The sequence below is a fragment of the Folsomia candida genome, unplaced genomic scaffold (assembly GCF_002217175.1).
Source record: "Folsomia candida strain VU population unplaced genomic scaffold, ASM221717v1 Fcan01_Sc012, whole genome shotgun sequence".
Lineage (NCBI taxonomy): Eukaryota > Metazoa > Arthropoda > Collembola > Entomobryomorpha > Isotomidae > Folsomia > Folsomia candida.
This window is the reverse complement of record NW_019091204.1, coordinates 2,722,927-2,794,506: the sequence shown is the minus strand read 5'-3', so window position 1 is coordinate 2,794,506 and position 71,580 is coordinate 2,722,927. Positions and strand designations below refer to the sequence as shown.

At 36.5% G+C, this 71,580-nt stretch overlaps 6 protein-coding genes and 1 long non-coding RNA gene across 8 annotated transcripts; 2 read left to right on the top strand and 5 right to left on the bottom strand.

The window, feature by feature from the left end:
* Window positions 1-25,045: 25,045 nt before the first annotated feature.
* On the top strand, window positions 25,046-26,221 carry LOC110855415. The gene is made up of 4 exons (XM_022103837.2): window positions 25,046-25,239; window positions 25,311-25,477; window positions 25,577-25,665; window positions 26,006-26,221. The coding sequence occupies exons 1-4, from the start codon at window positions 25,213-25,215 to the stop codon at window positions 26,116-26,118; spliced, it is 396 nt and encodes a 131-aa protein (XP_021959529.1). The 5' UTR covers window positions 25,046-25,212; the 3' UTR covers window positions 26,119-26,221.
* A 256-nt stretch (window positions 26,222-26,477) lies between these two features.
* Window positions 26,478-33,341, bottom strand: LOC110855315 (hemocyanin). Its single transcript, XM_022103744.2, has 8 exons — window positions 33,255-33,341; window positions 32,443-33,115; window positions 31,732-31,987; window positions 28,561-28,749; window positions 28,013-28,147; window positions 27,728-27,889; window positions 27,429-27,647; window positions 26,478-26,875 (listed from the first exon to the last, which is right to left on the bottom strand). The coding sequence occupies exons 1-8, from the start codon at window positions 33,328-33,330 to the stop codon at window positions 26,501-26,503; spliced, it is 2,085 nt and encodes a 694-aa protein (XP_021959436.1). The 5' UTR covers window positions 33,331-33,341; the 3' UTR covers window positions 26,478-26,500.
* A 2,279-nt stretch (window positions 33,342-35,620) lies between these two features.
* Window positions 35,621-36,446, bottom strand: LOC110855207. The gene is made up of 2 exons (XR_004835962.1): window positions 36,308-36,446; window positions 35,621-35,810 (listed from the first exon to the last, which is right to left on the bottom strand). It is a non-coding gene; the product is annotated as an uncharacterized LOC110855207 (long non-coding RNA).
* An 11,534-nt stretch (window positions 36,447-47,980) lies between these two features.
* On the bottom strand, window positions 47,981-51,157 carry LOC110855206 (G protein-activated inward rectifier potassium channel 2). Its single transcript, XM_022103623.2, has 6 exons — window positions 50,544-51,157; window positions 50,388-50,455; window positions 49,582-49,941; window positions 49,043-49,149; window positions 48,768-48,980; window positions 47,981-48,457 (listed from the first exon to the last, which is right to left on the bottom strand). Exons 1-6 carry the CDS (start codon window positions 50,798-50,800, stop codon window positions 48,248-48,250), a joined length of 1,215 nt encoding a protein of 404 aa, XP_021959315.1. The 5' UTR covers window positions 50,801-51,157; the 3' UTR covers window positions 47,981-48,247.
* A 4,641-nt stretch (window positions 51,158-55,798) lies between these two features.
* On the bottom strand, window positions 55,799-60,061 carry LOC110855341 (vascular endothelial growth factor receptor 2). 2 transcript variants are annotated; one of them, XR_002548441.2, is made up of 7 exons: window positions 59,375-60,060; window positions 58,597-59,194; window positions 57,208-57,407; window positions 56,922-57,061; window positions 56,810-56,852; window positions 56,394-56,519; window positions 55,799-56,149 (listed from the first exon to the last, which is right to left on the bottom strand). XR_002548441.2 is itself a non-coding variant. In XM_022103771.2 (7 exons), the coding sequence occupies exons 1-7, from the start codon at window positions 59,483-59,485 to the stop codon at window positions 56,031-56,033; spliced, it is 1,359 nt and encodes a 452-aa protein (XP_021959463.1). In that variant the 5' UTR covers window positions 59,486-60,061; the 3' UTR covers window positions 55,799-56,030. The 2 variants fall into 2 exon arrangements, 1 of the variants encoding a protein (XP_021959463.1); XM_022103771.2 differs by having other exon boundaries at window positions 56,788-56,852; window positions 59,375-60,061.
* A 1,842-nt stretch (window positions 60,062-61,903) lies between these two features.
* Window positions 61,904-63,065, bottom strand: LOC118437251. Its single transcript, XM_035856160.1, has 3 exons — window positions 62,801-63,065; window positions 62,636-62,738; window positions 61,904-62,564 (listed from the first exon to the last, which is right to left on the bottom strand). Exons 1-3 carry the CDS (start codon window positions 62,903-62,905, stop codon window positions 62,374-62,376), a joined length of 399 nt encoding a protein of 132 aa, XP_035712053.1. The 5' UTR covers window positions 62,906-63,065; the 3' UTR covers window positions 61,904-62,373.
* A 1,007-nt stretch (window positions 63,066-64,072) lies between these two features.
* LOC118437110 lies at window positions 64,073-67,783 on the top strand. The gene is made up of 3 exons (XM_035855904.1): window positions 64,073-65,114; window positions 65,554-65,872; window positions 66,382-67,783. Exons 1-3 carry the CDS (start codon window positions 65,056-65,058, stop codon window positions 66,388-66,390), a joined length of 387 nt encoding a protein of 128 aa, XP_035711797.1. The 5' UTR covers window positions 64,073-65,055; the 3' UTR covers window positions 66,391-67,783.
* The last annotated feature ends 3,797 nt before the right edge of the window (window positions 67,784-71,580 follow it).

Here is a 71,580-nt window from a genome sequence, read left to right as displayed (position 1 = left end):
TTGGAGTATAGGGAGGATACCGAAGCATTCAGATTTCCAATCCTTCTGCCCAAGGACTGTCCGATGGTCCATGACTTCGCATTTATGGTCACGGCGGTATCCAATTTACATTAACCAAATTGAGGGAGAAGTATTGGATTCCCCAAGGAAGAAAAACCGTGACCCACGCCCTGAGGAAATGCGTGACCTGTCGGCGACAAGATGCAAAGCCATTGCAAGTTAATCCTGTTGCTTTACCAGAGAAAAGAGTGGCGACAGGAGAGGTTTTTGCAACCGGAGTGGACTTGGCAGGACCGCTGTTTTTGAGGAACAAGTCAAAAGTGTGGATAGTTTTATACACTTGTGCCGTGTACCGCTGTGTCGCTTTGGATCTGGTGGAGTCGCTCAGTACCGAAGCCTTCATCAACTCACTGGAGAGATTTGTGAGTATGTACGGTCGTCCCAATACTATCAACTCGGACAATGGGACAAATTTTGTGGGTGCCGATAACCTGTTCAAGAAACTGGATTGGATGAAAATTGAAGCGGCCACCCAAGTGAAGCAAATTCAGTGGATTTTTAACCCACCCACTGCTGCGTGGTGGGGAGGATGGTTTGAGCGCATGGTCAAGTCTGTCAAGGACCTGCTCAAAAGAATGTTGGGGAAGGCCTCATTAACGAGAGATGAGTTGGCGACTTGTTTATGTTCAGTCGCGGCCACGATCAATGAGCGGCCACTTACTGCAGCGACCGAAGATATTGATGACCTCGTTGCACTAACTCCAGCAATGTTCCTCAAGGGTACGAAGATGACAAGATTCCCGGAAGTTGAGAAAGTCACCGGGAAAGAATTGCAAGCCCGTTACAAGCATGTGAAGAAGCTGCAACAGGACTTGCAAGCAAGATTCAGAAAGGAGTATCTAGCTGAACTCGTGCAGAAAGCTAGTGAAAAGAAGACTCCTGACCCCATCGTTGGTGATGTCGTACTGGTCCAAGTGGACAATAAGAAAAGAGTTGAATGGCCACTCGGACGCATCATCCAGCTAAATCCAGGAAAGGATGGAGAACCAAGATCTGCAGTAGTGAAGACTTCAAAGGGAATCCTCCGAAGACCGCTGCAGAGACTTTACCCTTTGGAAATTCCGTCAGGTGACAGAGAGATGTCCAAACCGGAAGAAGAACGCCAAGTCCAAGACTCTGAAGAAGAAGAGACGGATGATGATACTGTTTTGCAAGAGTCAAATGAAGATCTCGTGGATGAAGCGTTGCCAGAAGTAATCACCAGAGCAGGACGCAAGATAAAGAAGCCTGATCGTCCGGGAGTTTTGCAAAGAGTGTTAATACATGATGATAGCATTAGTAATTAGATTCGTATTTTAGTTCTTTCGCTCATGTTTTCACGAAAGAAGGTGGGAGTGTCGAATCTGATGAGTAATAGTAATGTATGTAATATTTCATGTAAAAGTTATGATTGAGATGATATGTATGAATGTTAGTTTTAGGTTGCCCCTGACATTTGAGTGTCCCGCACGAGCGCAGTCTTTCGTCATCTCATTGTTTTATTGGCCCTCATTTTTAGTTCGTTAAAAGTACTCAAGTAATGTGGACGTGCTTTTGAGAGAATGTTCACAATTAATTAATCCACAGTAAATAAAGTAGCAATTATTTAAGAGATTTATAACAAGTTTTATGTTATATTTATTTTGCTACTCTGAGTGGATTTATGAGCTGACTCGTAGTAATCATCCCCCACGTCAAATTCGGTGTAACGCTGGTCAGAGGGTATCTGATCGGGACTGACCCAGTGGTGTTCTCAGAGCAGACGCCACAATTATCGTTCGGAAACACAACACACCTCTGAATACACCTCAATTTAGGATTATTATTGTGTTTTCACAAGAAACGATACCGGAATGGGCACATTCGACTAGAGCATTTTCTTTGCTGGATACAGAAAATCTGGTTTCAACTTATAAGAAAGATTAGTCTGCCCAGTCATATTTACATTTACTTCCGGTTTATTTATAATCCGGATGTGTAACCAGGATAAGGAAAAAAAGCTTTTTACCTTGGCGTTGCCGATAGTTGGGAGTAAAGTTGCCTTTTCGATAACTTTACAGAAAATCAGCTTATTAATTCAATTTTAATAACCAATGAATTTGTGCAATTGTCAGATATGCTGTTTCGTACGTTGCATACTATATTAAATATGAAAACTCCTACTACCCATGTGATAATTGTAATACCAAGGTGAAGCACATTTTATATACTTAGAAATCAATATGTGATTGACTAAACATATCACTCACTGTGTATGTATGTATTTATTAGCATTCCATGACGTAATTTTTAAAGTTTAGTAAAGTTTATTTGTATTAAGGTTAAGTTATGGTGACTATATTTATTTCCTGGACATGCCTTAAATGTTCTCCCCTAATTATAGACAAGCTGAACAGTCGCCGCAAAAAATGGAGGCATACCGTGTAGCTCAAGTTGTTCAGAACGTGATGAATTCATTCTGGAGAACACCGCTGATGCCGCTCCTTCTTTTGTTAGTCATCCTTTCCGAAATAGTGTCGATTTACATTTTGTCCACGTCTGCGAATAATTTGACACTTCCAATAGCCATATTTTTTCTAGTCGTCTGGATCGACTTTTCCGTTGATGTTCACGTCCTTATCAAGTGTCTCAGCTTGTCTCGTTTGTGCTCGGAACGCTTCGTAAGAAATATGAAGTCTAGGACTCGAACTGCATGGGGAAAGAGGTTTGTAAAGTCGTGTCCATACCTGAGAATTTCGATGGGAGGAAATTTCTTCGACAGATTGACCTCACCGATGATTTGGCAGTTTTGTGTGGACAGGGTGATTAACTTTTTGCTAGTTTAGTGACCCAGAACTATATTTAGATGTTTGTAATTGATGATTATTTATAATTGATTCGCAAATTTCGCTCATATTCATGTAGAAATTAAATTAAAAAGGTGGAAGCTTGTGTTGGAAAATTATTCATTCTTTAACATTGCCTCTGCGTAATGCGAGTATTTACGCTGCAATTAAAGTCCAGTTTGACTACATTTTATTACAGCTGTAGTCTATAACTAAAATAAAAGCAAATTGGTCTTAAAATTGTATTGTATGTCTACGTCAAATATTAAAAACGTGAATTATTTCATTTCAGGTCCGTTCGTTCTTGTAGGGGTTATGCATGTATAATCAAATTCGGGATTAGTTCCATTACTTCATTACAAGTCCGTTTAGACAATGAAATGTACGTTGTCGTTTACGATTTCTAGGGGACTTTAGGGGAGGATGGTGGTGAAGAGGAAAAACCTGGTGCTCTCATTCCAACTCTAGAAACATCGGGCGTGATATTGTGCACTATTAGAATTACCCCTACACTATCATCGTCTGCATCTGAACTATATCTAGCCGCACGTTCATGATATCAGTGTTTGAATAAAGGAGGGACATATAAAGTATCTAATGCGCATTTGCTGCACGTCCTTCTTTGACGGCAGGGGTACTTTTACACTTCCATGGACACACCGTAGTACCACAAGATACATCTATCAAAATACTGCATAAGCTTCCCATTTGCGTCCTTGTACGGCTAAACATTTATGTGTGTATATAGAAATTAAATAGTTTTACATATCGTTCATTAATCATGGTTTTTGTCCGAAATTTTAACGATAGCGATATTCGTACTTACAAACCCGCAAGTACAATGAACTTCGATTTCTGTTTGTGTATTATTGTCAGTGTTGACAATCTTATCGGCTTCTTCCTCACAAATAGTATTGAGAAGATCCTGTAAAGTTATTTCCTCAAAATTCTCTGATAAGCATAATAAACCTGTGACATTGTATTACCGAATTTGTTGTGTTGGGTGCCCATTCCGCTTTTACCACGGTCGATCAATTTGTTTGTTAAGTCTTTGCAGAAAAAGGAACAGTTCAAGGTCAATGCGTCCCAACACTTAAGTTTACGTAAAGTGATCTTCACTTGAAGGTCAATTCACCCTCTAATGGGTTTGAACACAACTAGCGTAAGAGGTTGAAATAGATTTCCATCAGACAACGTCAGACTTCCCCATGACGGCTTAAATTTGACTACTTTAGGGGTCTCTTTGTGATTGTATTAGACACCCCGGACCCGGAAATTGTACCATGAGAGGTCGTCCTTCCGCAGCTATAAATTCTGTTAGAAGATTTCAATCGCGATAACAAGGTTAGGTGTACATATTAATGACATTATCACTTTTTAACACGCTTAAGAATGTATTTAATTTGAAGGTAACTAGTACTACAATTCCACCATCACAAACGAAACTCATTGCACTAATTCAACTGCTTTTCGTGAGAGACATATTATCACAACTCACAACCGTTTCATTGCCTTGAACGAGTACATAGCGTCAAGTTTGAGTCAAATGTATTAGTACGTTTTTATTATGCTGTGTCTTGGGTTTATTCCGGAAGTTAATAACAACCACACAGCTTACTCGCGCTCTGGGTTTATTGTTGACCTTGATGTCTTTCAGTTCTCCGCAGCATTTTGATGCAGGGCAGGTAATGCAGTTATTGTCGGAGTAATACTTTTAACCCTGCTCCAATAAACTCAGACTTGTTTTGCGAGCCGCTGTTGTTGGTCATTTTTCATACACTCGTCCGCCACTATTTCCTTACATCATAAATGGGTATCAAGCGTCGGGGTTAACATACTTATAGTTCCAACCTGCATTTTTATTTATACGAAGCCGCCACCTTACCGTTCCAATACAAAACTTCATAACTTGAAGTTTATTCTGCTCGTGCATATATCGCTAAAAATAACAAACAACTTGTATCGGTCAGCGATAATATATGGCGATTTTGCGATGTCTAAAATCCAGTAAGAAATTCATCATTATCAACTATATATTTTATACTTATCTATTGGTAGCAGCTTGGATTTCAATCTCTCCTCCTGAGGGTTCTCATATGCCAATGAGGTTATCGACCTAAGCTGGGTGAACGCAATACCCGTACTAAATTTGAGCACTCCGAGCACCACCAAGTACAGTCAAATACAATCGTCCAGGAATTTAATGATAGCAGTTTCATAATCTACATTTGACTGGCACTGCTAATAGTTGGGTCATCTTTGCTATTTTATAGTGAAAGGAGGCTCCAATCCACTTTCATTTCTAATGGTTATTCACTATTGAAATTTGCCTATAGACTCGGCGAAGGATTTGCAAGTTTTCGTGGTTTCAAAGATGACGATGCAGCAGGAATTGTATTCAGTTCATTCGTCTATTCAGAATAATATTAATATGGGACCAAATAAGGAAGTTAATATTTTTTGTCGATTATTCGCATATATATTTTCGGGGGATGAAGACCACGGAAGTGGTATTGATGGAACAACTGTTTAGATTTCAAATTGAACTTCAAATATTGATGTATTTATTTATTACTAGCCTATAAGCCCCTCTTAAAGACGGTCCACATCAAGTTTTAAATCAACACAACAAAATCATTCGATGAAAGCACCACATCGCTGCGGCTATGAACTAATTATAACCAAATTATAAATTGAGAGTAAAACAACATCTAAATATATTAAAACATCAAAAAGGCTGTTCCCTTGAACTTTCCAGTACAATGCTTCATTCAGATTGGTTGCCATCTTCCGTAGGACTTTTTTCGACGTTGCCAAGGAATTTATTTAAAGTTGCCGAGGTATTGTTTAAGTGTTTTTAAGGCATTTTGTTAAAGTTGGTAAGGAATTTTTTTACGCTTCTTTTTTCTAACTCTGCTAAGAAAATTTTGTTATGTACCTAAGGGATTTTGTTGAGGTTACTGAGGATTTTTTTTTTATGTTAAAGTATTTTCTTATGTTGCTAGGCAATTTTTTTGACGTTGCTAAGGGAATTTTTTAACCTTGCTGAGGATTTTTTAATGTTGCTAAGGAAATTTTTTGACGTTGCTAAGCAATTTTTTAAATTTGCTAAAAAAATTTTTCTGCTTACCCATAACCAAAATCATAACCGAAATGATAACCGAAATGATAACCGTAATCATAACCGCAATCATTACCTAAATCATAAGCGAAATCATAACCGAAATCATAACCGAAATCATAACCGAAATCATAACCTAAATCATAACCGTAATCATAACCGAAATGATAACCGAAATGATAACCGAAATGATAACCGTAATCATAACCGTAATCATAACCTTAATCATAACCGAAATCATAACCCGAATCATAACCGAAATCATAACCGTAATCATAACTGTAATCATAACCGAAATCATAACCGACATCAAAACCCAAATTACAACCGAAATCATATCCGTGCTGTGATTGGCGGAGCCAGGAAGCTGGCAGCCAATCAGAATGCAGGAATGTCACGGAAAATTTGACCGGACGGACTTTTCGAAATTATAATATAGATTTCAATTTAATCAATTGAATTACCAAACTTATGATTTTGTGATAAATGTGAAATATGGGTCAATTCTAAATTACTTTGCTTACTACAGCAAACCAACAGCATCATTATGTACTTGTCATGTGCGTCTGTATTTAGTATCCAAAAATAAACTAAAGCCAATAGTCTGATAATCTCGCTAAATTTTATTTTAATTTCCTAAATTCTACCTAAATATAATAAATTAATTAATAAATGTAACATTGCCATTATGCTTTTGCACAAAGTTGTTTAATGTGGAGCCGCTGCTTCCACGCAACTGCAATTTGAAAGGTAGATCACTTAGTCAGCAACTAATTTTGTTTGTGCAGGGGAAAAATATAAGTTTCCTTGCCTTAAATGTGAAGTTTTCTAGAATAGCACGTCCTATGCCAGGAAATGTTTTATCTTCGATATCACCCCGTCATCGTGAACTACGTTTCCCATCCAATCCACAAGTTTTAAACTTTTCAAACCTTAATTAAAAAGGAGTTCGATGTCAACAACGCTTGTTTCTTCCTTTCTGATTTCTTTCGGGTAGCAGATTTAACTAAAATTGATTATTAAACTTACCATTAAACTGAGACAATGAGGTAGCAAAAATTAGTTGTTGGTGCGAAAGTTTCCAATCGAGTCGCATAATCAGATGCTCTAGTTTGTTAAAACAATTGGCCAGAGTGTTAAGACAGTCCTTGAAAATAGATTTATTAGCCGGTTCAGTGATCGAGGTGGTGACAATAGTGATATCCAAAACCTTAAGATTTGGAAAGCATTTCGACATTATGGATAAATCGAAATGATCAACGGCCTGGAGGTCGACGACCAGTTTTTCAATAGTGAGCTGCTCCACACTGCTGCAATTGATGGACAAATCGATCAAGTTATCTATATGGTATCTATCACATAGATATGCAATGTCTTCCTTCAATCTTAGTTTCTTGATGGATAGGATGTGGTGGCTGGTCAACGTTTTGAAGCCAATATCATAAATATTTGCAGCATCAAGGTTGAATTCGCGGAGTTTTGGAAACTTGGACAACTTGAAGTCATTGACCTGGTATACCTTTGCAAAAAAATTTAGCAAATAAACTAAATAGCAAACAATTGTTGTATTAAATAAAATAACTATCTATGTTATTACATCTACCACTGGGGCCTCGCGGTCGCCACCTAGATAAGAACCTGAGGACCCAAGGACTAGTTTCTCAAGCGAGGGGTTAACCTCTTCAAGCATTGTGAATACATTGTTCAAGGAGAAATCCGCCCGAATTTCCCTGAAGGATAAGAGTTTCGAAAATTACCGTACATATATTGAAGCTTCATATTTCAAATAGCATCATTAGATACTAACACGTCTTCATCGACATCATGTTCTTCCACCATTTCGTATGGGAAACCTTTCCAGTCAACGCACCGAAGCTTAGAACATTTGGTCAGAATCGGGTAGAAATTCTCCCCTATTATCAATTCCTCTAGATTCGGCGATTTGTTAATGACCTGTTGAAGAAATGGGCGAAAAATAGAAGAATTTCCAAATCTTTGACTTATATCTTCCGCTTCAGAAATTTGTACGGTTTTAATGGTAAACAACACTTTAATGTGCGAACAATCTAAGTTCACCCCGGTGTCATTCATAATCCCGTCGTGGCGGTTCAGCGTTCATGTACCGATAGGGTATGTAACTTCATGAAGTTAAATTTTACAAATATGTCTTTCAGTTTTGGAAAAAAATAACAGTCAATATCGAATTTCAATTCTTCTATTATTTTTTCGTGCATGATTAGAAACACGAATATATTTTGATAAAGGTGCTCAGATTCGATGTCCCCGTCGCTGTTGTTATAGTTAATTCGAATCCTATGACATAGCTTTGGGTAGAAAAGAGGTATCGATCCTGTGATTTGGTGTGCATTGATTGTGAAAAATGTACATTTTCCAAGGAAGGGGGTGGCAATTGTTTTCCAGTATTTGCATACATATCGGCAAATCTTAAGATCCCTCGGAGTCAAAAATCCAAAGATAAGGTCAAAAATCTGTTCAAAAGGTTGGGTAATTTGGTTAATTAATATATCTAAAATGGAAGATTTATGTATATTTGATTCTTTACATCACCTCTGGAATTAGTAAAGTTAGAGATGCATAAACTCTAGAATCTGCGGTGTCCATGATGTCCAAAAAACTCCGATGTTTCTGGGATTATTTAATTACCTAGATATTAAAAGCAACAAGGTTATTACCTACACCAATTCTCGATTTTAATTAGTCGGATAATATATATACAGCTAAGTTCAACCCGCGCGTTCCGTGGAGCAGCATGGGTTGAGTTTTTGCTCGTCAGTAAATTTTTAGTTAATTAATTATTTCACTATTAACTTTGGTATTTTTCGTTAGAAAATTGTTAAAAAAGTTAGTAGGGTTAGTATTTATACTATGGTCATCGAAGTTATCAATAATTGGCTGTGGAGTTCAAGAAATTCAGTCTTTTTCGAGTTCCAGTTTAAACTGACAAATTCGCATTATAATGGAAGGAGGGGTAGTTCGGTTCGCTGACTACCCCTTTACTGGCAAGTTTCCATTTCCAAATTTACAATTTGAAAATTCACATCGGACTTATGGAATTCAAAATTTTAAAATTCAAAATTTTGCAAAAAAGTATGAATTATTACTAGGATTACGGAATCAAAAGGCGGCCATCCCATTCAAAATTCAAAAGGATCTTTTGGAATTTAAAATTTATTGTTGTCATCAGGAACAGATTATCAATTCTACAATTCGAAAGAGGAAAAAAGGTGCAAAAAGAGGAAAATGTCAAGAAGCAAAAAATCGTCGTCGTAAAATATGGTTTGAAAACAAGAGAAGAGGTTCGGTGACTAATAATTTAATTAGGTGTAAAACAATTAGTAGTTTTAAGGCAATTAATTTACCACGAGTCTTCTATACAAATCCCACTTCGTTAAATGACAAGAAGTTAGAAATCGTGGATGGAATTTTAATTGATCACGATATTGGCGTATTTACTGAAACTTGGTGGAAGGATGGCAATTCTTCTCCGCATTTAGTTAATTTTCAGCTCTTTCACAAGAACAGGAGCAATTTCAAAAAGGGAGGTGGTGTTGCCATTTTCGTAAGGGATAATTTGAATCCTAAGTTACTTAATTTAAATTTAAAGCATAACAGTAATATCGAATTTTTATCTATAATTATAAAACCAAGGGCATTACCGTATAACATTTCATGCATAGTTTTAATTGTTATATATATTTCCCCCCAATGGGTTGTTAAACTTCATAGTGAAATTAAGAGTTTTCTAGTAGATGTAATTAATGCAATCAAATCTAAATATGCTCGCCCTGGTATTTTATTATTGGGTGATTTCAATAGGTGGAAATATTATAGCTTTTGTAAATCTTCTTCACTTGATCAAATTGTCCATTTCCCTACATTTTATAACAGTTGTAGTACATCCTATTCTAATTTGGATTTAATTTTTACTAATCTTGGAAAATTTTATCAGGTTCCTTCTAAACTTCCCCATTAATTAATACTTTACAAAATAGAGTGCATTGTTGCATTTCTCTCATCCCTTCTAGTGGCAATAACTGGAAAAAACCTAGTCAAATTATTTCTTGTAGGCCAACTATAGATTCAATTGCACAACAATTTGTTGATGAAATTAATTTGATTAATAAATCAGAGTTGAATAATGAGTTAGTCAGTCTTAGCTTAAATGGACAGGTAGAGTTATTTAATAAGTGTTTGATGGCCGTGTTCAATTCTGTTTCGGTTCCATACAATAAGTTGGTTTGTGACGTGGATCCTCTGTGGTTAACACCACAAATTAAAAAGTTAATTAAGCAAAAAAATAAGTTAAGAAATGAGAACAATTCGGATTGGTATATATTAAGCAATATAATTAAGCTGCAGGTTAAATTAGCTAAAAGCAAGGTCAGGGAAACAATTAATTATAAAATATTTAGTATGAATTGTACAGAATGGTACTATTATGTTAACAGGATTTGTGGTTTAAGCTCTCCCTCAGCTTTCACCAAAATAAAATCAATTGACAATTATTCGAATTTATCTCCTAAAGAAATTTCAAATGTAGTGAATAGCCATTTTTCCAAAATATGTCAAGAGTATGACGAATGTGAGGCGATTCTTCTTTGTCCCCTCCCTGAAAATAATTCGCCAATTGTTGTGAGCGAACATCAAGTTAGTTTAGCAATTGATAAATTAAAAAATAGGAAATCCAATATTCCGACAGGTCTTCCAACTAAATTAGTTAAAGTTACCAACCCATTTATCACTTATTATCTTACCAAAATTTTAAATAAGTTTTTTTCTGAATTTACATTTCCTGAATATTGGAAAACAGGATTTGTAACCCCGTTACTTAAAAAAGTAGAATGTAATAGTTTAAATAACATAAGGGCGATCACTCAAACCGACCTTTTTTCGAAAATTGCAGAAGAGTTTATGTTTTCAAAACTGTATGCTAAAATTTATGATAAAATAGACATTAATCAATATGGTAGTTTAAAAAAATCGTCCACCAGTCATTATTTAGTTAGGGTTAATGATTTTATTGGTAAATCTTCGGAAATTACTGGTGCTACCGTAATTGTTACTGCGGTTGATACGTTTAAAGCATTTGACTTGATTGACCACAAAATTTTAGCTCAATTATTGTTGGATTATGGAGTAGAAGAAGTAGATATTTTATGGATACTGTCATTTTTACGGAATAGGCGTCAACTTGTTAAGAACGGTAATATTTTCTCAGATGCAACTGAATTAACCTGTGGGACACCTGCTGGGACTAAATTGGCACCGTTACTATTTATAGTTGTAATTAATTATATTTTGCTTAAATTAGTTGAATTCGTTGGAGGTGATCCAAATTTTTGCTTGGCGAGTTTTGTAGACGATTTAGTTTTACTGGAACGAGTTATTGGTAATTGTCCAAAAACTCAATTAGTATTAAATAAACTGTCAAATGCTTCGAATGATGTTAAAATGAAACCAAATCCGGATAAATGCGAAGTGATGATTATAAATTTTGGTGGCAGGAAAGTGCCCTTTCTTTCGGATTTTTGTTTGAATAGCGTTAAAATTCCTGTGGTTCAATCCATCAGAATGCTAGGCGTTTATTTTAACAATAAATTTAATTGGCAAACTCATATTTCCAAAATTATTGTAGGAGCTAATTCTAAACTATTCAAGTTACGTAAATTACATGATACAGGTTTCAGTAAAAAAGAGCTCTTTCAGGCATTTAATGTGTACATTAGATTAAATTTAGAATATTGTTGCGTTGTATGGGGCCCCAATTTGAATTGTTCTCAAATTTGTAAATTGGAAAGGGTGCAAAAACGTGCCCGATTTTTATGAAGTACATGGTACTCGGCCGAGTACTCGGTACTCAGCCGAGCCATAAATATTTTCTACCACTTATTAAACACATTCGCGAAAAATGTTTCCCCACTTGAAATGTAAATAAATTCTACATGTGCATACCAATTCTGAGTACTTTTCTGCATCTAGTCTGTCATTCTGACGTCCGAATGCAGCTTTCCATACATTTAAACTTATAATGCGATGACGCCAGCGGTCTCGCTCCAGATACCGCGATAATTATGTAGCCTTAGGTAAATAGGCAATTGAACACATGTTTCGGGACTTTTCATAATTCTCAGTTTAAACAAAGTTATGATGGTATAAGTGTCCGAAAATTTGCATTTTTCTCGTGAAGTTTTTCTTTTTTCTGTTTTTGAGGGAGAAAAATGCGAATTTTCGGACATTTATACCATCATAACTTTGTTTAAACTGAGGAGGACAACCCTTCACCGACAGAATCACCGATCTTGATGCCCTTTGGATAGTCCTACATAGGTGAGTCTAGCAAAAGTGAAGAAGGATTTCATTTCATGGCCCTATTTGCGCCCGCCACACCCACTCAAAGGTGCCAAAAACACGAAAAATACCCTGTTTTGGTTCACTAAAAAAATCACCAAAAATCCAATTTTGATCGGATTTTGATAATTTAAGCGTTTTTGTGATCTTAGATCTGTTTCATTAAAATTGGAACGAGACCGCAGGCGTCATAGCATTGTTAGCCCTGACCATTTTGACATTTTAACATATCGCAGCAAGTTGTAGGCAGCTACATTCCACGTGCCGGAAAAGTGGGGCAAATTATAAATTTTTATTTAATAGTAAGCCCAATCGACTTCAATACCCAGATCGACCCTGGATTTTCAAGGATATTAGAATTAAACTAATTTTTTTCAACCTGTTCCATTTCCTGGTAATATTATAGTGTGTATAATTTCGTTATCTGCTCGTAGTGGCGTTCCTTGGATTGGGACGGCCTGGAGCACATATTCAGTCCGGCCTTTTCAAAACTGGTGCAAAATATCTAGTCATTGCGACATTTTTCTTAGTGAGGCAAATACCTAGCAACAAAAAAAATTACTAAGTATGCATTTGACCCTCCCCAAAAAAGTGACCACCGACGATATCTCAGTCATTCCTCAACCGATTTGGATGAAATTTTGCACCGATGATTGTTAGATAATTTGAAAACGACGTGCGAGTCGCCTTTTGGAATTTTTGTTTTTTGAGAGAGTTATTAGCAAAAATACGCGAAAATTTGCCCCTTACTGAACATTTCTTTTCATAGTTCATTAATGGGTGATCCAAACATGTTCCCTTATTGAAAACATTGTAGACAAAGTCATTCCGGTTATTTTAAGTCCAAGATTATCCAAATCCGTTAGGAACTTAGAAAGTTATTCAAATTTGAAATCTAAAAAGCGCAATTTTTTAGTGACCTTTTGGCAAAGTGGCAACAAGAATTACATATTGTGTGCATTGACCCCACCCCAAAAACTGACAGAAATAATTCAATATCTCAACCGATTTTGATGGCATTTTGCACCGATTATTCGTATGAAATTTATAAATGACATTCAAACTGATCCGGATGATCAAAATCGGTTAAGAACTCGAGAGATTATTAAATTTGGAAAACCTTCAAATTTTTGCAGCGACGCAAAACATTAATGTTTTTGACAATAAATCTTCTAATCAACTCCAGCTTATTATTAAATATATAAAGAACTCAATTACAAGTATTAAATAAACAAGGCCCCAAAAAAGGGAAATCTTAGTGAGGCTTGGTGCGACTACAACTAATAAATAAAATTAGATTGCAGAATTTTTGCATCACCGCTCTCCGTTCTTACTGGATCCAATATAAATTTTGTTTTGCATACACATGCATTTTTACATTATTGAATTAATTGGGCTTTTAAGAAAACATTTTTACTAGTGAACGAGAAGTTTGGTAAACTAACTGGGAACAAATATAATGGGTAAACAATTCTGAACTACGAATCTTTAAGTTTAGGATGCAAACAGTTGCAAATATGCTATAAAAGTTGAAAATATCTAATTTTAATATTTTCTGGATAATCCTATAATCTGGATACCCTATTAATTCTTATTCTCATGAAATTACAAGAATGTTTCAGGGGAAGTATTTATTCCAAATGATTACTTAGTGCTTGCAGTAAAGAATGGTACAGAGAGCGGTGATGCAAAAATTCTGCAATCTAATTTTATTTATTAGTTGTAGTCGCACCAAGCCTCACTAAGATTTCCCTTTTTTGGGGCCTTGTTTATATCTTGCTTCAAAGTGGGTCGTAAAATTAAGTATTACATCTAGGCGTCTACATACCCTCTATCCACGCAGGTTTGAACTTTCTCAGAAATTGAGAATTCTGCGAAACTACGCCACTGTCAGTCTTAAATTCCCCATATTTAGCATAAAGAAAATTCTTTTGAAACTGACAGCGGCGTAGTTTCTCAAATTTACTAATATCTGTAAAAGTTCAAACCTGCGCGGATGGAGATATCCAAATTTCAAACGGCGGAGTAAATTTTACATGACTCAAATTTTCGGCTCATTTTAATTTCCCTATCAATGATATTGATATGAATTCCCAATAAGAATTTTCCCTGTGAATCAGGCGTTTTACGTTAGGTAAAAAGGCCCAGTAAACTGCACAGTATTTGGAAGAAAGTGACGGCCTTAATACTCATTAATTTTACGTGCGTAAAACATTGAATTTACAGTGATACATCAATTATGTAAAACGAGTGTAACTCCACCGTAATATTGTGACATGGGATGCTCGTTAGACTGATGTATTATAAAGCAGTAAAACGAGTGTAAAACACTGACGACGAAAATCTTACGGAACATGACAAAAACATAATTAGATCAGGTGCATCAAGAATTATACATGATCATAAAAAACAAACCAATACAAATACTTCTGATTTTACTTGGGCACTACCTCACATAGAAAAATTACGTACAGACAATAGCATCGTAATATGTCCCGCAGACAAAGGCAATGCGACAGTAATAATGAATAGGAATGAATATGAAACCAAAATGGCACAATTATTAGATGACCCTGCATATAAAATACTACCCAATGACCCAACAAAAGAAATAGAACAATCAATCCAACAAAAACTACATAAGTTGCATAATATGAATAGAATTGACAAACACACATACGATAACCTTGCACCAAAGCATTCTTCCGCTCCTATATTTTATGGTTTACCTAAAATACATAAATCAGGCATTCCAATTAGACCAATCTGCGATTTCCGTCATTCACCTTCCTATAATTTAGCTCACTATCTGAACAAGATTTTGAAAACAATCACAATTAAAAGCAAACACTCCATTCTCAATTCATACAAATTTGCAGAACAGATTAAAACTTTAAAAATTCCACGCGATCAAACCATGATTTCCCTTGATGTAAAATCACTCTTCACAAAGGTTCCAATACAACCAACACTAAATTATATTAAACAACAATTAGACGCTAACAAAGATATATGGAAAACCAAAACTAGTCTCACTTCTACTGAAATCTTAGAATTACTCACACTTTGCATTTCCTCCAATTATTTCCAGTACAAGGGCACATATTACCAACAAACCACAGGCACACCAATGGGTTCCCCAATTTCACCAGTTTTTGCTGAATTTTTCATGCAATATTTAGAACTCACACTAGTGAATAATAACCCACTCATACATTTTCATCGTAGGTTCGTTGACGATACTTTCACTTGCATCACAAAAAACGAAACAACAAACATTTTAAATCAGTTCAATAATTTCCATCCAGAGATACAATTCACGTTAGAAGAAGAAACTAACAATCAATTACATTTTTTAGACATAACCATAATTAGATACACAGATGGTACTACAAAACACAAAGTTTACAGAAAAAGTACACACACAGGTAGATATTTGCATTACACATCTTACCACCACCAATCTCACAAAATTTCGGTAATTGATTCACTTTTATATAGGGCATTTACCATTTGCAGTCCAGAATTCCTAAGCCAAGAATTACAATTAATAAAATCACAACTCATGCAAAATGGCTACCCTTTGCATCTCATAAATAAACGCATTAAAAAGTTTCAGACAAATGAACCTAAAACATTAGAGACAGGCGCACGTATCATACTACCATATTCTGGCCCCCTCACAACAAAACTTTCACACTTTCTTAGACGCACTCTCTCTTGCACTTTCGGTTATATTCCAGGTAAAAAGGTAGGAAATATGATATGTACACACAAACAGGCAGCACCAACCCCTCAGATAGGTATATATAAAATGCCTTGCTCTTGTAACAAACTATATATAGGTGAAACATGTAGACCACTTTTAGATAGAATAAAAGAACACAAATCAGAAACAGACAAGGTAAACATAACGTATACCAACATTTCTCAAATGACCACCAGAAACAAAAACAAGCATGTCACCGAGCAAAAAATCGTTTCAGCAGTAGCACAACATATCAAAGACAATCCCACTCACACCATCCATTTTCAATCCACTGCACTTATTGAATCAGAACACAGATATTTTTACCGTAAATACAAAGAAGGACTTTACATTAAAAAACTTGACAAAGACAAAATCAACTCTAATGACGGCAAAACATCAACCCCATTTGGGCAGCTTTACTTCTACCAATCATTCGACATCCAAAATTTATTAACACAAAACCACTCCCACTGTCAAGCGACACACAACAAAACATCAACCCAACTTGATGCCAAATGGGGTCTGGGTGGATTGACTGAGGGTTTCCTTCTTTTCTTTATGGCAAGGTTTTCCCTCGGTCCATCAAGTTGGGTCCCTTTACATTTTTTATCACTTCAAAACGTGACCCTAGTATCCAACGCCACAAACATGACAACTATTTTTATGAATTTACACTAACTAATTTCAACTACGAAATCTTGTAACAAATTTCCCATCTTGTAAATGTCTTGATAATGAATAGCAGATAGCATTCGAAATATTGACAAAATAAAGCAAAACTTTTTCTTCGACTTTTCCACTTAACTCCGCGTAATCCAATTATTAAAGAGTGTAAAATCATTTGAAATTATATTGCATTGCTAAAATTATAATTTATTAAGAAAAATCCCAATTGATGATTACAATGAATTAAATTACTTAAAAGGCATTACTAAATATTAATTATAATTAATTTGCATAATTTTCTAACATAGGAATACGTACGAAAGAATTAATATCATTTCTAAACGGCAACATTACACATTTTTGTCTCAAATCTAAAATATTTAACTCAATCCTATCAGACACGCTTGACCCACATTTAAATATGTTCAACTTGCTACTTCGTATTGGGTACCGGCTAATATCCGTGCGACATAAAACTTTTCTTACAACGACAGTAACACGATGATCACTACAAATTTTAATTTTATCAACAAGTACAATTTGATCATTACTTAAAACAAAACAATTGTCTCCCTTTCTTAAACCTACAGAAAATTTTGGTAAATAATACTTTCTAGCGAACCCGTTTTTGATCCCAACTGCTTCACCCTTTATTATTTTCCTGTCTCTTATAAAATTATAATTGTCATGCTCTGTAACACGCTTCACTACTTGTTCCAGCATTAACCTTTTACTTCTAACTAACGACTCTAGGAATTGTAAGTAGTTTTCAAAGGGAAAGGCGCTAACGTTGTCAAGGCCACCAAAATTTTTAGCATCATCTGAAATATGCAAAAGTGAATGCACATTATAAATGACTGACGTGTTTCCATAATTAAATGCCATCCCTTCAACGAAATTGTGCATCCACTGTCTGGCTATGGCGTTCCAGTTTGGGTCACTGGCGCTGCATGATAGTAAAACATAACTAGCAGTACTTAGCAATAAAAAATGGCTGTACAAATTATCAGGCAAAATTCCACGTAGTGCAATAGGCCCTGTATATAGCAAGAATTGCCTGAATTCCGTAGCCTTGTATCTCTTTACATCCTTCAATCCACGAGGTTTTCTTTTAAATTCAAATGGGAGATGATTTGAGACAGAATTCAGATAATTCGAAATTTGGGAAATGGATGTTGATGGTAGGCGAGTTTTGAGGGGACCCGAAATCCAATACAACAAGAGCTTTTTCATTACTCCTAAGCATATGCAATGCATATAATCGATAACTACCTGTGACACTAGTCCAATTTGTAAAATATTTAGTGGCGAATCATAAATATGATGATCTGCATCTCTTTTTTCACTAAAACTATCATCAGATCTATCTGCAGATGGTTTGAACGAAAAATAAACTCTTTTATCCCACTCGCCTTCATCTATACATCTTTCACATCCGTGATACGCATTATGATTTTTGCAACCTTTAATAAAACTACGTGCAGGGGCGTCTGCAATAATACAACTAATCCTAAAATTGTAATGTACTCCACAAATATCTATTCCATTAATTTCTAAATCTCTAGCTTGATTAATAAATTGCTCGAGAAATTCTTTAAGGCAGCCTGGTTTACCTTCACCACAATATAAACCTGCCAACATCGGTTGCAACCCTCTAAACTGATCAATTATGAACAAAATAGGCCACATATGTACATTACTACTCTTACATACAGGAAAACCGTCGGTTCCGATACTAATTGAAATAACATTTCCTAAATTCTGACACATTTTGGATACAATTGGTAATTTTGACAATGAAAAGTTACCCGCTTGACAGAATTTAACAATTTGTTTTCTGATACCAAAGTAAAAATATTTACCACCTACAATATTTGTGGTTCGAATTATTTTAGGGGTTTGTAGCAATGTTTTTGAGCAAAGAGGTAAGTTTTGAGACTCTGGAATGTGCGGTGAAATTATTTTTAACAGCGCGTCCAGCGCATGATGAGTAATATTATTATTAAAACTCCATTGTCTAAGACTATCCGGCAAAGATAAAATTTCTGTACTAGATTGTGCTAAACTAATCCTGAGATCTGGTTCATCAATGACTAAATCTGGAAGGTCTTGGATAGATTGTTTACGATATGAAAATAATGCACCGCGTGGGGATGGGGTTTCAGCTTGAGATACTTGTTGGGAGATGTTGTTTAAAAAATTTAGATTAGATGCGATCTCTTGATTAATTTTCCCCCGCCTCGTGCTGTACGACATTTTCGTTCTTTTTTGGTCTGGCGTTCTGTAACCAAGTTTGAATCCACTTGATAAATTCAGCTTTCTTTGAAGATCGGCATACGTCGTTTTCGTTAAGAGCTCCTACAATTAAATATATAGTAGGAGTTTTATCTTGACTATTAATTAATAAATTTAAATAAGATTATAAATAATTAGACCACTGTTATTAACTTACTAATTACAGATGCAAACAGCTTGAAATCCTTGAATCCAAATTTATCGTTTGCTCCAATGAAATTCGTTTTAATTGCCAACGAGTTAGACAGGAGATTTAATAACATAGTAGTCACCATCTTCTGTGGCGTGGTTCCTCCAAATGAGCCCAGGACCTCCACCTGAATTTATTAAGTTGCATATTTTTATTTGGAATGACAGAATTGATATTGGTTTTTATTGGATTAATCTCACCAAATCTTGAGCGTTGGATTCCAGAGTTATCCACTCTTCTAATTTTTGGACGTCCTCGATTGACTGCAACGGTAGTTGGATTGGAAGCTGTATTTCTTTGGATTTACTGGGTGGTTTAGTTCTTAAAAGTAGTTGACCGATTCCACTGTTAATTGCTGAGAACGATGAAACCACAAGTTTCTCAAGAGCTAATAAAATATTTGTTCATTTTTGTATAAATAGCTCCAAGTTGAATTCTTTCTAATAATAAAAAAAACATACCAATTTGTCTATTCCACAAATCTGTAAAAGTTTTCCCGACGGGTTGATGTGATTCCGGCTGCAAATTCGTCGGCAAACTTGGTGGCAAATTAATGAAGGTTCTAATGGTGTTTAAATTGCGATCAGTTTCATCTGTATTCCTTGATTCCAAATCCAAATTTTCTTCATTCAAGTCCAAATTCAGACTATTTGCATCCACGTATAAATAAGTAGTTGACATAGGATTGTTTAATTCTTCGATGTGGTCGACCGAGCTCGTGCCAATAATCCCCTGACTGAATTGTCCCACGTTGTTTGGGTTATGACCTACAAATTTAACTACGGTATACAACGATATCTCACTTTGGTCAAACAATCCTTCATCCTTCAAGATTTACCGAGTTTTGGAAGTTTTGCTACAGCTTCATCATCCGACTCAATAACAGGGGAGGTCGACCGCAAATCATCATCCGATTCTTTTTCAATGTGTTTTGATAATTTCTTCGTAATTCTGGATCTTTTCCTTAACCTGCCAGCCCCAACGTCAGGTTCGGAGGAAGAGAGATTTGAATCTTCTGCTATTTTCTTTCCAGTCCGTCTCCCAGCTTGATAATCAGCTAGATTGTAATTCAAAAAAATACGATTTAGATTCTAATTATGTCTTAAAAAATTTCAAATAAATTTTAACTAAATATATTTTGTGCTTACAAAAAGATTTCTTAAACGAACAAGGCAGATAAGGCCAATTGTCTTGTGGTAGTGAGCAGGATTTGATAAGGGATGCAGCAATTTGATTTGCTTTCGTTCCCGATGGCCACCGACACTGAGTTCTGGTCTTATCCAACCATGATGACGGAACGAGTTGCACTGAATCGTCGTCTGATGACGTGAAGTGGACAACAGCAAACATTGTAGTCCCTAAATACAAAATAAAAAGCGATAAGGCAAACCGGGTTGCATATAATTCTCATGCCAATAATTTCTAAGAAAACTTACCCAAACAGGATTGTACAGCACCGATTCGGATAATCCAATGGTTCGAATATTTAAAATTTCGAAATTGACAAGTTGGTCAAATTAATAGAGATTTCTCGAGACACCGTCCAAGATCTCACTGCTGCGAGGAGGTGAGGCGAGAAAAGCGTGGCCGCGCATATTGGGGTATTACGTTCATTATATAGAGTGAAATATGCTTGTATTATTGGCCAAGTTTTACGGACTTACTACATGTGTTTTACGGTGGTTTACGGAAACATAATACTACCACTTTACTAATCTATAAAATGCCAATTCTAACCTCGTTTTGATTACATAATAAATGTCAGACTGTATAATCCATGTTTCAGTGAACCAAAGTACATGTCAATTACGTTTCCCAGCGATTTACAGGGTTTTCAACAAAATATGCTCGATTTACAGGGTATGATTCTTAGTGGGTTATAATTTGCAGCGGAACTCATAAGGTTAGAATTTTATAATATTGGTGCTAATTCCACTCTCTTTGTCCCTTGGAATCGGCACTAAAAATCTCAAAAAACGGTACCGAGGCAGATCCATAGTTTAACCTTTTCAGGAGTATGTATGAGGAATACAATGATGCATTAATTCTGTTACAATATAAGTACATACGTATGTTACGGTAGTGGTATGGGAGGAAGAATGCATTGATTCAAATAAAAGTCTAAAACATATACAGAGTCTGACATTCCATTAGAAATGTCCAAATTTTCAGAAGGAAAATGTTCTTATTAACACTCAATTGCATAAATGGGGGGATTCTGCTATAGTAGAATCTCCTAAAATCAAAACAATTTTTACATACATACGTCGCGGAGAGAGAATAGCGGAAATAAGTGTCCTCCCAGTCTGGGAGTCCCAGAAACAACAATTACTTTCGTCTTGCACCATGAGCACAATTTTTCAGTGCGACTACTCTTCTTCCCGAATTAGAACGTGTTCCATAACGACAATTGTCTTCGCTCGAATCAAACGATTAAAGCTTAGTACTCAGGAAGGAATTTTGACGCGAAGCGGCAGATTCTTTGATTTCTATTAAATTACACCTTCACAGGACTCCGAAATTTCAATACAATGTGTACCAAACATTTGTGTTTATATAAATCAACCCGAAAGTGTTCCCATGTCGCTTTTCCTATTTCATGCTAAACATTTTCATGCCAAAAATCCGCCCTGACCAAGAACCCCTGAGCACTAAATAGGTTTAAGCTCAATCTACATTCCGCCCAATTAACCAGAAAGCATGTGCTAGCTTCACAAATAAGGCGTCCAAAATCATAAGTTTTACGCTTATTCCGCTTTTTCAAATTTTGGTAAAACCGGTTTTCGATTAATCAGATTTTGGAAAATTCTGCGAAACCAGGTTTATATTAATCGGATTTTGGAAATTCGTAGGAAAAATGTGTTCGATTCGCACCTATCGGGTTTTGAAGACGGTTTTATTCCAAATTTAAAAAAATTAGCAAATATAATAACCACAAATTTAATGCAAAATTCAAATTAAATGTAAACTTGGGAATAAGGGATTATAGCATGATTAATTCTTATCTCAATAATCTATATTATAATTTCGAAAAGTCCGTCCCGTGAGATTTTCCGTGACATTCCTGCATTCTGATTGGCTGACAGCTTTCTAGCTCCACCAATCAGAGCACGGTTACGATTGTTTGATAGGGTTATGATTTCGGTTATGATTTGGGTTATGATTACGGTTATGATTATGGTTATGATTTCGGTTATGATTACGGTTATAATTTGGGTTATGATTACGGTTATAATTTCGGTTATGATCTCGGTTATGAATACGTTGTGATTTCGGTTATGATTACGGTTATGATTTCGGTTATGATTTGGGTTATCATTTCGGTTATGATCTCGGTTATGATTTGGGTTATCATTTCGGTTATGATCTCGGTTATGATTTGGGTTATCATTTCGGTTATGATCTCGGTTATGATTACGGTTATGATTTGGTTATGATTTCGGTTATGATTTCGGTAAGCAACCTTAAAAAAATGTCCTTAGCAACGTTAAAAAATTCCCTCACAACGTTAAAAAGATTCCTTAGCAACCTTACAAATTTCCGTAGCAACCTAAAAAAAATGTCTTAGCAACGTTGCAAAAATCATTAGCAAAGTTAATAAAAATCCTTAGCAACGTTACAAAATTTCCATAACAACGTTAAAAAATTTCCGTAGCAACGTAAGAAAATTCCTTACCAACGTTAAAAAAATTCCGTAGCAACCTTAAAAAATTTCCTTAGTAACGTGAGACAAATTCCTTAGAAACGTTGAAAAATGTCCTTAGCAACGTTAAAAAAATTCCGTAGCAGCCTTAAAAAATGTCCTAGGCAACGCTAAAATAATTCGTTAGCAACGTTAAAAAATTTCTGTATCAAGGTGAGAACAATTCCTTAGCAACGTTAAAAAATGTCGTTAGCAACGTTAAAAAGGTTCCTTAGCATCGTTAAAAAATTTCCTTAGCAACGATAAAAAATTTCCTTAGTAACTTTAAAAAAATTCCGTAGCAGGCTTAAAACATATCCTAGGCAACGCTAAAATAATTCGTTAGCAACGTTAAAAAATTTCTGTATCAAGGTGAGAACAATTCCTTAGCAACGTTAAAAAATGTCGTTAGCAACGTTAAAAAAGTTCCTTAGCATCGTTAAAAAATTTCCTTAGCAACGTTAAAAAACTCCTTAGCAAAGTCAAAAAAATTCCTGAGCAACGTTAAAAAATTGCATAGCAGCCATAAAAAAGTCGGTCGCAACGTTAGAAACTGTCTGGGAACATTCAATATTTGTGATGACATTGATAAGTTCTGCACAACGTTATAAAAATTCCTAAATCATTTCCAAAACAAGCCAAGGATTTCATAGGGAGTGATACATCGCGACAGTCGTAGACTGGTTGATTTTATTAAATAATTTTGATATATTTGTTTGAAACGTGGCCCGTCATTAAGACGGGCTTATAGGCTAGTCAAACATTAAACATTAGATCCAAAAAAATTCGTATGATTAAAAACCAAAACCCGGTTTTCGAGTGTGTAAACACCGGATTTTTACAAAACCCATTTCTTCGAAAATTGTGAAATCGGTTTTTTGGAGTATTGTAAAAATTGTGACCGGTTTTTGCTTAAATCAAAAACCGGCTTTTATATTTATATCAGCTTTTACGAAATTGGAAAAACCAATTTTGAATACCTCCCCCTAAGTACCCGACGATATTCACTTTCTTTGAAATTAAATTCCCTAGCTCAGTTCTGGAAATCAAAAGTTACATTGGATTATGAACTCGTGGAGGGAGGTATGAAATTATGTGTAATACTACATTTTGTATGACACAACAACGTTCTCATGAGCTAAAGGTCTAAACCCGTAAGAGCAGATTCGGGTTTATAATCGCTAGATTTTTGAATAGGACCACACGGCCTGGCAAATTAAGCACGTCTTCCTTACATTTTCCGATGATTAGTGTGGAATTATCTTGCGGCGTGTGATAGGACAATTATATCTAGTGTATAGGGCGTGCCGGTACGGCCCTTCGGGTCGTACGGCCTGGAGCCAGCGCTCCACCTAGAAGCATCGTCTGTACGGGCCTGGGGACACTCACGACCTGTTGTTTGAGTCCAGGGTACCCACCATGCTTTTTAGAATCTACTAGGACCCCAGATGAAGGATTCATTCATATTTCCGTGTAAAACTCATATTTGGCGCCGTGCCGTGGCGCTAAATTCGCCAAATTTCAATGTTTTTATTTTTGAAACCGCCATAACTTTTGAAATCCTGGGCGGATTTTCAAAATTTTTGGCAAAAATCATGACAAGGAGTTCAACTTTCGTATCCCATGAAATTTTTTCCAAAATTTTTGCTTTTAAATTTTCGCAAAATTTCGTATTTTCTTAGAAATGAGGGTTCGTTGGAAAAATGCTAAAAATATTTCAAAAATTAGAAATTTTTTATTTTTATTTTTTTCTCATAAATTTGGACTTTTGTGATCATTTTAAGCATAAAATTTTGAAAATCCGACATAATCTGCAAAAGTTATGAGGGTTTGAAATTGGTCGAAAATGCAAATTTTTAAGTTTGGCGTCACGGCACGGCGCCAAATATGAGTTTTACACGGAAATATGAATGAATCCTTCATCTGGGGTCCTAGTAGATTCTAAAAAGCATGGTGGGTACCCTGGACTCAAACAACAGGTCGTGAGTGTCCCTTGTGAGATACTTGCATCTGGTGAGGAGAAATCAAATTTTACACTCCGACTTTTCTGACGCTATTTTTCCTCTTCGAATGCAAATATCTTGGGCAAACGCACCCATTGGGAGATCATGTGTACGTGTGTAATCAGATTTAGGACATATTTTGACGCTACCGAACTAAATTTGGTTAAAATCATGCACTGGGGATCTCCATGGTTAGTTTTGTAAAGAAACATTTGTTTTTAACTAGGTCGGGGCAACTGCGGGGGCGATCTATGGCGTCTTCATTTTAGGGATGGCCTTTCCTAAAGCGAACGCTAGAGTAAGTAATTTGTTGGAACTTATTTATTTATTTAATATGATTTTGTTGTTTATATAAATATTTATGTGCAGGGTGCCACGCTTGGGCTGGTGATCGGACTGGGATCCATGATGTTTATTAGTGTGATGGCCTTCGTGAAAAAGAAGACACTGCCCCATTTACCGACCTCAATTGATCAGTGCCCCCAATCAAATGGTACAGTAATCAAGTCCATGGAACCAGTGGAAGAAATTGAAAGGTATGCACTTAATTAATTATATGGTTTTATGTTTAAAACATGTTACTTACATAATTCCAAGCATAATTACATATGCAATTTATGCATGAATACATGTAGTTGGGCTGAAAAGATATTCCAACTCTCGTACCTTCTCTACTCTCTCGTGGCGGCGATAATAACTGTAACTACAGGGCTACTATTCTCAGGTAACATATATATATACTTCACGATGTTGACACCTATGTAAATACGTATGCTACACTGTTAGAAATCCGGTATAGTCACTCAGGTATTGATTTCTCGGTATTAAAGTTGGTACCGCTTGGTATTAAAATTATACCGGTGAGTAAAAATTTGATACCAATATTGTAAAACTTCAATACCGGGTTATTACTGTACGATATTATTTATCAATACATCGTTGGTAGAGTCATATATGAAACCCGCCTGGTATTATTTTAATACTGGATTTCTAAGATTGCATGTGTGCAGGTTACAATTATTAGTCATGACTCATGACTAAATAAGCGTTTTAATTGGTCACAGTGGGATCCAACTCAAAAGGAGTTTGCACAGATGTAAAATATTTGCATCCCGCAATACGAAAATTTGTGAGGATTGATATTGCCAGAAATAGTACAAATGACGACAAGATATGATAATTGGGCACTTTATGTAAACCAAAATTGTTCCCTAACAGTAAAAGTACATGAATAAATATGTGTGTGGAATGTACCAAAAAATTTGACCAATTAAAACGCATCACAATTACTGTTTCAAAATTATTTTGGCTCATTGTTCTCAGTGCAAGAAATCTCCACCATAATTATTTCAATTAATACAAAATCATCCCTTAATTTCACATACATAAATAAATACTTCAAAATCTTTCATAAATTTCAACCTTTATTTAGATAATTTGCACAGATAATTAGTTATTTCGCAGTTCTGCGATTTGATTAAATTTGTAGATTAAAATTTGATATTCAAAATTGCGAACAATTAAGTCACCTTGACATAAATAATTAAAAGATGATTTATTTACAAACTAATTAAATGTTTAATGGTTACATCATAAAACATAAAATTGCTCTTTCCCACGCTGCCGAATGGGTTGTCAAGATGCATCCTTTTATCGAAGGGGAATCCCATCGGCTTATCGTCCGGGAGATAACTGTATGGATGACCACAGAGGGAAAAGGCGGGAAATTCTGCGGCATTCTGGACCGTAAGTTTGACCCCGTGTCGTTCCTTAGCGGGGGTCACGATTACGAATAGTTTCATGTGAAGGCCTTCAGGGTTTCCTTTGGGAAGGAGGAGGTTCGAAGGCCAGCCGCAATTTCGTTTAAGCTCGCCAGGTGCGATGACGTCCTTCTTCAAAATGCTGGAGTCACTGCTGGCTCGCGTGATACGATTCTGTAATTGTTGAAAAAGTCAAAAATTTGAAATAAAAAAATTGCAAATTTGGCCTTAAAAGGTAAAAATTTGAAGAAAACAATTGCAAATTTGGTCTTAAAAGGTAAAAATTTAAAAAAAAACAATTGCAAATTTGGTCTTAAAAGGTAAAAATTTGAATAAAAAACAATTGCAAATTTGCTCTTAAAAGGTAAAAATTTGAAAAAAATAATTGCAAATTTGGTCTTAAAAAGTAACAATTTGAAAAAACAATTGCAAATTTGGTCTTAAAACGTAAAAATTTAGTCGAACAGATAAAAATCGGAATAAGCTGATTTTCCCAGAAAAATGTCTCAAATGGAACATTCAAAATTTTGCAAATACTATCATTTTTTGTAGAAACCGAATTTTAGTCTTGTCAAACTTAAATTTATCCAGCAAATTAAGGGTTAAGCTTTCATTTCCAGGCATTACTGGTATCGTTATTTGCTGAATTATGAACTTGGCGCAAATTGAGAAACATTTTAACATACGCGTGGATTGCCCCATTTAAATAAAAAATCTAGCAAATTACCTCTCCTGGCTCGATCACCACAGGAAACTTATCCATTTCGATCATATTCCAGTAGAAGTCATCAATCGGGTACGGCTTTCCATCCGCAGCGATATACGGCCCCATAAAAACACGAACGATTGCATCCTCATTTCCTCCATGAGAGGAAAATATGTCAAAATTGTATTCAAATTTGTTATAATTCAGCCTCTTTCTCGAAATCACGTATTCCTTCCCAGACTAAAAAAATCAACAAAACATACGAAAATATGCAAAAATTTCAATATTGCGGAAAAATTTGCACTTAAATTAAGACCAACCTCAAGTTTTTGGCAGTCGATGACAGCATTGGTCACGTTGTAAGAGTAGTATTCAAAATATGTGGTTAATACGGGAAATTTCTCGGTTTTTAATTGGGGTACATGCTGGCTTGAATTCAACCCTACCTGACGAACAGTTATACCCGGGTAGGCCATATTTTGCTGAAATAATAAATTTCTTATTTTAAATTCGGTGTAAATTGAATGTGGAAAATTTCAAATTTCGAAAGTTCATGGTAATATTTGGTTTGAAAGCTTTAACAAAGAATACATATGTTTCCATACCTCATTTCGTATTTGGGGACTGTAGTACTTGTGCTTCTTGTATAAATTGTCGACATAGTAGTGAATTTGGTAAAAAGCAGAGTCAGTCACGCTCGATTCGGCATGGTCCATTACGCCCATGACGTCTTTGGGCAACTATATTTTGGGCAAATTAATGATATTTAATAAATTAAGGGATTTTTTTTAAATTCTAAGCGAAATTATGACAACGTATAATTTTGCACCGCAAGTCATTTAGCAAACTTGCGAGCTACACATATTTGTGCAATGAGTAGGTTGGCAAAATTGGGCTTCGTAAATCTCGCAAATCTATGTAGATACTTCTAAAAACATCTATTATGATGTTGCCTCTATGGATTTACATAAGTTATCTTAGAAATATGTAAATATCGGTAAAGATAAGTTTCAGCAAATTTGCGAAAAAATCACACACTTTGGAGCAAAAGTTTGCGAAAGAAATTGAGAAAAGTTTCGCAGTTTTGTTGCAAATTTAGGAATATTTGCGAAGGTTGACTGAGGTTCTCTCTATCGGAATCAAGGTGACGCACCTTTGTAGGAAATCTGGGATCGCGTAAATGTGCCAAATTCAGGTGAAGAGATTCATGCAGGTTTCCGTACAGGTCGATATTTACGGAGGCTGTGGTTGATTGGAAAAGCGCGCCAAATACGTCGGTTCCCGCAATATCGGAGGCATCAGTTTCATTAGGTTGATGGTAAGGATATCGTTCTCTAGATTTCTGAAAAATAATAAATGGCCATCTTAGTTTGATTATTTTCTGTCGGGAATTTATTAAATGTCATTACGAGATATTCAGAAATTACGCGAAATGCATTCATTAATACGTTTAGTAATTAGAGATAAGGTAGATTATGTAATTTTAGGTGACTTGAATGTAGATTTAATTGTTAATTCCCTACACAAAGCGAGACTTGAGAATGTGACCAATAGTGTAGGAATTTGTCAGTTGATCAAGGACCCAACGAGGGTCACGCTAACCTCTTGCACTCTTTTGGATCACGTATATGTTTCTTTTCCAACGAAAATAGTACAATCAGGTGTATTTTCAATTACTACAACGGATCATAGGTTCACGTATTTTGTAAAAAGTGCAAAGAAGGCAAAAACTGAATCGAAGATTATTGAATTTCGTTCTTATAAGAATTTTAGTGCTGATGAAATAGGCAAGTATTTAAAAGCACGTGGTTGGAGTTGTTTAGAGGAAAATTTTGACGTAAACTCTCAACTTGATGTTTTAGAAACTACAGTGATGAATGTTATTGATCAATTATGTCCCATAAAAAAGAAAAGGATTAGAGGAAATGCTGCAGAATGGATGGATGAAGAAATTTTGCAGCTTATTAAAAAAAGAGATAGTTTAAAAACATGTTTGATAAGGCTCCAACCCCAGAGTTGAGAAAGCAATATAACAAAATTCGTAATTTCACCAAAAATCGCATTTCTTTAAAAAAAACGTGAATATTTTAAGAAACAATTTTCTAGTCTAGAGTCAAAAACAATTTGGAAAGCCTATTCAGAATTAACTGGTAAAGATATCAAACAATCGGCAGACATAAATTATCTTAAGAGTGGTGATAAGACGGTGACTGATAAAAATGATATAGCTAAACTTTTAAGTGATACATTTATATTACAAAATGAAACCACGCAAGCAAATAATGATGATTTGTTAAAATTATTGCAGAATGAAGCCTTAGCAGAGGAAAATAATAATGTTGTTAGTGAGAACGATATATCAAAATGTATTCCTAAATTGAAACCAAAGTTTTCGGGTCAAGATAGAATTCCAATCAAAATGTTAAAACCTCTGTTACCCTTTTTACTTGTGCCATTGGCAATATTTTTTACAACGATATTTACGACATGTACATATCCGAATAGATTTAAGGAAGGTCTGGTTTTACCTTTGTATAAAGGGAAAGGAAGCCATGTGGATCCGAACAACTACAGGCCAATATCTTCTCTCCACTCGATTAGTAAATTATTTGAATATATACTTAAAATGAAATTATTACCTCCGATAGAAAAATTAGATGTATTAGATAATAATCAGCATGGATTTAGAACGGGACGATCTTGTACAACAGCATTAACAGTTTTTTCACAAAATATTTTTAATGAATTAGACAAACCAAACCAAATTGTGGTGGTCGCATTTATTGATTTAAGGAAAGGATTTGACTCGATCTCCCATTTTCACTTGTTAAAAATGCTGCGTGATTTTTACAAAGTTAATGCAAAATTGGTTTTATTAATATGTAATTATTTAAAAAAAACAGACATTATTATATTAAGCTTAATGGTTTTATCTCGAGAGCATTTATTGCAAATCGTGGAATCCGACAAGGTTTCGTGAATGGTCCAGTTTTATTTTTTTTATTTGTAAACGACATTAAATTGATTTTAACTGATTGTTTCTATACCTTATTTGCGGATGACGCTTCCGTGCAAATTAGTGGGAGCAATATTGATGAAATAATGTGCAAAATGACTGAAAAATTATGTAATTTAAATAGCTGGCTAGAAAGTAAAGGGTTAAGTATGAATAAGGAAAAAACGAAGTATATGATAATCCGAAAGAGACAGCATTGTAAAACATTAGCGAATTTACCACCTATGTTAATTAATGGAGAGGAAATTGAAAGGGTTACCTCATATAAATATTTAGGAGTGGTGGTAGATGAATTCTTTACATTCAAGGGTCATTCAGAAAACGTACAGAAGAGAGTTAGTATAAATGTTGGAATACTTACTAGGTTAAGGCGACACCTCACACGACATATGCTTACGGTATTGATAAATGCATATGTAAATGCTTTGACCGATTATTGTATTGCGGTGTGGGGGCCAAGCAGAGTATGCGATTTTACAAAAATGCAAGCTAAAGTCAATCAATTATTAGCTACTTTTTGTTACCCAAAAATAGGTAAATATTATTCCAAAACGTACTGGAAATGTCAATCTGATAATAATACTGTAACTAGGGCAAGAGCGGATTGCAGAAGGTCACATGCGGTTATAAATTACGATGAGTTATTGGAAAAGTTTAATCTGTTATCGATTAACGAGAGGCTTGAATATTATGCTTTATGGAATTTGTTTAAGATTAAAAAATATGAGACCAATATAAATGAATTCAATAATATGTATGTATTTAACGAAACGGGTCACAGAACTACAAGTTCACAGAAAATGCACGTACTGACGCACAACTCGGTCATGTTTACCAATTCAGTGCGTTATTACTCAATTTTAATCTGGAATGCATTGGACATTGTAATGATACAAGAAATTTTGGATGATAAAATACATGTCTCAGGAAATGTACGTAGTCGTATCACGGAGTTTGTTATGAAACAGCGTAAAAGTAATTATGATTAGTTGTAATGCGAAATGGATAATTTTAAGACTAAGATATGTAGTTAAGTTGTGTTACTTGATGTAAACCAGTCATTAAATTGTACTGATCAAGGAATAACATGTGAATAAATGACTATCAATCAATCAATCAATTAATTATAATTAAATAGGAATAACCTAGTCATAGATTTGGAATTTCAATCTACCCTAATTTAACGTCGTTAAATGCAAATTTCTTGATGCGTTTTGAAATAATTAAAACTTTTCAAATCGTTCTCGAATGGCACCTTAAGTATTTATGAATTTATACCTAATTATCATAAATAATTAATTCACTTACCCCAACGGCATACCCATCGGCTAAAGATTTCAGAATGATGTCCTCCCAAATCGTCAAATTCTGAAAGTTATCCTGCGTCGTTAAAGAATCGCCCGGACCTCGAACCGGAAACACGGAGAAATCCGCCATAAGAAAGAAGGGAGAATATCCTTGAGTAACTTTAAAAGTCTTGTTTAAAGTTAAGGTTTCAATATCGGGCAAATTCTGGGAGCGAAGTTCGGCCCAATATCTGACTTCCATGTAGTGGTGGGAATACCTAAAAAATAAGGGCATCCAATTTATTACAGCACACTATACAAATTAAGGGTAATCATGCACTCTTAAAAATAATGTTACACTTTTTAACATTATTTTGAAGAGTGTGCGCATAGAGTCTTCTTGACATGAATTTGATGGTGGATAGTGTGTATTTTTTAATCTGCTGATCTGGCAGAGTTTTAGTTAGAGTGTAATTTTTCCTGAATATAAATATACATAGTTGGATATTTTCTAAAAACCATTTAAGCCTTCGACCCATCCACATTTAAATTTGGGGCCGTCCACATATTACGTCATCAAAAAACACGCCCAATTTTTCCACAACTTCCCTATCCTACTCATGTTATCCTTAACACGGGTGACAAAAGCGAGTCAAATTCCCACAAATTCTTTTTGATGACGTAGTATATAATACATATATGCACCTTCCCTTTCCCCCTTCACCCCACTTACAGAAATAATTCTCCCTTCCTATCAAACCGAATTTGATACTTGTCCTGCACCAAATCTGGGGGAAGATCCATGTTCCAAGCGAAATGAAATTCCCTATAACCCGCATCGAACTTCCAATACGTCGGATCTTCTCCCACTGCCCCGGTCAATTTATCCCCGCCATCTTCCTCAACATGCTCCCCCTCTCCCAAATGCGGTTTTACGACATCATTAATCCCCCAGAGGACCGACTTTGGCGAGAAGAATTGCGGCACACTGGTCGAAAAGGGGGGAAGGGTTAACCGCCCAAAAAACTTCGTGGAGGAAATCAGTTCCATCGCCATAATGAATTGGCGGACGTTCGCCTTCAAAGAGAAATAGGCGGTCGTATTGTAAAATAGGTCAAATCCTTGAGGGGTCGAAGTGTCGATAAAGTAGAGGATATCGAACATCGGGATGGTGTCGATTCGCTCTTTGTCAGAGAGGTAAGGGCCCCATCGGGGCGAGGTGAGATTCTGCTGAAGTGCGGTGACAAACTTGGACACCGTGTCAGGATTGGTGTAAAGGGAGAGGTAGTTTAAGGGGTCAAAGGTCGATACTTTGGCGGCATGTTGGTCAGGGTTTCGGGCACAGAAGAAGTTGAATAGGGAGGAGATTTTGTGCTGGAGGAGCTGATCGGAAGCGAAGTTGGAATCTGTAAATTATGTAAATATTTTGAAAAATTACGTTAAAACACTAATTAATTATAGATTCTTACTGAAGATAGGAAAGTTTAGAAAATTTTGAATAAAATTTACAGTTTTGGATAAAATATTAACTTTCTTGGTGGTTACCTTTATTGGTTGGTAAGGAATTCACTAATATCGACAGACAAATAAACACCAAAACGACGCACATATCATGACGCATTGCACCCCTGAACTTTCAGGAACGATTATTTTACCAGGTGAGGTATAAAGTTAGACTGCGAGAGGAGACCGCTAGCTTCAGTGTTTTATACTACTTTTTCGTAATAGAGAGCTTGCGAAAATCAAGATTTGATCAAGGTATAAAACCAGACGTGCATATGGTGATTTATTTTCGTAACGAAAGCGATAACGATCGTAACGAAATCAGTCATTTCGTTTCGATAAAAAACTTCAATTCGAGGTTTTGAAGCGAAATGACAACCAATGTTTCTAAATTTGTATTCATTGTTTCTAAATGTATATTAGAGTATAGTCGCTAGATATCCAGGGCTAAAATCAATACAAGGACTTGAATGATACTGTTAATAAAAACTTCAATAAATCTAAAAAAAAATAAAAATAAGTATAACATCGTTTCGTTGTGCTTCAAATTTCGCCAAAATGAAATTTTTCTGAAGCCCATCCATACAGATGTCCAATATCTCAAATAAATTTGCAGACTGAAATTGATCAATAGTTAAAATAAATTTTGACATATTTGCTCTTAAAAGGGATGTCATTGTTTATGTATATCATTGTTTTTCGTAATTAGCCGTTAATGATTGATACGTAGAAAATTTACAGTCGAGTCTCTCAATCTCCCTAATGATTAGGTAATTATAATAACCTAATTATACCAAATGAAGTTAATCTAATCGTTCTAATGACATTTCTAATTTAAAGTGACTCTCATTACTGGTCAAATTTCTGACTTAGGAAATCTACAAAATATTACCCCCATCATCAAAACATCAACAAAAAAAGATAATAACCGGATTGAGCCAGATTTTACAGAATATGAAATCGACAACACAAAAATCACTCTCCAAATTGCGTCGTGTAATTTGTAAGCTATTTTTATTATTTATATAGAGTCCAGCATTCCTATATTACATATGTATCAAAATAACCAAAAACACGTTGATTAACTAAAATTCATGACACGCTTAATTTTTTCATAGAGGCCGTTCATAAATTACGCAACGCAAGAGGCGGGGGTCTACATTGGGTCCAATAAAATCGTGCCCATGTTACACATGTTAAAGGGGAGGTGTATAAAATCGTGATTTTTACGTCACGTAATTTATGGGCGGCCCCTTATTAATAATTTTCAAAATGGAAAGATGAGAGATACTCCATCTATTAATATATAAAGGGGACATTCATATCTCATTTAAACTGACATCCTTAAAATTTTTAATTTTTCGGAATGGATGCACACAATGACCCAAAACTTAATCAGGGGTGAGAGTTTCAGGGTATTCACAATTTACGTACTTCGTATGGCTAAAGAGTTTTCAAATAAAAAATGTGGGGTCAATCTTAGTAAAAATATCTGCCTTTTTAGTAACCCGGCTTTTCGTTACAAAATCTTAAAAAAGTCTATAAACTGTTAAAACTTGGGACACGATACGAATTATCTAAAATGAACAAGATTATGTAGGGTTAAATGTATTCTTTCCATTTGAAGTATAGCTTATGCAGGATTAATTTCTTACCCCGATTTTTTAACTTTAAATTTTGACCTTTCTGTTACATATTTAGGATAATGCGGATTGCAAAAATAAAGGGCCTATTTTTGGAAAGAAAAAGGATTAAGGGTCTAGAAAGTAGTCGTGGCGATACTGGAATCTGTACCCTTGTAATTTCTCTGAAAATCTAGATATATTGATATGTACATAAATATGTACACTAATGACCAGCATTTTTTAATGAGTATTAACCTAGAAGAACTTAATTTTCTGAATAATTATTGACAAACAATTCATAAAAATTTACAAACAAAAAATATATATGCCTATATTCAAATTCTGTTGTATTTAATTAAATATATTATTTTTATAGAAGTTGATAAGTCTAGAACGGGATACTTTTTATGAAACACTGTGAAACATATATGATTTTTGACCTTTAACCTAAGTTTCAGGTAAATAGGTCCGAGGTTATAATAAGGATTTCGAGGTGAAATTTCCTTTAAAATCTTCCAGGAGCCATTTACATGATTTACATATGCACTCAAGACAAAAATTTGTCAAATCAACACCGCCGGTGTCAATATATGACTTAACCGGCTTGGTTACAATTGTGATTCGCTGAAAATTAATATGCAGTAAAATTCCCAAAATTATTTAAAAGGTCAAACGGCATAATTTACTGATTGCTATTGAAAACGATTTAATTTTGCATATTTATTCTACTTTTGAAGTGAAAATCAGGTGTAAGTTTGAAAATAAATTATTTTAATAATAACATAAGGAAAAAATCATCGGCCAAATAACCTTTAATTTTTTTTACTTTGTATTAATTTGAATGAACAATGGTTTCTATTAATGGGTAGTAAATAGATAATCACGTCTTTAATCTCTCCACCCTATCAATCAGTCTCACAATATCGTTCACAATTGAGTTCTTCAGTTTTAAATAGGGCAAATTGTTCGCCATCTGAAAGAAAAAAATTAAATTATTCTTTTAAAAATGCGGTCTTCTTCATGTGCATAAATGCACTTTTAGAAATCCAGTATTAAAGTAATACCATCCGGTATTAGTATCTAGGTATGTGACTCTGTATTGATACATGTACTTTTAAAAACCAAGTGTTATATGTGTAACCGTCACCGAACGGTGTGCATACATACATCTGTGAGTTGACCAAATAACTGATATCATACTCGGCATTAAAGTTTTACCATATCCGTAGCAAATTTTGATGCATCGGTGGTACATATAATTTTAATCCAGGGAAATCAATATATTCCAGATTTCTATCTAAGTGCCTATTTATAATAAATTGACTTTGGGGCCGTCCATAAATTACGTGACGCAAAAGTAAGGCACCTTTAACATGTGTAACATAAATGCATATGCACGATATCATTGGTGCCTTAGACCCTCCCCTCGCGTTACGTAGTTTATGGATAACCCTTTTCTTAAATATGTACCTGTTCATACGCTGAATGTTCCACCGTACCGGATCTGATCATGAGTTGGTTTGTCACCATAAGGGTCATTTCATAGTGTAAATAATTCTCATCAATTTCCTCGCCAAGGGCCTCGTCGATTTTTTCATTAAGGGCCAACAGAACGTAGGGATCTTCAAACCCGTGTTCTTCCGGGGAATCGTACAGTTCTTCAAGGACTCCGGGAAAATCGACCTCCATCCTGGCAGCCTGGACTCGATGCCCGTTTTCGACCAAATGTTCTTTGATCTAGGGTTGGGTAAAAAATTGTTACATTCGAAATTTTCCAGCAATCATTTTTTATTTAAAATAGAAGTGGAAAATTTTGTAGTTGTACGTTAACATGTTAATCTCATACGTGTTCACATTCATTCATTTGAGTGATTATGATGATGAGTGTTACGGAATGAAAATCAATTTCCTCTTATTTGAATGAAAATGATTGAAAGATTCCGTCATTTCAGATGAATGACTATAAATGAAAGGATTTCTCACTCATTTCATTTTTCACCCTATGCTTCATACATACATGGGGTGAAGTAACAAATGAAATCAGGTGAAGTGAAAATGAAATGAATTTGAAAGAAGGAAATAATTGAATGTGAATGAAAATCTTCAGTAAGAAATCGGGATGACTGATTTTTGAATGAAAACTAAATTTTTGAACAGGTATGCTTTTCGTATTGCATAACTTATGAACGTCCCCTCGTACATACCAGTTCCCTAATTTTTTCCCTTTGCTCAAACAGTTCCCCTAATTTGGCAAGTTTGTCCGCAATCCGTCTCCCATGTTCGATGGATTCGCCAAGTTCACCATCTCGTAACGTGAACGAATTGACGAAGGTGTTGGCATCCATTCCTTCCGCGACGGGGAGGAAGGCTTCGCCCGGAAAGAAGGAGATTCCCTCCTTTTCGAGAACCTCGGTTCGAGTCCACTCCACGAGACGGAGCCACTTTTGTTGCGTGTTCCCAATTTTCTGCATCAGTGCCAACTTCTGCGGGGTACCGGTCCTCATGAGCATGTTTTGGAGGATAACGTCAACCTGAAACAAATTTGGAAATGTAAATACTGACAAAAACTAGTATAAACACATTTTTGTCAGATATTTACATACATTAGTTATTTGTGAAAAAAACTTTACTTCTTCTACAACGGCAGTATTAACCTGCCATTGTTTGTAATCACTTACAAAAAACAATAATGAAGCAAACAAATTTCAAAGTGGAACTAATAAGCCATTCCAGCATTTTTCAAGTCTGACATATTGCGAGTATTTAACCAAGTTTCGTTAAAGTCGTAAATACTTAAATTTCATGTTTAAATTGCATATGATTTTCCATTTTAAAATAACTATTAATTCATTAAACTTTATGTAAGTCGTTGCCGACACTGATTTGGCAAACACCGCAAAGTTTACAAAGATGAGTGACGTGAAAACTTATCCACAACGTGTATGTACTTATTGACTTTCTCCTTACCTCGTCATCCAACTGAGGAAACGAAATATCCAAAAAGCTGTTAAGTTCTCGTAACGTCGTGTCAATAAAATTCGTAGGTCCGCCAGGGACCTTAATTTTTCCCAGGAGTTCTTCATGCTGTCTGATCTGCGTTCTTAGACTGGACACACGGTTTTGAATTGGACCAAGTCTTTTCGTGAGGATTACATCCATCGGGTCAGGTTCGCCTTGACTGTTCATCTAGATTGATAAAAATTGTTTGTATCATTTTCCCTCAACACACTCTTGAAGATCAACTTAAACTAATTAAAAGTGAAATTAACGCTAAAAATAATAAATGCTTAAAATAAAAATTAAACTTTTTAAATAAAATTTGATTAGTTTTTTGTTTAGAGTGCATGTGCACTCTTAAAGTAATCGTAACATTTTTTAAACGTAAATGCAGTCTGAATTATATAAGAAAACCATACATTACATATTAAAGGGTGCTGATTTAATTCGTCTGGATGATGTCGTTTTTGGACTAAAACCGTATTTAAGTATTAATTTCAAACTAGTTACTATTTGTCTTTGAGATTCTACCATGCGTAGAATGAAGACAAGTCGTAATCATGAGCATCACAATATTCACCAGAAGAACCTTAAGTTTTCAGATATTTCTGAAAAATCGGGACGAATTAAATCAGCACCGTTTAAATAGATCCTGTAGAGTCGCCCTTAACACTACCCGTGATAAGCGTTACTCTGGTTGAGCCGCCGTGATGTCAAAAGTATGGAGATGATTATTGCAGCCGACCTGATGCCTGGACTAACTAATTACTTTACGAATACTGAATAAAGTAGACTTAAATGCAGCTTTTAATTAACTCAAATAATCTAACTTTGTTTTATACCAAAAAACATTACTGCTCTCAGCAAAATCTAAAATACCAGTAAAAAAAACTCTCTTCTTTTTCCAACCACGTACACAAAAAAGATGATGCAATATGCACCGCGACATTCAAAACTAAGGGGAATAATGCGACTCATTTCTCATTCCTACAGATCCAGAGCACCGTTAACTTGGCAAATAGTAAAGTACCCTCCGGGTTTTTAGTGTGATTTACTTAATACTGAATTCAAAGTGCATTTCTTGTTCAAATGGGTAGTAACGCTATTTTTAAGAGTGTATGTACGCACATAATTGTGTTTACATTTGCTCTCAATTTGCACACAATAACTATTTACATAACATTTGTAAGGAAACCTGTATATTTTTGTTTTACCGTTTCCGCAATGTCCGCCAGATTTATCAACATTTCACTAAATTCTCGTATTTTGACACTTAAAGGTTTCTGAAGGTAGTTGTCTTCATAGTATTTATGCGATTTTAGTGCGATTGCGAATAACGCCACAATTCCAAATATTATCACCACTGCGGTTACAATTGGTTTAAATGGTGTTCTCTTTAGTGATTTTTCCCTAATTTTTGATTCTTTCCTCTTCGTTTTATTATTAATATTTTCTGATTTTACGTTACCATCGTGGTCAATCTCTTTTCGGTCAAGCTTCCGGTGTCGGGGGGCCATTTTAATTGGCAGATATTTAAATAAATATATAAAAATAACGATTTAATTTAAAGAGTAAAGATCAGGAGAAAGTCGGCATGTGAGAAAATACATGTTTTCGTGTTTGAGCCTGGAGCTGAGTCGAGTTATATGGGAATCTGGAGATCAAAAAGGGTTAAATTGCATGAGATACGGATACGGACTGTGCAGAAAGCATGCAATCGATTTGAGAAGAGTATTCTTCCCATATTAAATATGACATTGAACGCATAGGTGACATCGGAGGTATGTAGGGGTCAAAATTTCCAGAAAATGGATCACATACTTTATGTACAATCCCAAGATGTGATGATGCGTGCGTTTTAGTACATATTCTTCACATGAAAAATATGTATGTACAGAGTTTGCTTTGTGTTTGTTTGTATGTGTTTTATACACTTACAGATTTTGTGATTCTTCGTACAAATAACATGTAATCAATTGATTTCGTAATAGAGTAACACTACACTCTTAAAAATAATTTTATCTACTTTTTTGAAAAGTATGTAAGAGCACTCTTACATCACTTCATTTGAAGTAAACTATTATATTGATTGTGAAATTATTCAGCGTGGTGGATTTGATCAGAACTTCATGCTAAACGGGGCTTATTTACATACCTGGAACTTTTTTTCAAGATATGTTTACTAAAATTCTCTGCTGAGTTATAACAAAAAAATAATCATGAAAAAAAACAAGAAACACGTCGAACTTTATGAACCTTTCCCTTGAATGGGCCAGTTGAAGAACAATTTTAAGGTCAAAGTTCGCACTCCGCCATGGTTATCACCCACTGGAGGAAAACGAGAGTGAAAATTTGCGGACGTTTGAACTTCGGCCTGCACCATTTTTATTCAAAGAGGATATTCAACGGAAAGATATGTGCCATACTGTATTAGAGGTGAATCGGGTGAATGTTTTTTTTAAACCCGTCCACCCAAAACCCAATCAACCCGACCCGCCCGAATCGCGCTTTTGCTATGCCCAACCCGACTCAAACTTGCTCGACTCGAACCCGACCCGCCCGAATCGCGCTTTTGCTATGCCCAACCCGACTCAAACTTGCTCGACTCGAACCCGACTGGGCAATTTTGGATGCCCAAACCGACTGGGCAATTTTAAATGGCTAACCCGAGTGGGCAATTTTGGATGCCTAACCCGCCCGAACCCTCGGGTTGGGTTCGGTTGAACCCGACTCATCTCTAATACACATGTATGGATCTTAATTTTTGGCAAGATTTTTTGATATATGTGGCTTGAAAATCCTTGCGTAGTTTTAAAAAACGTTCCCTTGTAAGTAATAATTTTGATATCCCTTACAAATGTATATAAGTCAAGCACTAGCTGGTCATGCATAACCTTATGTATGTATCATGATTCTGTCAGTATTTAGTTGCCAACTTAATGAAGCACGCAAGGACCCGAATAACGCCTACGTCCTATGTAAATGCAAGTTCTTTGAGCAATTGCCACGTTATGATAGCAGTATGTAGATATGATTTTAGTTAATCAAGTTGCGATCAATAAAGTATATGCATTTAGGCAACAACTTGATTACTGGGCTGATAGACGGACATACATAATTTGATTTTGAATCCGATTTTAATCTAGAAGAAGGACAAGGTGACCTGGCTACACTCTAAGAGATGGTTTATATTTTCGCTGCACGTCCGTTAACATGTTTTATATGTTGAACGTATTGTCACGTCGAGCCAAACATGGGCGTACTTATAAACTAGGCGTACAATGGATGCCGTGTTGTCAGACAATTCATTCTAGTTCAGTACGGGATGGGATGAAAATTAAGAATTGATGAGATAATCTGCATTCAAAATTAGAAAATATTTGGCTTTTATATCCAGCCTATCAAAAATTGTAGACCCATCGAAGTCAATGATTTGTAAGAGTGTTGCAAATTCATTATTAAGTATTTTTCAACCATTCTTGATATTTGACTCGTGGGAATGACTCATTTACTTCGTTTTTCTTCCAGTGCTGTCAATTCCTTTCATGCCGTAGCAGTCTTACAAAATTCTGTCATATGAAACTTTGAATTTTAACAAAATTAACAAGTCTATTACATAAAGTAACCATGTACTCGACACAATTCCTCCCTTTCGTCGTAGTACATCACATCCGTTGTCAGAAAATATTTAAATATTACCCATTCCGATTTAACCCCACATTGAAACGTTTTGTTTCCATGAACAGCCCCCATGGCGACAGAATGTTCAAATTGCTCCTTCTAACTATGCTTTCGTACACGGTATCGGTCTCATGCCATCTACTTGTCGCTTCGATGCCAGTAGCTAAAAAATTTCAAGGATTCGCCTTCTGTGTAATGTACGTTACAATACTTGGCTCATCTTGGAACTATAATTTGGACAATGCTCACATACAAATGATAAATTCTTGCTTGGATTTTGAAACGAAAATATCGGAAGGTAATGATTTGAACATTTCATTGATTTTTTTTAAATCTTTAATTAAAATTCATGGCCGATAACCAACAATTAAGGAAAGTATGCAATAATAATATTAGTTTATTCTATGAACAATTCGGTTCCATCTACGCCCTACTTTAGCAATGTACTAATGTACACTCAAAATACGGTAGTAATGAATCATTACCAAGCGGAATCACTGTGTCTCTACCACGTCGGTTACGATTTGTCGTAGAAATGGTAATAATAAGTTCAGGGAAATTCAAATTTAAAACATAATGGTATTCACTTCCTTAATATTTGGAAATGAATTTGAATTTCCCTTAAATTATTATTACCATTTCTACGACAAATCGTAACCGACGTGGTAGAGACACATAGTCATTCAGCATGGTAACGATTCATTACTACCTTATTTTGAGTGTAATAGTAAAATCTCTTCATAACCAATAACCTTTTAGACCAGTCTTGTATTATCAAAAGCAGGGTTGCCGCGGGTAACGGGTCGGGTACCCGTTACCCGCATACCCGCACGAGTCTTGCGGGTACCCGTTATCTGCGGGTAGCGAGAACTACCCGCACGGGTAACGGGTATTTCAATTTTTATTTAATTTTCCACATAAATCAGTTCATAAAAAAAGTCAGCAGCAAATTAGTCTATTTACCAACAAAAGCGTCAATTTATTATTTTTCCATTTCAAAATTTGTCATTTTACATTTCCAAGCAACTAACGCTTTTTCACATCCCGAAAATGCGGAGAAATTATTGTTTCTCAAGCATAATTTGCCTGCTCTAAAACATCGGCAATAATTTGACTTGTATTTGGGTGTATTTATGTAAGACTCGACTGGTGAGATTTTAATTTGTGCTTTGAAGGTATAAAAAACCTGTATTCGATTGAAAGCAAAAATTTTATTTGTAGACGATTTTTTTAATGCATTTAAAAAATCATGAAAACTTCATTTAAATCAAAATTTCAAAAAATGAAACTAAAAGTGAACCATTTTTAAGATACACCAAAATTGTCTAACGAGTATATCTAAAAGTCAAGCCAAAAATTGGGAATCACGTGATACTAAATATCCGTTGAATGTCAACTTTGAACAACAATGTTGGCTGCAGAGTTCAATTTTTAAGTTTAGGTTCTGCATCTTTTTCCTACACTGGTCGACAACATGGTAGACTTCGAACTCTTCCCCCAATAGTTTTCTTTGAAACGGTGTAATTCAAGAAGTGATAATTCCTCATTTTTGGCCCGATTTTTTGGATATAATTCGCTCAGAAATCCCGGTACAGGCTTGAAAAAGGTTACATTGTAGGCCAAAAAAGTTTGGTTTCAGAAACATCTAATGAGATCCAGCAAATTATGACATTCGTTACTCGTACAGCATTATCTCAAACTACTCCACAACCCAAACAAGCAAATAATTGATTAAATCCGATTGATTAATGAGGCTGTTTAGTTTTTAATTTAATCCTCATAACGGGTAACGGGCAACGGGTACCCGCACGGGTACCCGTGCGGGTACGGGTAGTTAGGCAGCGGGTAGCGGGTCGGGTAACGGGTAGCATTTTCGCTACCCGCGGCAACCCTAATCAAAAGTATAAAAAGATGACTATTTATGCTACGGATTATTATTTTTTGTGGCCAAGAGGCCAATCAATATTGGAGAATCTTTCTTTGAGCTTATTAATTTTGTCACAGGCGAAGCAAAGCTGGAAAAGACCTTACAAGTTAAGGCAATGCTCATCTTCTTCCACATCCTGAAAGAATCTCACTACTTGATCCCGTTGGCATGTCTCGGATTGACTCTGATGGATCCTTGCACCCCACCGTTCATTTTGTCCATGTCCAAAAGCTGCTCCGTAATACGATGGAATGGGCTGATCATACTGATCCCACTGCTGGAAACGTATCTCTGCTTTTGCGTCTTCTATATTGGAACAACTCCAATTGTATACAATCTATTCGCTGGAATTAGCTCGATGTTGAGTTATTTTCAGCTACTCGAAAGGTAAAATGTGTTAAAAACAGAGCTCGAGTAATAATTATTTAACGAATGAAACGTTATGAAAAGTTCACATACAATAGAAAATTCACGCTACCTTTATATAATGTACTAGCGTATAAGCCCGTCTCCCACCTTATTTGACAAACGGACGGGCTTATTTGATTTTCATGAAAATTAAGCCGGATTATTCATAATTCCACCGAATTTTTTTATTGTATCCATATTATCAGCTGAAAAGTCTGTTGGCAAGGGATGGTTAAACTCTCTCCAGTTCCGCTTCCGTCACAGAAAATTGGTTTCACTTCCGTTGCAGACAAACATTTCCAGCTTATAATATAGATTACATTAATAATTTACTAATTTGATTCCACACTGGTAAAAGTTTATTCCTAGCTTATTATCTTAATGTTTTTTTTTACATTCAGAAAAATATCGAAGGCCATTTCCCTAGCAGAGATCGATTCCTGTGTCTCGACGTATCGCATGGTGCAACTAATTGAAAAAATAATGAATGCGTTTCTCATGGAATCGGTGGTGCCTTCATTAATTTGCGGGGTCCCACTTCTGCAAATAGTCGTGCAATATGCCACTATCACGATGCATGGCGAAATTGCGATGCCGGTATTCCTCATATTGTGGGCGGAGATGATGATGCCGCCGTGGGCTCGGTAGGGGAATATGGGCGAGTCTCATCGAGTACCGGACGTCAGGGTCCTTGGGAGACGGATGCGACACGTTTCTGATCACGGGACACCTTCACTGGCCACAGGGGGGTAGCCGGATGGGAGCTACGACGCACGGGGAGGAGGATGAATTGTCTCTCGCTTGGCAATTAGAAATACTGTCTTGTTTTTACTCCGATTACCACTTATGCACCGTTTCTATACTAAACTGCACCTGGCACGATTCAATGTACGAGTTTTTATGAAAAATGACCCGAATAACCTGTCCAATAACGGTATACTTCGTAATTTTCACTTGACAAGAGTTTCAGAATCTTTACTACTCACATTAGCAATTATTACTCTTACAAAATAAATTTTAGGAACTTAATTTAGGTCGTAGAATTTATTTTTAAAGATGGCAGCCACGCAGACGGCGTGGTGCAGGGAAAAATGTGGAGAGAAGAGTGGAGGTGTTCACGCTGGGAACACTCGGGCCGGTCTGTGTCGAGACGGAGAGAGATCTTCCTTTTTACAGTCGAGCTCGGCCCCGGTGGCTTCCGTGGGTCGAGTGGTGGGATCGTCGGGTGGAATATCCATTCCCCACAATATTTCCAGTGATTCAGTTGGAGGCAACATTGAATAATATAGTAATCTTCACACTGGCATCCTGGGTCTTCAATTCGTCTATCAAATCGCTGAAGAAGCTGGACGGGACAACTCTGCAGTTTGTGAGACGATCCGTGATACGAAAGAAATTGAAAGCCTGTGGAACTTTAAAGATCAAGTTTGGATCAAATTTTATCGACAGTGGGACACCGTTGGTGATTCAGAATTTCTGCTTGAACCAGACAATGTCACTAATTCTGATGAAAGAGGGGAAGCGAAATTTTGGCATGTAGTCTAAGCAATGATTGAGGGTGTAGTTTGCAAAAGGTAGGATTAGAATCATATTCATAATGTTAATTAATGATAGTGTTGCAAGTTAAGTAATTAGAACAAAACCAAGAATGAAAAGCTGGTTTTAGTATTGTCAATGGTAAAAAAGTTTTATGGCACCAACTATTTTTAATAAGTTACGAATCACTTACATAATTATGTACAGAGCTGGACCACATAAGGGTTTTCCCTGAACATAGCCCGAACCAGCAGTTGCTATTTTTAAGGGCCGCACATGATATCTTTATAAAACACTGAAAGTATTTTATAAAATCACTCATGGGAGAGAAGCAACTTGAAGTTGCAAAAGTTTTAGAAAATGAACCTTTTCACCCGAAAAGGGCAAAAAACTCGGAACAAGTACATTTTTTATACTTCAAAAAATATGTTTCGGTGACAAAATATACATATTTGACTATATTCGCCTCAATTGTTTACACGTTTGTGATGCTAATATTAAAATTTTTTTAAAATTGGCGTTCTTCAACCCTTTCAATGAGTCAATATGCGACAATATCTTTAACAATCGAATTTCTTAGTTTTAAATAAGGCACGTTGTTCGCAATCTGGTAAAAAGAATTAAAACTGTTGAAACGTATAAAAATTCAATTTTCTTGACATACTAATAAAAATACAGTTATTCAAGTGCTATCAAAATTCCGTTTCTTAATACAAGAATCCTAAAATTTGTGGAATTTTGAAATCGGGGATATGTGAAAATGATTAATAATTTCTCGAATATAATGAGTCGCGACTAATAATTGATTTAACCCTTTCGTAATCTATCTCTCATGAATGAAACATCGCATCATTCCATTGACGTATGTATGCAACCCTTGTCTGACGCAAGTACCGAATTAATTCACACAGAACTTGAAATAAACTTATTCGTTTGGTGGATTTTTTACAGAGTGCGATCCTCAATCATGCTTCTCTTATCGACCGGTAATTGAAAAATTGTGCAACATAATTTACAAAAAAATCTACCTAAAAGCTTGCAATCCATTATCTAAGGATAAGTCGTTGCGTAACTAAATTCTGTATTATATTTATAAGCAATGATTTTTGCAATATATACGACCCAGTTATTGCCACACGCAAGTTTAACTTGAAATGTTCACCTTATCGTTACATGAGAACGTCCAGTCTACACAGAGATATGCCCTGATTTGCGTCATCCTGAAATCACAATGATATCTAATCAAATTCTGTCACTTCCTCCCTTAACCTCTTTTCCGCTCATATAAAATGAAGAAAATTTAGCTGCAACTTTACTTCGAACTCAACTCTCATCTTGAACTTATAAATACATTTATACCCAAAATCTAAAATGGTTTCCGCCTCAACCTTAATAATTTTGATCTCCGTTCCTTTCCTCGTTGCTGCACAGAATCTTACCGCTGTCTACGTCGACCCCTTGCCCTACTCCTGGTACAATTTAGCCGCCTACTTCGATGGATCGTCTGACTCCATTTTTACCTTCGGTGGTTTCAACACTGCCACAGGAGAGAAAGGTGAAATCCTCCGTTTCGACATCGCCACTGGCACCAATACCCTTGTGGGTCACATGCCTGGGTACTTGAGCGACATCTCAGTCCAAGGAGATTCTTCTTCCTCAATCTACCTCTTCGGGTGGGGTGGTTCGACTAGCAACATTATTTACAAATGCAACCCACTCATAAATGTCACGGCCTACGTTGGACAGATCCCTTTGGTCCCGCGATATAGTATTACCACAACCCTGAGGAAGGCAGAGGATTCTGAGGAAATTCTAATCTTCGAGGGACAAAGTCACTACCACCGGGTCGCCTCTTTCAACATGTCGACACTGATAGCTACAGAAAAGGGGTCCCTCGTCCCGGGACTTCGCTCAGCTACATCCGTCCGAGTTGGAGGAAAGGCTTACCTCTTCGGCATCGCGGCTCCACACAACTCTGCTTTTCAAGTCTTGGACTTAGAAACATTAGAGGGACCAGTGTTTGATGTTGGATTTTTCCCATTTAATCATGCACCAGAGGTGGTCTATAACGGGGAGAATATTTACATACTGGGGGGAAACAGAGGGCCACCGTCGAGGGGTATTTTGCAGCTGGATCCAAACTCACATGAATGGAGGCTTGTCCCTGTGGATAATTTCCAATTGCAGGATGAAGACTATTATTACGACGTGGCTCCTGTTCCCATCTATGTGGAGAAGTTGGGGAGGATTTATTTCTTCGGGGGAAAGGTTATGAATAGATAGACGGGTGAAACGATATTTCCAAGGGATGTTTGGTACCTTGATCTTGCCCCGGTAAGAGGAAATAGTGCGGAATCAAACGAACAGAATATCTAGGCGTAAGTTCCAGGAAGATTCGCGTTTTTCATAAATTAAGTAACAATTTGTTAAATTATTTTCTCAGGCTTTACGCCCATTCTTGGGACAAGCAAGCAATCAATCAATAAATCAATTAATTAGTCAATAACTACTTCTCCTGGCCGAAATGGCATTGTACTAAATTATTTATTAATAACTTTTAAATCTTTTACACAATTGATATATATATAAGTAAATTGTAGAGCGAAATGAGCACTTTATACATACTGCTTTCGTTTGTTTTTTGAAAGCGTACTTCATTAACAATCGCTCAGGCATACATATGTATAATCCAGCATGATAAGATAATATATATGTATGTAGGCAATCATATTGTTACGTCGTAGAATCATATTTCTGACGAGGCTATAGATATGAATGCCATCTAGCATTTCGAGTTTGATAACAAATGTTCTGCATTTGCATTTAAAGACGTTGATTAAGTGAAAAGCGAGATTACAAATCTACGCCGGGGTTATTCCACGTAATTGCTGGAAAATTGAACCCCTCTTGCGCAGGGGTTCCTTAACATCGTCAGAATGTTGAAAGATGGACATCCGTTTGTTCAAAATAGTGCTGGGAATTGTTTTATGGAAATTTGCGTAATCAATGACTCGTTCGCCGGAACGTGATTTTGTACATGATATCGCTTCAAACTGTTGTTTCCATAAAATCTAGAAGAAAATTGAAAGAAAATTTTTAGTGTGTGTAGAAGAAATGTAACCCTTACAAAATAGCAAACATATATTTCCGCTCTTAAAAATAATGCTAGCTTTTTGAAAATGAGTGTAACCTGAATTTCAACTGTATTATGGGGACTAAACTAAATCTACTTGCCAAAGGGTCAAGGTTACTCAGGTTTTAATATAAATACACAGTTGACGTAATTTAGAATTCAGACTGGATTTAATGCTCAAAGGGACAATGCATATTATTTTTAAGAGTGTAAATGTATGGCCAGGATTATTTAGAGTGCATACATACCTCGGAAGGTAGATAGGATGACCTGGCCTGCGTACAATTTCCCGTGGACGGAACAATTCCCTCCAGGATCACAATTATTTCAAAAGATTCTTCGTCATACTCGTGGAAATCTTGGACAATGTCGAATAATGGACTGTCACAAGTAACCGGATGAACAATCACCGTCGGCCAAAAGAGTAAAATTGTGCTTCCAAGTTCTCCATCACCTCCAACCTAAAAAATGACTACAAGTATAAATTCAAGTTTAAGATTAAAAAGCATCCAGAAATACTTACGGCAAGTTCTTGAGGTGCGTAATTTATAATTTCGCCCTCTGGTGTTCTCCGCTTGCGGATTAGTTGCGCTCTAACGTGCGCTTCGCAAAGGTGCGTGCTTCGCATATCTGTTTAAACACAAATTAAAATTAAATTAAACACTTTAAATTAATGGTGATGCTGCACCCTTAAAAATAATTTTGGAAAGTAAATGAATACGACAGCATAGTACTCAGGTCAGAGTTTCACGTGAAAAATTTGAGCAAAGCGGAAAAAAGATGCTTAAAATTTTTAATTGATTCGAAGAAACGCTCCCATTTTGTTGTTCAATTTGTACTGAAATTCCTGCGAAGTTGTGATTTAGCACAGAGCTAAGAACCAGCCGATTAGTGTGAAATATCCGTCCTGACTACTTGGCTTAAGTGTAGATTAAACTTTACTCGTTATCAAGTCACCCTAGATTTAGCATAGTTCACTTAACATCGATCTAAGTCGATTCAATTTTCCAAAAGATAACATAATTTTTAAGAGTGTGATAAATTTTGGAAATTGCCCCTTACCTCCAATCCTGAACATGAAGTTCATTACACCATCCCGCATCGTCAAGACGGCATTCTTGCTGAACATAATAGTCTCACTGCGCTGTTTGGCACGTGACATTTTTATGAAGACGAGCCCCACCACGGTTCCCTCGAGGATGACGCCCCACACGGTTTGCACGAAGAGCAAGACTCCCGCCAGGGGACATTCCTCCGTCACGTGGTAATAACCGTACCCAATCGTTTGCTGGGTTTCAATACTGAATAAGACGGCGGAAGTTAAGTTCTGCATCCCGGTGATGCAAGGGGTCCAGTTGGGGTCGCCGAAATGGCGTGGGTCGTCATGCATGTACAAAATTAGATACCAACACGTCCCGAAACCTGAGAAAGTGATAAAATTTTGAAATAAGTTTCGCACACTGATAACGTGAAAATATGCTACATAAATTTGTGCCTTGTTGGAAATTTTGAATTTGTACAGTATTGAATTGGGAAAGAGTAGAACTAAAAATCTAAATTTTTTGTACTTCCTAGGAATTTACTTCTCATTTCTGGACGATAAGATGCAAATTTTAGACAAATGTATCTACACTCAATACTTTGGCAGTTTTTGAATGAGGAGATTTGCACGATTTTAATTGTGAGTCAGCAAATCATACATACGTGACTCGAGCCCATTTACTTACTTTTCTAAGCGAAAATTTCAGTTTTGTGAATGTGAATTCAGACTATGTAAATGCATTTGTTTATACAGATCTGCTCATACATACGTTGTGATTCACAACGTGTGAATAGTTATTTAGGCAGGTACATAAATAAATACGTACAAACAAATGACATCAGGTACACCACAAAGAATCCGAGTACTGTCCATCTCCACCTGATTTCTTCTAATCTGTGCAAATCAAAGTAAACATAAGAAAAAAAGTAAAAATACATGTTACAAATAATATTAGGTACAATTATGTAAATTAATTACTCACAAAGTTGTGAAAATATCGACCATAAATTTCTTGTGTCTATGTTGCACATGTGAATTTCTAAAGTTGAATGATCCATCCTGTTTTACAACTCGGTCGTAATAAATCGTATTATTTCTATTAATTTCCTCTCCGCTTGTAGTTTTATTTTTCTCGTCTCTTTTTGTGTCGATGACCACAGTAACTTTCTCCATGCTTCCGTCCGACAAGTTTTCTTGTTGACCATTTTCTGGCAATGTTGCTATCTTTACTTTCCTCATGATGTGGATAAATACGTAAGTAGTCAAGAATTGAGTAGTCTCTGTTCGACTAAATAAATCTTAATGATTAAAAAACGCAGCGTTTTTGTATGTTTTCAACTTGACGTCAGTGTTGAGTTGAACGTAAAACGTGGTGTAGTGCAAATTGCTGTTTATTTTTACCCTGTGACCGAGGTGTGCAATAAGTTGTGTAAGTCGTGAATCTAGGAAAAACTGGATATGTTTATATTTCAATAAGGCAAAATAGAAGATTTACATAAAGAAACAATTACACAAAAATGATGTTTTATTAAGTAGTCTGGCCAACAGTGCATATTTATGTACAAACGATTGATGTTATTACTATCTTTTTTAACGTGTTAATTAATTTTAAATTTTAGCCAAATCGGAGGGTTACACTTCACATCATCGCATTGTCAGTTTATAATTCGATCACCTACCCGATGACAAGTCTAATTCTTCCTTGATTCTTTCCAACCTGGCATGACTTTCACCCTCCTTTCACGTTAGGACGTACATATGTGACACAACAAAATAACTTTACAAAATTCAATTTCAAAAATTTTGCATTCCCGAAAATGTTTTCAAAACAGGTCATCACCTTTGTCGACCTTTGCCTCGCAGTAACGTCTCACTTCGGCGCCAATCCCATCCGCTACTCGCACCGAACAAATCTCTTCTACACCTCAAAATACACCCGTCTAGTCGCACGGGTGCCACCCATTCTCATCTTTGCCACCCAAGTCGTCGCTTTTATTCGAATTTCGCACTACTTTCTCGTCCCACTCGAGCACTCGGACGTGTACCAAATCAACATTACCTACTTGATGATAATGGCCTGTATCATTGCGCTTATCTGTTTCTACCTTTTGTTAGCGGACACACCCGAATTTGTGCACACCTTAAATCAGACTTTACAGTATGCCAGATATCTGGAGGGACGCTGGGTCTCCAAAGAAAAATGTGTGGAACACCCGAGCGGCAAAATGTTGGAGTGGTTCCTGCATTTCGTAGCTTTAATAACGGGTAGTTTCTCATTTTTCTGTTCCGCCATGTCGTACCTCATGGAACCAAATTTAGGCCAGTGGATAACTCTAATTCCAAGGAAGCACTGGACTCCGCTGCTTTGCTGGACGTCCCTGATCTATTATGCCTACTTAACGGTGGCCGCTGCACTGGCTATCGCAGTAACGGCTGGACTGACGACAGCGTATCTGGGTATTTATATATTTATTAGAATGCGATACCCTATAAAGTGGGCTATTACATACATATGAAGGTTAAATAGACTGTAATTTATGTATTTTAAAAATTCAAACTCACCGGTAATTTCAAAAATTTCATTCATTCTTTCAATCCTTTGTTTGTTTAATAGAAAAGTTTCTGTAGTATTTTTAAAAACGTTACGTAACTAAATGGTAGGTAATGCATGCCAGGAAAATCAAACTATATATGGGAAGGTTCTAACTACTATATTAATTCCAATCAAAAATTAGCCGACAACTTGTAGGGAGGTGATTAGTATTATAATTTTGATCGCCGATGGACGACGAATAGTATATTCACCATGAAGATTGCAGTCAGTCACAATCGCGCAATTGTTGGAATCCTGCACAAATTTAATTTCATTTTGAACAGAAAAGAAATGTTTTCACCATTCGTTTGCTCGATAAACGAGCCGCACGATATTTTATGAATTAGTACGATGATATGTACATGTGCAGATATTGTAAAATTCCTTTAGTTGCCAAATTCAGCTTTACCTAAATGCATATGCTCTAAATATCCGACGTGTATAAAATTGCCGCTAGCAATTATAAGCTGCAATTATATTTTCCACGTATGTATGTATAGCTCGTAAAATGTAAAATCTATTTGTAACTATTAGATTCAGCGTAATTCTCAATAAATGGTGTAAATTGATACAATTACATAGATACTCGCGAGTGTCCTGTGGACTACTCTTACGCAGTTATTCTTAACCAGGCACACAAATTACTGGTACGTGCACTCTTAAAAAGCAGGTCTTAAAAATCGTCACCGTGCGGTAAGCATATGCAACTTCACCAAATGATAATAATATTTTTCACCGCATGGTGATAAATATTGCCCGCTTGGTGACAAATTGTTACCGGCTGGTGTTATATTTATCACAATAAAGTGAGAAACATTATTACCGCGCAGTGAAGTCACGTAACGATTAACACCGGATTTTCTAGAGTGTACAGGTTTTCGAGAAATTATACAGTATTTCAGCACTACTTGCTTAGAAGCGCACTATTTCAGCTTTTCTTATGTCGTTGCTGGGCGTGTATTTTCATTTCCTTAGGGAATTTGAGAAAATTTTCAAAATGAGTAATTTTCTCCAGTATTTGAAAAATTTGTGGCGTCCCCCACCCTCCACGGCGTATGGGCCCTTAATATATCACCTTTCCGATTGGTGCATGATGTCGTGCGCGTATCCCATTGTTTTCAGTGGAAACGGGAACGAAGTCGTTTTCCTTAAGGGCCCAGGACACTTAGGGCTGCTAACATTATCAGTTTTTACCATGGCCTTAAACTCTGCAGTTTTTATGTTACATTTTTTGAAAAAATCGCTTGGAATGGGATCACTTTCTGGCAGTCCAGTTTGGAAAGAGGTGATGATAGGGTATTTCTTCTCCGTTATTATGGTCACATTTTCCTGTCAGATTGTCACCCTTTGGAGGAAAACGGAATGCAAGTTTCTTGTGAAGACAGCTTTCGAGATGGAAAAGTATTGCAGGGAAGTAATGGGTAAGCAGTTAAGAAAAGTAATTAATTTCAAGATGTATAACCATACATACCTTCGCACCTGTTCATATTCATTTATACCATAGAGAATGAACAAATTATTCATTCAATCAATTTGTGCAGTTTGTTGTCAAAATTTTTTGAATGCATGGAAATTGAATAAGAACTTATTCATGTCATATTCATAGAGAATGGACGAATAATTTTATACCATCTTCACTTTTTATGCTGCGGTGGGTAGTATGACGGAATCCGTCTAACAAGCCGAATTGGAGATAGGTAGAACGAAATGAATACAAAAATTATCAATTGATAAATTATTTTTCCAATTTCGAACAAAGTATACGAAACGAATGATTTTTTTTTCATTCTAAAAATAAATGGGTTTTAAATGAAGAAATTTTTGCTGAATAGATATGTTTATGCACACATTTTGCACATTTTTCTTCCTTAAATATTTATACGTACATAAATACATTGCTTAATCGCTTTCAGGGGCTTCAAACTACACGATAAGATTCCTCGTCTGGTTTTGCGAGTTAGTAAAGATGACCTTTTTCTTGCCGACCATAGCAGTTTGTGGAATGACCGTGATACGACCCTGCACTCCTCCTTCGCTTGGGGCCATTGTGCTAGCGGATTGTAAGGCTGGATGGGAACGTTCGGGTGGAATCAGTTTTACCCAGAAGATATTGCTGGGGCTTTTCGAAGGGTACACGTGGTACTTGGCGTCAACATTTTGCGTCTTCTTTCACGCAGGTGTCCTTATCTATCCGGCGGAAATGATGCGGCTGTGGGTTACACTGGTGGAAAGGTGCGTATTTATGTACTGTGGAATTATTTGGGCATCTCATTTGAATATAGTGACGCCTATTTAAAAACAGAATGGACGAAAATAGATATGATGAGATTTATGCAAAAGACTTGACACACACAAATGATTTAACTGTACTTACTTCAAGTAAGTTACTGGTAGACTTCATCATCATCATCAAGAGAGAATAAATCAAAAACCTATTAGATGCTACGTCGCTATTTAAAAATTCAACATTTTTATTAAGTAGCGCAAGCTACTTTATGCGATGACTTAGTTAGTCTGTCTGTCCGTCCGTCTGCCTGTCAACACGGTACAAGCAGAACGGATCGAGATAATCGAAATCGGTTTGCGGCATCATACATACGACCCCAGGGGGAGGTTCCCCCAAATTTTGGGGTCAACCGGATCACACTCCCTGGCACACAGGGGGTGTGATCGGGGCAAAATGAGATTTTTACAAAATTTGAATCTAGCATGTAGGATATATAAAAAAAAGTAAGATTGATTAAAGTATTCAGGGTTAATAAAACAGTAAAACATGCAAGATGCATGATTCTTCAGAGTAGCAGGATAGAATAAGGATATCTCCATTATTTTTTTATCTTTGTTTTCTTTATTTTGTATCGCATTCTCAGAATTCTTGCGCTACTTGTATACCCTGCGTTGTCGCAGTTTATTATTTTCATGTATTTATATAGGTAAGATTTATTTGCATAACAGTGCTGTATTTTTAAATGACCACGTCACATCTGGTTGGAAGACAAGTATTTTGCCATGGTGACATGCACAAATATTTGAAGTTACTTATTTCGATCGTATCTATTGTGCACAGTTTCGTTTGGAAACTCAATAACATTATTTTTAAGAGTGCATTTTCCTCATATTAAAATATTACTACTTTTTTGTCTTTGTGAATTTCAGACAAGCTGAACAGTACCCTCAAAAAATGAAGTCGTACCGGGTAGCGCAAGTTGTTCAAAATGCGATGAACTCGTTCTGGAGAAAACCATTAATGCCGCTCCTTCTCCTGTTAGTCATGATAGCGGAAATAATGTCGATGTTCCTTTTGTCCACGTCTTTTAGCAAGCTGCCGATTCCAATCGTCATATTCTTTCTCGTCGTTTGGGTCGACTTTTTCTTCGATGTTCACGTCCTCGTCAAATGTCTCAGTTTGTCACACGTGTGCTCGGAACGATTCGTAAAAAATGCGAAGGGTAGGACTCGAACGGTATGGGGACAGAGATTTTTAAGGTCGTGTTCATCTTTAAGGATTTCGATGGGGGGAGGAAATTTCTTCGATAGGTTGACATCACCGATGATTTGGCAGTTTTGTGTTGATAGGGTCATTAATTTGTTACTAGTTTAATGAATAAGAACTAAGAATGTATGTATTGGAACCGTTTTTAAAATTAAGTTGAACATACAGATGTGCATATTTATTTTATAAATATTATGTAGTAACGAAATAAAAATTGAAAAATTTATGCTAAATTATGCAAGTTTCATTTTTTGGCATCATGTACCTTAAGTTATTTACGCTCATTGAAATACAGTATTAAAATATGTAGCACCATACGGTATCCATACTTGCATATGATAGTAAACTACACAGATTATCTGAGTTAGGTATAATATTACTCATCAAAAACAAACATATCCTGTAAGTGATGAAGGTCTCATTTCCGAAGGGGAATAATACTCATTCAAGATTCTCTCTAGTTCAAGTCTAATCTCTGTGAAGGAAGGTCGAATCTTCGGGTCTGAATACATAATTTTATTGAAAATAATGAAAACTCATAACTTCTAATTTTATTATTAGACAGGTTTGGAGTTAATAATTTTTACGCTGATTCTGATTCCAATAAAATCACAAGCAGAGTCTAGAAATTTTTATCTAGATTCTAAAATTTTGAATGATAGCACCTTCCTACTCCGCCATTTTTTTGGCTACTGTCATAATCAGAGTAAGAGATGACTACTCCAAAACCTGCCTATTTTTCATACATTTCATCACTAGCATAGGGTGGTTTATAGAGGCGCAGCTGTCCAAATTCTTTATGAATTCAGTAGAATAGTTATATCCACAGTATGGCACTTCCCCAAGGGTGAAATATTCCCACATCGTGACACCTGTCATTACATCGTAGCATAATTATAATTCAAATACATATGTAACTTTGTCACCGTAGGCATGATTTGTAAGTCGGATCGCAGGAAAGTGTGCAAAAATATAGAGGAGAGCCGACCAGGGAATCGAACCCTGAACCTTTCGCATTCCGGGCGAACGCCTTAACCACTTGACTATTCACGCTTCTCCATATCTATGCCACTCTTCTCTTCTCCAGCTCACAAATCATGCTACTCTTCCCCACATCACTAAATACATTCTTAAACTGACCAAAGCTCCAGACATCACTTACTGGAGAGAAGTAGAGATCACGAAGAGATTCTGGACTTAACCACCTAGAAAATGAAAGTATGGTTATACCAGAAAATAAGCAAACCTAAAATAATATTTTTTAGTGTCAACACCTCCAAGGAAGGGGCTCGTCGTTTTGTTTAATATATGTCGAATAGTGGTAAAGTTGCCTGGAAAGTCCGAAATCTGCCACTTTTGCGACTTTCTCTCCAGTCAAAAGGACATTTCTTCCAGCCAAATCACCATGAATAATCTAATAATATTTTCATCGTTAAACATCGTTAGACTTTCATGTCAGCTAAACACTTAAAGGGTGTTCGGTTAATCCGGTAACCTTCATTTTTCATTTTAAAAAGGTTACCGGATTAAATGAACACCCCTTAGCACTATATAAAATACCTTTTTATTAGATATGTATTCCATTCCAGCCGCCGTTTGCAGTGACCACTTGACCAAGTCTGACAAGCATGGTGGTTGACAATCCGATGAATTTTCATTTAAGACAGGATTAAAGCAAGCTATAAAAGTTCCCCTGTTCGCCTTCAAATAATTCGTGATGCATCCAAGCTTGCAAAATTCCACGACGATGTAGATCTTCCCTGCCATAAGATTACACCAATTTTATTGAAAGTAATTTTACTGCAACACTCTCATAATGCTCATAAGTCTTTCACATGTACATCTCAGATCTCAATGGTACTAATTTTATTTTGTTCACCACAAAAATATTTTTATTTTTTTACACCTTTGACGGGGTGTGGAGGGGACACATGGGGACATGGAATCAAACCACTTCAGGGTGTTAGTAGACTAATGGGGTACTGCAACATATGCAAAGGCCATCAAGATCTGAACATAACTTGTGTTAGAAGTGAGCCGGGCCTGGGCTTTAAGTGGGCTAGCTCGGGCCCGCCCAGGCCCATTGGGCTTTGGGCGGGTGGGCCTGTCAGCAACCGGGCTTGGGCGGGCCTGGGCTTTTGAGGAACCAAATTTAGTTGGGCCGGGCCTGGGCGGGCTTTTGCCCAGCCGGGCTTGGGCTTTTTAGGAAAAGCCCAAGCCCGAATCAAAACAACCCAGTCTCATATTTTTGGGGGGTGGATGAGATTATATTCAAAATTGCAGCACACCGGTACAACTTCATGAAGTTCTTGATGTTTTTTCACCCCACCAGTTATCTTCTTACACAACAGATTAACTTGTTCCTTTCTGTTATCATTACATTATGTATATTTATATACACTTACATACGTATATGTCATCCTTATTGTTCATGCTAAAATCAGAACAATCACTTCTTGGCACCTGTTCAACCTATCTTACACTTAGGGAACTTGAAATTAGTCCCAGATACTACACAGCTTGACAATTGTACTGTAATCAATTAAAAATTGCAGTTTTAATTCAGGAAGTTGAATTTTTATTTATGTACATCTTATTAAATAATTATATTTTATAAATTTTAGGGTGCCCTTCAATAACTATCTTGAATGATGGGTATTTTTGATAATCATTCATTTAAACCTAGCCTTACAAAAAGCCCACTTGGCTTAGCCCGGTGGGCCTGGGCCTGGGCGGGCTTTTTTAATAAAAAGCCCAACGGGCTTGGGCGGGCTTGGGCTTAATTTTTCCGGGCCTGGGCGGGCCCGGGCTTTTGAAATGAGCTTTTGAACCGGGCTTGGGCGGGCCGGGCTTTGAAAAGTCCAGGCCCGGCTCACCTCTAACTTGTGTAGGGTCTCTCCTGAGTTGTACACGTAAAAGACTTAACAAAACTTTTAACTCTAAACTAACTTTCTTTCAGCATAGCTGTGCATGCTCCCACTAAATTAACCACGTTCTCATGCCTTCCAATATAGCTCAAAATTTTCAATTCCAGCAGCATTGCCTTGAAATAGATCAAGTCCGCATTTTCGTTTAGCGTCTTTACAGCAACAATCATACTTCTCGCTTCTGTAAAAGGATCGCCCTGCTTCGAGAAAAGTTCAGCTTTGAGAACGCGCCCAAAAGCTCCATTTCCTAGAGGGCTCCGCTCATCTATTTTAATCCGGTTGAAAGCGATTTCCAGATCGGAGTTGTACGGCTTATTTGTAACAGCGGGGTCTTCACCTTCCCGAGAGATGGCGGGATGGCCGTGAAAAAATCCTTCAATCTCCTCATCGCTAAGTTCTCTCAGAGCAGAGTTGAACCCGCCGTAATACTTTACTTCAGAAATGTAGCAGAAAAGGACCCAGAACGCGTACAGTTTGTAAATGCAGTAGCCCCCGAAAACCGCGGCCCCATAGGCGTGGGACCAAACTATCCAAATGGTGTAGAGTAGATATTGCGCAACGTAGGTGACATAGATAACGAGGGAGATTATGAACCAGTGTTGGAGACGTTTTCGATCTCTCTAGGGAAAAAAAATGTTTACAAATTTATTTGGGTAAGGTAATTGTGTCACTAACTGGTGGTAATTCATTACGACTATTGCTAAATCTGTCTCCAAAACCTTATGTATAAATTCTTTTTGGTTATATTCGTTGCACAATGTCGAAGAGTGCATTTAGTAAGTACAAATCTTGAAATTTACCTTATCTGCGCAGCATGCCTGGAATTTCTTACAAGAATTTCGAAGTGTTCTCCCAGCAAATTTTTGAAGTGTTCTCTTCAGTGAAATTTTGTAAAACGGGGAAAACCTCATTTGTTACAGATTTTCGCTACGTTATGTACGTTATTATTGGTTTGCTTCGGTGTAGTGCAAAACCATTCTCTGTTTAATTTTACACGTCGAGTAAAAAAGAGTAAAAGTGTCCCCCGTTTTATTTTATGCCATGAAAAGTATTGGAGAACGAAACTTTAAACTTTAGTTTGCTGTGTTCTCTCAATTAATTTTTTCCCAATATGAACTGAATGAAGCTTAAAGGAAAGTACTCTCCCAGGCATGCTTTTTTCGGTCTTGCTCGACAATTTTGTTTTTTAAATTGATAAAACATACGTCATTGGCAACTATTTTGATATGGTTCAGAATTCAATGAACTTATTTCCCGAGTATGGGCTTATGTAACTATGTAAGTCCGTCTATCCGTAAATTAATTGTCAGTCCCGTAAAACATAACCGATTGATTTGCAATTTTTTGCACAATGTTTAAAATTAGGAACTGACAATGGAGGCCCAAACCATGTTCAGCTCACTAGTCACTACTAGCCAGATTATTTTATTACCACGTTAGTTTGGAAGAGCAAGTCTTTAGAAACAACATTTGGTTCGGCACTTGCGCAGATGCGCAAAATTCAGCCCGTTATGGGCACCGCAAGTTCGCAAAAATGCATGATTTTTAATGCAAGGTCCAGCGCGAGCTCAACTTTTTTCCGTCTCTCTGACCGCTCTCTATTCCCACACGAGGGCATTGACCCTGCGACCCTTCATGATCAGCATTTTTCATCAATGATGCCTAATTGTTTTATTTTTATCAACTATAAATTTTGAAATTTTGTCCAATTTCTGAATTTTATAATATTTTTGCAAAAAAAAATTCTGCAATTTGTTCCCCTCCTCCATCAGGCCTGTATCTTCACACCCAACAGTATTCTGAACAAGAAGTAAAAAATATTTGTCAACAGAGAGTATGGGTGATTTCTAGTATGAGAAATTTTTTAAATAAAATTATGTACAGAATTGGGCGAAATAATTTCAAAATTGTATAAATATAAATATTCGACATTATGGATGAAAATTGCGAATGATGCAAGGTCGCGGGACCAATGTCCTCTTATGAGGGTGAGAGAGCTGGACCTTCATTAAAAATCATGCGTTTTTGCGAAATTTCGGCGCCCATAACATACTGAATTTTGCGCATCTGCGCAAGTGCCGAGCCAAATGTTATTTCTGAAGACTTGCACTTCTAAACTAAAATTGTCCAAAAAAAAAATCTGGGCTGAACATGGTTTGCGCCTCCATTGTGAGTTAGAACATGGCTCATGTCTGTCTGTTATTAGGGAGACCCGTGGCTCATTTGAGGCCCTGTAGACTGTCATTACTTAATTTAGATTAAAAACTATAAAATTGATTTCGAACTTTATACACGTGAATTTGATTGGCTCATCGGTGGAGTATTAAAATAGGATGAGGTCGTTGGTTTAGTATTTTTGAAGTGGTCATAAACGGCTAAAATTCAAGACATTTGTGTACTAAAGTGAAAGTAAAATGTCATAACCACGGACAATATTTAAAATGTGAAAACCCCTATGACCCCTAACCGAAAACTGGGGTTTAGGTTAGGTTCAACACTAATTTTATTAAATAACCACCACTGATTTTCTAAAATGGACACAGAAGGCTTAAATTTGCATAGACCTGGTGGGGTAGATCAAACAAGTACACAATTTATAAATTGTAAGATTTTCAAACCAGATGACCCAAGGTGATCTCCACTGCGTTTGGAAATTGGTAGAATAGTACTTGGTGCGATTTCTGTCAATGTTAATGTCAGTCCCAATTCTTTTTTGAAAACTTTCTGAAAGGTTGCTTTGATTTTGGGAAATAATACATAATAATTTGGAAGGAAACCTTCCAGTTGTTTTTTTTTCAGAAACGCTCCCCAAAAATCCTAATCTGATCTAAGTTTGAAAATTCGTGTACCATTGTAATCCCAGATAGTAGTTTTGTAATATCCTACATCAAAACATATTCTCAAAAATTCCATGACCACGGAAAAACATGCCTTATGAAAAATCAAAATTTCCAAAAGTTATAAGAGAACAACTGTCTGGAAGTATAATTGTGCAAGATTGTTTTAAATCCGAGAAAAACTGGATTTTTTGGGGAGGGTTTGAACGAGTGACGGCAGTTCCCCTCCTTAGATTAGTTGGGTCATCTAACAAAAATTAAGAAGCGGGTTCTGACCCTGACCCGGGCTAAATAAACACTGAACACTATATTATTTCCTTCCAATTTCAAAAACCCAATGCGGATCACCCATCTAGACCCCTGGAAAATATCCATAAATAAATTAATTGGCTTTGCAAATTCTTGCAAAAATCTATCACTTAATTAAATTCTTACATATTGATTATCAAATTCTTCTATTTCTTTTTTCCAAAACTAGAGGGTTCCATGTTGTTAATCTCCTAACTGAATGCTTTATTCGAAATATCAGTATATTTAGTGCAAACAAAATTACAAATCCATCAGATAAGTTTTACAAGACCTACTTATCAATTTGCCTAAGGACAGCCAGACATACATACATAGTTACATTGGCTTGGGCTATTCAAAGTAGTCTAAGAAGAGGGACAGAACTTCAGTGAAAATAAGTTGTTAACGACAACGAAAACTTATAAAATATATTTTTTAATTATTTGTTTTCCCAAAACGTCAAAATCCGACCTGACTTTGAGCCCCTGTAGCGGTCCTTGCCAAAATCACCTTTCTTAGATTTTTCACTCAGAGTCAGTTAACATTATAAAGTAAATTTTGAGATAAATTCTAAGAAATTTGATCTTGGCAAGATTTGCTACAACCGTTTCAATTAGCCGGAAATAATGCCTTGGACAGTACTTATCTTAGTTGTTAATTCAATTTTTGCTGCGTCATCTATTCTCTTCCGGCCAAATGCAAAGCATTTTTTCCAGTGTTCTCCCAAGTGTCCCAAGTGTTCTCCCAGCATTGCTGGGTGGTTGGGTAAGAAATTCCAGGTATGCCGCGCAGAAATAGAGCGATTTAGAGAATGGAATGTTCAGGATGTGATAAATGTAACAGTAGCCGTAGATAAAATATTTCACTAGAAAATATGTTTTCCAATTCAAATTTAATACCACATGAAATGCATAAACCCACGGTTAAGAAAATTACCAAATTTTTTGAATGGACCATCATCCACGCCAGTAGTTAAACCTCCGGAAAGAGAGACTAAAACTCCGGTCGTAATGCAGACAAGCATTCCAATTTGGATCCCCTTAAATTATTTCAGTTAATTAATTCTAAAATTACAATTTTTCCAAAGAAATTTAGCATTACCACGTCCGTTATAGCTAAAGATTTTACAGCTCCCTGCAGGAAGAAGCCGAAACAGGGGCTCCAGACTTGATACCGAGATTGCGAACTTTCCTTAACTCGCTTCATTTTTTTGCTAAATCATTTATGGAACTGAAATTTTTTGTGTGACACACCTGGCGTAACTGCGCATTTGGTAAAAATTCAACGAATATTGTCACTCGGACCTTATCAATCAATTTCAGATAAGATGCAATGCGAAATAAAGTTTTTTAGCCATTCCACACTACTGTGATTTGTACGTACAATGCCATCATATTAATCAGTTCCATGTGCAGTTGTATCTGTGAATCATAGATCAACATCCTATACATGCATACTAAATATGTATCTGATACATATGTATGTATGAGCAAGTAAGTCAACATAGAGCTACGAAATTTTACATTGTCAGGAATGACGTGCGGGGTGGCTGGCATAATCTCGTGGAGATAATTTGATTTCTCTGACGCAGTTTTTTGCACTTGTTCCAACATTCCATTTATGTAGATTGTGAGGCGAGGTGTGGCGTGATGTGTTGATATATGTACAGAATACAATTAAAGTAATCTATTTTATAATTTCGAAAAGTCTGTCCTTTCAAATTTTCCGTGATATTCCTGTATTCTGATTGGCTGTCGAAATTCTGAGTCAACCAACCAGGGAAGTGATACGAATTATGATTATGATCATTAGAAACGTTAAAAAATTTCCTTAGCAACATATAATTTTTTTAGCAACGTCAAAAAATTTCCTTAACAGCATAAAAACAATTTCTTTAGTAGCATAAAAACAGTTCTCTGCAAGATGAAAAAAATTCCTTACCAACATCAAAGCATCCCCAGCAATATAAAACAAAATCCTGGTATAACTGAAGACTTCCGCTTATTTCCTGTGTGAACAATTAAAAATTAGTCCTGTCAAAATCGGAAAAAACCACTTCATGCCCATGCATTTTAAGTTTAAGCGAAATTCTGATGCAATCCATAAGCGAGAATCTGTATCTATCTCCCTCGCGAGAGAAATGTCACGCAAAAATTGAAATTCTCGCTGACGGACCCCGTCATAACTTCGTTTAAACTGAGCATTATAAAAAAATCATTTAACACGTGTTTAATTATTTATCTAATACTATATAATTTTTGTGGTTTCGTCAAAATCGGAGCGAGAATGCTGGCGTCATCGCATTGTCAGTATTATAAAGCGTGAACTATGCATTTGAACTTATAGGTGCTCTACTCATTCTCCAACTGGATTCGGATGCGAAACCACCGGTATATACATAGTTGTAAATATTTAGAGATATGGTAAAATTACTTGTCTCGCCAAACGCAGTATTACGCTCTAAATATTGCCACCTTTCCAATTATAAATTGTAATTATATATTGGAGGAATAGCTGGTAAAATGTCAAATCAATTTGTTATTCTTGTTTTCACCGCAATTCTCAATAATTGGTTTCAATTGATAAAATTAGATACCTTCCAACGTCCCTATAATACGTCTATTATACTCTTAAAAATCTGATGGTAATCGTCACATCGCAGTGTTGACTATGACAAGTGATATATTATTCATAGTGACTTTACGAAATAGGGGGAATTTTGTTCACCTCAAACCTGGCCCGCATGGTGACAAATTGTTTCTGCCTGGTGTTATCTTATCACCATTATATGAGCAACATTATCATCGCGTGGTGACGATTAACGGTGAATTTTAAGAGTGTAGTTATTCTTAACCAGACTGACGCACACAGAAGTGACTGCTTCATTCAGGTTTTCGACAAATTATACATTCGGTTTGCTTAAAAGAGCACAATTCCGGTTTTTCTTCTATGTATTTTCATTTATTTGGTGAAATTCGAAAAATTTCGAAAATGAATTTTCCCCAGTATTTGAAAAATGTGTGGCGTCCCCCACCCTCCACGGCGTATGGTCCTTTAATACGTCTCCTTTCTTATTGGTCCATGATGTCCTGCGCCCTTCCCATCGTTTTCAGTGGAAAGGGGACCGAAGTCGTTTTGCTTAAGGGCCCTCGACAACTGGGGCTCCTTGCAGCATCAGTTTTGACCATGGCCTTAAATTGTGCCGTGTTTATGCTACACTTTTGTAAGGCATGGCTTAGAAAAGGACCACTTTCTAGTAGCAATCCAGTTTGGAAGGAATTAATGATGGGATATTTTTTCGCCGTGCTTGTCATCATATTTGGCTGCCAGATTGTCTCACTTTGGAGGAAAACAGAATGCAAGTTTCTTGTCAAGACGGCTTTCGAAATGGAAACATTTTGCAGAGAAGTTTGGGGTAAGAAGAGAAGCTCAGAAAATTAATTCATTTCATGATCTAACATAAGGTCAATTCACGCAATAATTTGTAACTTGTAAAACCCGTTTATTTTGTAAAACTATTTTTTATAAACTTCTATAAAATAAAGGGATCTGAGTAAGTTTACAAAAGTTTGCTACTTTTCCTAAGAAATATTTGTAAGTTGTAGAATAAGTATTTTACGATACTAGGAAATAAAGAAATAATGAATATCGTCGTTGAAGCTGCCAAAGGAGCTAAATCCATTTTGTGTTAAATACCAAAGAGAGCCTAATCTACCTAACTTAACATTGAGAAGGCTCCTTTGGCATTTAACACAAAATGGATTTAGCTACTTTGGCAGCTTCAACGACGATATCTTTAATGTTACCCAGGACCGCGTGAATTGCATGCATAAATTATTGCTAATTTTTCTTAGGTGCGTCCAACTACACGATAAAATACCTCGTTTGGTTCTGCGAGTTGGTGAAGATGACGTACTTCTCGGTGACGATAGCAGTTTCCGGTCTGGCCGTGGTGAGACCATGCACTCCTCCGTCACTTGGAAGCATTCTGCTCGAAGATTGTCAGGCCGGATGGGAACGTCCGGGAGGAATAAGTTTCACTCAGAAGATATTGCTCGGGCTATTCGAAGGCTACACGTGGTATTTAATGACAGTATTTTGCGTCTTCTTTCATGGAGGAGTGCTTATCTATCCGTCGGAGATGATGCGTCTCTGGGTGATCCTCGTGGAAAGGTAGTAAGTCTTAAATAATAAATGAAACGTAGCGAAAGAATTATAGGGTGAAACAAGAACCACACCCCATTATCTCGAGGGGGATGGTCCGATTGACTCTAAAAGTTATAGGGTCCTATCCTAGGATTGCATGTATCATACCGGAAACCGTTCCTGATTATCTCGACTCGCCCTCGGATTACCCCGGTTTCAGACAGACAGACAGACAGACGGATAGACCGAGGAACAGGCGGAATAGCTAGATGGAAAGACAGACTGTCGAACCGACAAATAAAGAGTCGGACCGATGGAAAGACAGAAGAACAGACGGACCGATAGGCTAACAGATATGACTGGACGAACAGACAGACAGACGGCCCACGGACAGCCAGACCCATCAAGAGACAAACAGACCGATAAAGTGTTCGCTAGATATGGTTTCAGCATATAATACATAATGCTACCTTTTTACGTTGTATTCGGTAATCTTTTAAACTTTAATATACAGTTTATATCTTCCTTAATTTCAGGCAGGCTGAAAAGTCCCCGCAAAAAATGAAGGCATACCGAGTCGCGCAAGTTGTTCAAAATGTGATCAACTCATTCTGGAGAAAACCCTTAATGTCACTGCTCCTCTTGTCAATTATGACTGCTGAAATAATGTCGATGTACATTTTGTCCACGTCTTTTAACCAGTTGACACTTCCAATCAGAGTATTTTTCCTGGTCGTTTGGGTCGACTTTTTCTTCGATATTCACGTCCTCATCAAATGTCTCAGCCTGTCCCACTTGTGCTCGGAACTATTCGTAAAAAATATGAAGGGCAGGACTCGATCCGCGTGGGGAAAGAGGTTTATAAGGTCGTGTTCATCCTTACGAATTTCGTTGGGGGGAGGAAACTTCTTCGACGGGGTGACATCACTGGTGATTTGGCAGTTTTGCGTGGACAGAGTAATTAATTTGTTGCTCGTCTAGGGATCGTGCATATATTACGGTATAATTTTACTGGGTGGGTGGTTTAGGTCTTCCTATCCTTTAATATATGCATTCGGTAGGTGGGTGGCAAAAATTGAGAATTTTTGATGACGTAATATACGGGTGGCCCCCAAGTGAAAAAATGTAATGGATTATTTTTTGTTAATTAGTACTTTGTTTACAAAGGTCGGGTGCAACTAGTTGAAAGTAATGAATTACTTAAATAAAAACTGGGAAAGTTGTGCTACAATTCAAGATGATTGTATTTCTGAAGATTACCATAATCTCGTCTGTTTGAACAGTTAGAAATAGAGTATTCAAATAATACCGAGCGGTTGTTGTATGTGTGACACTACCAAAATGGTATTACGAAGTACTTCAGTATGAAAGTTTTACCATACCCTCTGCAAATTTGTTTTATCCGTGAATGTAATGTTATTACCAAGCGGTAACAATTTTAATACGGAGGAGTCAATTCTTGCAAGACTACTGTACCCGAGTAATAACAGAATAAGAATTGTACAATTCTGATATCAATCTGTACAATCCTGATAAGTTTCTGAATATTAAATCAATTAATAAATACCTCCATTTTGTACATAAGTTTCACGACATTCGTAGCTAGGGATTTGTAAAAAAATATTCGTAAATTTACGTCAGTTACAAAGGGTTGACGTGAAAGAACCTTCGTAAGAAATATTTCGTAAAAATTGGTCGTAATTTTTGCCTTGCCTTATATCATCAGTAAGTAAATATGGTGTTCGAAATATCACGATTTTGTATTGTTAAGAAATTGGTTTACGAACGAAAAAGATTCCTAAACCTTGCGTATATTTACGAAGCTTCGTTAGGATTGAATTTTCGTATGTAGATATCGTAAATGTACACTGCAAATAAACTGGTGTCAATTCCGCGCGGTGTAGTCACATATAGACACCACGCGGTGTTAATTGCCCGTATTAACACCGCGTGGTGTCTATATGTGACTACACCGCGCGGAATTGACACCAGTTTATTTGCAGTGTACAACAATGCTCATTCAGAATTTTAAATTTTAAAAATACTAACAATTTCGAAAAAATTGAGTTTGAAGTTGGATGGAAGAAAGCAACTATCTAGGAGTATATTGTTGAAAGAAATTTCAAAATCCGAGTAAAATTGGATTTTTGGCGTGGATTTGAGTGAGTGAAAACTGGAGTGAAAGCGTTTTTTGGGCATTTTTGAGTGGGTGTGGCGGGCGCAAATGTGGCCATGGAGTCAAACCACTTCAGGGTTTTAGTACACTCATGGGACACTACCACATATCCAAAGGGCATCAAGTTCTGTTATTATCAACCTCGCAAGCTTCCCTCCTCAGTATTTTCTCCTGTGTTTGACTGCGATTGTAGAAATTGTAGAATTTCATAACATTTCAAGTTTGGTATAACTGTTTCACATTATCAACTGTACAGACCGACAATAAAATTATTTTCAGCCTACATATTTATGTATGTAAGTATCAGCACAAACGCATACATAACTTCATTGAGTTGTTGACAATTTGAGTATTACTGGACTCGTTTAAGTACAACCTGTACTTATGGAATTATGGGTGATAGGCATGTTTTATAGTCTAGTTAGTAATTTGCATTCTCAGTTGATAGAAAGTGTTTATAAATAACACCAAGGCATTCAGTAATTAAGTAATATACTTTGTGTAAAAAAATATATCACCTGAAATCGAGGCATGGATTGAAACAATGTAGATAATTTGCATTTGAATGATTGTTGTTTAGGTATATTTGGTTCACTTTTATTGGAGGGTGTGGTTAACAGTTTAAAAATGTATTTGATTGTCAGCTAAATGAATAAAATCTACGAAATGATTGATTTTTATTTAACGTCGTTGCCTTTGTTAAATTACCACTTTTAAGATGATTTTGACCCCCGACAAATATGTAGGCTAAGAAATTGATAACGAAGTTCATAATTAATTTATTAAGCATTAGCATAAGCATCAGAAAGATTGGAAGTATGCATCAGTAGAGGTATGCACAATCAGTAATTGGATATTAAGATGAGTGACTTACATATATACATTAATGTATATTGTATACAGGCTTACCAAATGAATGCCGAAGGAATTGATGTTTGCACACGTGGCAATCTAAATTTCCTGAACATCCATAATTAATAAATTATGTACTAACAACGCATACAAATATATCAAGACATCATAGCAGAGCTGTATCTCACCTGGTTCACTATTCGTGCTTGTTTGTATATTTACTGAAGAATGGGTGAACAGGAAACATCCTTACATGCCTTTGAAACAAAATAACTACAAAGTTAATAACCATCCTGCATGTGCATAAGTTGGACGACTAGCTCATCGATATCCTTTATTTACAAAATATTTAATTCAACACTAAATTCGACATGAAAACATATCGGAGTAGATTTATATATGCACGGGGATTTCCTTATCATGCTTACCTTATACACTGCCCACACAAAACTCGGTTCTTAAGTACAGTGTCGGTTGCTTTATTATTCATAGAGAATCTGTCCTAACTTACCCTACCTTTGCTTATCATCCGTCGTCTTAACAAACCCAAAAAATCTTCGATTTCTTCCATTGAGAATTTGGAGCTAAGCCACTCATATCGCCATGTACACCCGCCAATTTCTCCCCTTTGTAATAAGATATTTCAAAGTTGCTCGGTTCCTACACAACCTTGCTTTCGAATTTGATGCTGAATCAGGCAAATTTGTCCTTACCAAAACCCGCAGTCGTGTAATCTCCACGCAATTCCAGTATATTATCACCTTGATTTATGTGGGTTTGCTTTCATACAGGCTTAACAACCTCCCGATGCTAAAAATGCTACAGGGATTTCCGATCTTGTTCTGTTTCGTGTTGTTGGCATCCGTGGGATCCAATGTGAGCCTGGATATTGCACCAGTACAAATAATCAACTCGATACTGAAGTTTGAAAAACATCTCCGAGGTACTTGAATTATATTTTTTTTTATCGTGTATGAAATATATCTATATTAGGAAATATGTATATGTAGATGGCGAAAATGTCAAGCCGTCTATCGAAGCCAGGGTGATGTACTTCTACCTCTGCTTGCTCGACTTCACCACGTTAATCATGCCTTTCGCGGTGATTACTCTGCTTATCTTGAACCCTTGTATGCCGCCGTTCATACTCTCTACATTCCATTGTGCAGAAATCTCTTGGATGTCGCCAGGACCAGAAATCTGGGTGGTCCTGTTTGAGGCATGGATGGCCCTTCAACTCTCCAGGGCCGGACCGACGTGGGTTTTCTGCATCTTATTTCCCGGCATTGTCGCGATTCTCGACTACTTTCAACTAATAATTAGGTCAAAAATTCGTTATGGGCCTATTTTTTGCATAAAACAATGCAGCTAAAAAAAATTATTTCTTGTTTTAGCCGGATAGGAAACTCGAGATCAATATCGGAACAACGCCCCTGTCTACAATTCTACAGAAGTATTCAAATTCTGGAAAAATACTTTAATGGATATCTCATGAAGAGAATTGTACCCATGATTGTGCTAAGCATTCCTATAATCCAAGTCGTTTCTCAATACGTCTGTATTCAGTTGCATGACGAAATACCGATGCCAGGGTTTCTCATCTTCCCACTCATTATGTTTGACTGCGTGCTGGCGAACGTCTTCGTTTATTCGGTGGCCTCTTGGGTGTACAGTAAGTCGATCAAGGTCCTTCGAGCGTATGCCAGGCATACGGTGAAGTTTAGCGGGAGGAAATCCCGGCTAGCTAGAGAGATCAAGGCGTGCGCCGTGCTCAAGATAAAATTCGGGTCGAACTTTATCGATAATGGAACCCCGCTGGTAATTCAAGACTTCTGTATGAACCAAACAGTGAGTCTATTACTCATCAATTCAGGAAATGGAACACCAAATTTGTGAATCGAACCCCAATCAAAGCATACATACACCCGTCACAGGTTTTCACCTGGTTCTTCACGGAACTTAAGCGGCGATATACCTTTAAGATGCAGTAACTTATCCAAGTTCTAATAATTTGCCATTTAACGTTGACAATTTATTTCAGCCAAAATTTTGTTGTCACTTCACTCACGTGTATGACGATTTCCATCAGCTATCGCCGGTAAAAAAGGTCGTATTTTATTTTCTGCTGTTTTAGCTCAAAAACCTGCTCAGCGGGTCCGAACTATTCGATTTAGACAGTTTTTAAAATTTCCACGTCCTCCTCCGTCTAATGGTCTGGGTGAAAGCACTACCTTTTTCGACAAAACTTGCCAACTTTCTCCCTCGATTGTGAAGCAACCAGTAGGCCCACAGCGGTCAAACTTCGCATGGACAATCCCCGGGCTATGCTTTTGGGTCATCCTGAAGCGCTAAGCCCTACGCGTACTCCTTGACCTCAAAATGACATGAGGTCAAGTTACAAAGTTGGCTCATCCATCACCATTTTTTAAATAGCTCGCATTTCAACAATCCCCGATAGATTCTCTTCATATTTGATAAAAACTGATAACTGATCAGACTGACTTGTACTATCAGATTCGTTAAGGATTTTTAAATATTTCCAAGGTCAACAAGTTTTTCGCACAAACGAAAAAGGTCACCAGGCAAAGTCTCACATAACCCCATAAGTGGGGTATCGTTGGAAAGGTCTTGGTGGGAGGATTCAGAATATATATACTTTATGGGGTCTGGGACCACCCTCTGGTTTTCTAGAGACCGATGAGCAATA

Bases quoted from the DNA above. Each gene is read 5' to 3' on its own strand.
- LOC110855315 (XM_022103744.2), bottom strand. From the start codon at position 33,330: ATGCGTCATGATATGTGCGTCGTTTTGGTGTTTATTTGTCTGTCGATA. The intron at 27,890-28,012 runs GTATGGAAACAT...TTATTATTTCAG, and splicing joins GTCCCCAAATACGAAATGAG to CAAAATATGGCCTACCCGGG. The intron at 27,648-27,727 runs GTTGGTCTTAAT...TGATTTTTTTAG, and splicing joins TCGACTGCCAAAAACTTGAG to TCTGGGAAGGAATACGTGAT.
- LOC110855415 (XM_022103837.2), top strand. From the start codon at position 25,213: ATGGCCTTTCCTAAAGCGAACGCTAGA. The intron at 25,240-25,310 runs GTAAGTAATTTG...ATTTATGTGCAG, and splicing joins TTCCTAAAGCGAACGCTAGA to GGTGCCACGCTTGGGCTGGT. The intron at 25,666-26,005 runs GTAACATATATA...AATTGGTCACAG, and splicing joins TACAGGGCTACTATTCTCAG to TGGGATCCAACTCAAAAGGA.
- LOC118437110 (XM_035855904.1), top strand. From the start codon at position 65,056: ATGCAAGTTTCTTGTCAAGACGGCTTTCGAAATGGAAACATTTTGCAG. The intron at 65,115-65,553 runs GTAAGAAGAGAA...AATTTTTCTTAG, and splicing joins ATTTTGCAGAGAAGTTTGGG to GTGCGTCCAACTACACGATA.
- LOC110855206 (XM_022103623.2), bottom strand. From the start codon at position 50,800: ATGAGGAAAGTAAAGATAGCAACATTGCCAGAAAATGGTCAACAAGAA. The intron at 49,942-50,387 runs GTACGTATTTAT...TCACTTTCTCAG, and splicing joins GTACCTGATGTCATTTGTTT to GTTTCGGGACGTGTTGGTAT. The intron at 48,458-48,767 runs GTATGTATGCAC...ATTTTCTTCTAG, and splicing joins CATCCTATCTACCTTCCGAG to ATTTTATGGAAACAACAGTT.
- LOC118437251 (XM_035856160.1), bottom strand. From the start codon at position 62,905: ATGAAGCGAGTTAAGGAAAGTTCGCAATCTCGGTATCAAGTCTGGAGC. The intron at 62,739-62,800 runs GTAATGCTAAAT...AAATAATTTAAG, and splicing joins CTTTAGCTATAACGGACGTG to GGGATCCAAATTGGAATGCT. The intron at 62,565-62,635 runs GTAATTTTCTTA...CATATTTTCTAG, and splicing joins TGGTCCATTCAAAAAATTTG to TGAAATATTTTATCTACGGC.
- LOC110855341 (XM_022103771.2), bottom strand. From the start codon at position 59,485: ATGAGGTTTTCCCCGTTTTACAAAATTTCACTGAAGAGAACACTTCAA. The intron at 57,408-58,596 runs GTTAGTTTAGAG...ATCTTATGGCAG, and splicing joins CACAGCTATGCTGAAAGAAA to GGAAGATCTACATCGTCGTG. The intron at 56,520-56,787 runs GTCAGTTTAAGA...ATGTAATGACAG, and splicing joins AAGTGATGTCTGGAGCTTTG to GTGTCACGATGTGGGAATAT.